The sequence below is a fragment of the Rosa rugosa genome, chromosome 4, assembly GCF_958449725.1.
Source record: "Rosa rugosa chromosome 4, drRosRugo1.1, whole genome shotgun sequence".
NCBI classification, from domain to species: Eukaryota; Viridiplantae; Streptophyta; class Magnoliopsida; order Rosales; family Rosaceae; genus Rosa; species Rosa rugosa.
Genome location: NC_084823.1, coordinates 16,106,756 through 16,177,513, shown reverse-complemented (window position 1 = coordinate 16,177,513; position 70,758 = coordinate 16,106,756). Strand labels below are relative to the sequence as shown.

At 40.3% G+C, this 70,758-nt stretch overlaps 2 protein-coding genes, 2 long non-coding RNA genes and 1 pseudogene across 4 annotated transcripts; 1 reads left to right on the top strand and 4 right to left on the bottom strand.

The window, feature by feature from the left end:
- Nucleotides 1-15,465: 15,465 nt before the first annotated feature.
- On the top strand, nucleotides 15,466-17,490 carry LOC133742735 (uncharacterized). Its single transcript, XR_009862698.1, has 4 exons — nucleotides 15,466-16,122; nucleotides 16,692-16,795; nucleotides 17,074-17,192; nucleotides 17,393-17,490. It is a non-coding gene; the product is annotated as an uncharacterized LOC133742735 (long non-coding RNA).
- A 4,978-nt stretch (nucleotides 17,491-22,468) lies between these two features.
- Nucleotides 22,469-23,522, bottom strand: LOC133745696 (uncharacterized). Its single transcript, XR_009863742.1, has 2 exons — nucleotides 22,969-23,522; nucleotides 22,469-22,859 (listed from the first exon to the last, which is right to left on the bottom strand). It is a non-coding gene; the product is annotated as an uncharacterized LOC133745696 (long non-coding RNA).
- A 7,980-nt stretch (nucleotides 23,523-31,502) lies between these two features.
- On the bottom strand, nucleotides 31,503-33,155 carry LOC133706492 (UDP-glycosyltransferase 88F3-like). The gene has a single exon (XM_062132032.1). It carries the CDS (start codon nucleotides 33,074-33,076, stop codon nucleotides 31,643-31,645), a length of 1,434 nt encoding a protein of 477 aa, XP_061988016.1. The 5' UTR covers nucleotides 33,077-33,155; the 3' UTR covers nucleotides 31,503-31,642.
- A 10,677-nt stretch (nucleotides 33,156-43,832) lies between these two features.
- Nucleotides 43,833-45,403, bottom strand: LOC133706719 (UDP-glycosyltransferase 88F3-like; annotated as a pseudogene).
- Nucleotides 45,404-62,608: 17,205 nt separating this feature from the next.
- On the bottom strand, nucleotides 62,609-65,194 carry LOC133744421 (uncharacterized). Its single transcript, XM_062172532.1, has 2 exons — nucleotides 63,770-65,194; nucleotides 62,609-63,007 (listed from the first exon to the last, which is right to left on the bottom strand). Exons 1-2 carry the CDS (start codon nucleotides 65,192-65,194, stop codon nucleotides 62,702-62,704), a joined length of 1,731 nt encoding a protein of 576 aa, XP_062028516.1. The 3' UTR covers nucleotides 62,609-62,701.
- Nucleotides 65,195-70,758: the final 5,564 nt, after the last annotated feature.

The following is a 70,758-nucleotide window of genomic DNA, read 5'->3' as shown; positions in this document are numbered from 1 at the left end:
ATTATCTCTCCGGTCTCATGCATCAAAGGTTTATAAGATTCAAGAGACCCGGACTGCTCCTGCTCGATGCGTAGTTGCATACACACCTACAGCTTTTCTAGATAATTATCACCGGTATTGGCTACCTCTATAGATCGCCGGTACCAGCTATCTTCACCGGGTACCAACAGACCACCGCGTTAACCCACTGGTACCAGCTGCTGCGTTAGATCACCGATTTTGCTTGGTGGTGTTGGTACCAGCTCCCACTTTGCTTAATCAGCGGTACCGCAGTGACTTTCACTATTAAAAAAAAAAAGAGTCGAGAGAACTTCTCTGGGCACCAAGAATCCCGGATCATCACTTATTTCACCTCACGGCAGCTCACCGGCACCACAATCACTCCTTCACCTGTCGCGGGGGGGGGAGGGAGGGGGGCTGTTGATATGACTGTATGACTGTGTGCCCTATACACCCACTCTGCAGCATTTTCAGAGTTGCCCAACAAGCCACTTTCCTATACAAACAAGGCACAAACGGACTACCGGCACTCACTAGCCAACATAGAGCATCATGCTTTGACAACTCCAACATGATTTGGTGACTTCTCCAATCGGCAAAAGATAAGTTCTCATTTACACTTTTAAATTTGAGCTAATGCAATGATTTACATGCTTCAAATAATGATTACTATAATCTAAGCATGTCTACAAAATGTGGTAATTTTAGTAGCATATCCGTTATGCCTACATATTTATGCCATGATTTCATTTTCTATCAATTAAAATTACTACATGTACACAAATGACACTACACAATGTGTAACATGTGGCACTTAAAATCCTCGTCCGGAGCGAGGTACCCTTTCAGGGTAAGCCAAGGTCAAATTTGTGCATAAAACCCCTCCAATCATGTGAGGTACCCCAACGGGTTAGAAGGCCCAATCTCTCATTCTACCCGGGGCCACGCCACCGGGTAAAGGAGGCCTACAGGCCCTCATTCAACCCCATTGGGTTAAGGAGGCTCATGCCCTTATGTGACCCCACCGGGTACACGAGACTCAAGCCCTCAACCTACCCCACCTGGTACATGAGGCTTAATCCCTCATCCTACCCCACCAGGTACACGAGGCTCAAGCCCTCAACCTACCCCACTGGGTACATGAGGCTTAATCCCTCATCCTACCCCGCCGGGTACACGAGGCTCAATCCCTCATCGTACCTCACCGGGTACACGAGGTTCAATCCCTCATCGTACCTCACCGGGTACACAAGGCTCAAGCTCTCGTTCTACCCACCGGGTACACGAGGCTTACGCCCCCATTTTGACCCCACCGGGTCAATGAGGCTAAAAGGCCTCATAAATCCTCTACTCGAGCGAGGTATCCCAACGGGATAACTAAAGGGTAGCTCCCTTACATAAGCCAAGGTCCAGTCCCCTGCATCAAAATCCTCGCCCGGAGCGCAGTACCCAGGGGGTAAGCCAAGGTCCAGTCCCTTGCTTTTGAGTCATCTCACCTCCTGAACGTTCTCTACACTTGGGGGACTTATACATACCACTTATCACAAGTGGAGGTAGTACCCAACCGGGACTATCATTGAGCTTTGCTCTCATACTTTCCGGGCATCTACAAACTTCACACTTATGCCTTAAACGATACATGTGAATTTCGTGTTATGGTCTATTAATGGAAATATTGAATTTTTCACCTATTATTGACCGCAACAATTAAATTCTTTTTCCATCCCATTAATAAGACCATAGGACAAAACTCACACAACCTACCAGCCGCTAGACATGAGCGAGCTCAACTCTTACACTCCCGTCGCACATAAGCCAAACAATTGAGTTATGGCTTATATGTTCGGGTTAAGTAAGTTAGAGTTTCTTCCTCTAACCTATACTTGGGGGACTATCATGGTCACACCATAGTCTCGCTAGTATGGCAATTAGTTACTTCGATATCGGAGCTCTATGCTTAGCCTCACCGGCATCGTCGAACATTACCCAAGTCCAAACTTTTGTTTTACTATATATGACTTGGGGGACTTGGCGAGTAACAATGCTCCCGTACCTAACACATGTGCATCATATACATACAACATATACACATTATGTATGTGTCATCGTGTTCATCACACATCTATGCATCATATGCACTTCGTTATACTTTCACAACCACATACATTCTAGACTCATACGTTAATTGTATTTACACAATACATCCATACACACAATGTGTAACATCCATCTCATATAAACATTCATGCACCTCGATGCATTTTACTCAAATGTCACCTAGATTGCCCTAGCGCAATCAATATGCTGTTTGTACACTCTTATCTTATTTGCAGGTACTAGCTCGATGATGAGGCCCCCGTGGCACCAACCTAACATGAAATCTTTACAAAACTTGAAGAGTCCCTTCTTGCTTACGGAGTTGGGGGACTAGTATGGGTATGGCGTTCAACAGGGTTGTCACTCATACTTGGCGGCATCATATTTAAACTCCCCAACTAAGAAAAGCATCTTACTCGGGGACTTGTGGGACTTGTACATACCGCCTATATCACATACCGCAAAGCATAAGAAACAACCTTGTAGGTGGCCCCCGCGACATGGTTAGTCCCGCCTACGACATGCATCCGGTAGACCGACACCCGAGCTACCTTGCTGTGGTGGAAGTCAGCTGGTATCTTGTCGGGAGGCCACTCTCCCATGCTCTCCAAAAGTCTTCAAGAGAAGCAAATATGTGTATTATGTCCCACATCGGAAATATAAACTAGATGGAGACTTCCTTTAGTTATAAAGGGAAGTCCTCCCCTTCTTAGATAAGGATGGGATCCATGATCCCCACACTTGTATCACTACAAAGGCTACTTGGCCTCACTCATAGTAAAATATCTAAGTGAACGTAGCCTTGCCTACCAGGCAAGGTGAACCACTATACACCCGGTGTCATCTCTCTCTCTCCCTATCATGCTCCTTACTTGGTTCCCGTATTCTCACACAGAAACACCATTCTCTTTGGAGGGCAAGGTGAGGGAGTGGCTGTACAATCAACCTTCAGGGTCTGAATTCATGGGACCAAGTGCAACAAGCTTTTCTAGAGGAGTACTTTCCAGCTACCAAAGCAGCGAGCATAAGGAAAGAAATATGAGCTATACGACAGATGCATGGAGAGTCCTTTGGAGAGTACTATGACAGGTTCAATGGGTTGGTTTCCTCATGCCCAAACCATCAAATCACTGATCATCTTCTCATAGTCTACTTCTATGAGGGGTTGTGTGGCACGGACCGCATAATGCTTGATGCCACAAGTGGAGGGGCTTTTGTGGACAAGACACCTGCAAATGCACATGATTTGTGCAAGAATATAGCCTCCAACACTCGACAATATGGAGGGAGAGATGTGTTGCCACGTCAAAATGTCAATGAGGTAAGTTCTACTTCCAATTTAGAAGCACAAATAGCTAACCTCGCTAATCTTGTGAAACAGGTAGTGCTACCCAAGCAAGTATGCGGAGTATGCTCAATGAGGGGACATACAGCTGATATGTGACCATCATTGCTAGATCAAAGTGGCTTGGAGCAAGCTAATGCGATTGGAGGGTTTCAAGGGCAACAGCGAGCTAAATACGATCCTTTCTCAAATACCTACAATCCGAGATGGAGGGATCATCCAAATTTTCGTTGGAACAATAATGACAATGTCATGCAGCCCCAAGGAAACAACTTCAATCGACCTCCACCTGGGTTTCAACAAACAAGGCAACAAGCATTATATCAAGCACCCTCTCAACAACAAAGCCAAGGTATGTCTGTAAAAGATATGATTAAAAATTTGACTATTTCTACTTCCAATTTGGTACAGAAGACAGAAACATATCAACAAAAGACAGACAAGGCCATTAAGAATCTTGAGTGTCAAGTGAGTCAACTTGCAAACATGATGGGCTAACAACATCAACCTGGCGAACTTCCTAGCCAAACGGTTGTGAATCCTAAATGAGGGTTTGAGAATGCAAGTGCTATTACCCTAAGAAGTGGCAAAGAAGTTTTAGAGCCTCTAAGGGTGAACAAAAGGGCTCGAAAGGCTGCTGATGGAGAGGAAGAACAAGAAGAAGCCCCGGCCATCAAAAACGATCGATCTCAGGAACCCAGCGATCGATCATTTGAAGGTCCAGAAAGTCCCATAAGCAAAACGATCGATTTCATAGATCCAGCGATCAATCGTTTAGTCTCTACATAAAAAACGATCGATCTCACAAGCTAAACGATCGATCGTTTGGTCAGAAATCCAAAATCTTCCGAAAATTCCAAGGTAACTCATGAGGTTCCGGTTTCTACTAATCCTTCTTCCGTGCCTTTTCCTCGTAGGTTTGCTAAGTCAAAGAAGGAGGATGTTAATGTCTAAAAGTTCGGCGGTAGCTGAACCTTTGTTAACGCTGATCCGGTGGGCGGATCGATACTTGTGATGTTCAGAAAGCTTCCGCTACCTGTCAAGTAAAATACAAAGGGGCGTCAGAGGGAGACCGCGCCGGGCGGTCTTCAACTCTCCGATGCCTAAGTTAGTCAATGTATTTATGTTGACAAAGTAACAGTAGGTAAGTATTGAATGCGTCATTAATGAGGAGAGAGGAGAGAACCTTTTATAGGTGAGGAGGAGGCTGACCTCCTCCTTGTTTTCGATGTGGGACTGATGTGCTTCAGTTCCCAGCTCTGGGAGCTACTGATGCCATTTTGGCATGGCGCGTAGCAGCGCGTCGGCGGTGTCCTGGGGGTGATCCGACGCTGAGGTTGTAGCCCGCCTGGCAGTGTATCTGTATGTCACTCCTTTGGTTGGAATTAGTACCTTTGGCGGTACAATGAGCGTGGCCCATTATAGCTAATTATGCTTGCAAATGTACATGTATGTACAGAGGAGCTTGAGAAAAGCATCTTGGACACATTCAGGAAGGTCCAAGTGAACATACCCTTGCTAGATGCGATCAAACAAGTTCCAAAATACGCTAAGTTCTTGAAAGAGCCTTGCACCAACAAAAGGAAGCTACAAGGGAATGAAACCGTCGTGGTAAGTGAGAATGTCTCAGCTGTACTTCAAAGAAAGCTACCACCAAAGTGCAAGGATCCAGGGAGTTTCACCATTCCTTGTAAAATCGGTAACACCAAGTTTGAACGTGCCATGTTAGATCTAGGTGCATCAATTAATGTAATGCCATATTCTGTTTATGCATCCTTAGACCTAGGTGAGCTTAAATATACCGGTGTTATTATTCAATTGGCTGATCATTCTAATGCTTATCCGAGAGGAGTTGTGGAAGATGTTTTGGTGCAGGTTAATGATCTTATTTTTCCTGCGGATTTTTATGTGATTCAAATGGAGGATGCGACATCATCTTCTTCATCTACTCCTCTACTTCTTGGTCAACCTTTCATGAGAACCACTCGCACCAAAATAGATGTTTATGAAGGAACTCTCACCATGGAATTTGATGGGGAAGTTATAAGCTTCAATGTCTTTGAAGCAATGAGGTATCCATGTGATGTGTATTCATGTTTTTCCATTGACATTCTCGACTCTTTAGCGCAGCAATTCTTTGAAGTCATGAAGGAGGATGCATTGGAAATTGCTATAGCTCATGGATTTGAACTTGAGTCACCTAAGAGCCCAAAAAGGGCCATGTGCTTTGATAACACCATAGAAGAGGCAACAGCCTCTCTTGAATCATTACCCCATCTTCCAAGTAAGTATAATATCTCTTATATTTCTCTTCCAATTTCTAATGAAAAGATACTTCCTTCTGTGATTCAGGCACCTAAATTGGAACTAAAACAACCACCCGAACACTTGAAGTATGTGTATCTTGGAGAGAAAGAAACATTGCCGGTCATTATAGCTGCAAATCTTATGGCAATTGAGGAGGACAAGCTGATCCGTGTGCTTAGGGAGCATAAAACTGCCATTGGTTGGAGCATCGCGGACATAAAAGGCATAAACCCAACCACATGCATGCATAGGATCTTATTGGAGGAGGATGCAAAGCCTACTCGAGAAGCACAACACAGACTAAATCCCCCCATGATGGAAGTAGTGAAAAAGGAGGTCCTTAAACTCCTAGATGTGGGTATTATATACCCTATCTCAGATAGCAAGTGGGTGAGCCCTGTGCAAGTAGTTCCAAAGCGATCCGGAGTGACAGTTGTGAAGAACGAAGCTAATGAGTTGATCCCTACACGTGTGCAAACTGGTTGGAGGGTATGTATTGACTACCGCAAGCTTAATGCCACCACACGCAAGGATCACTTTCCCCTTCCCTTCATCGACCAAATGCTTGAAAGGTTAGCCGGTCATTCTCATTATTGTTTTCTCTATAGCACCTGAGGATCAAGAAAAGACAACTTTTACTTGTCCATTCGGCACCTTTGCATATCGTTGTATGCCTTTTGGGCTTTGTAACGCCCCTGCTACATTCCAAAGATGCATGGTAAGTATCTTCTCTGATATGGTTGAAAAGATAATTGAAGTTTTCATGGATGACTTCTCAGTTTATGGAGATTCTTTTGATGCATTTTTAGATAATCTTTCCCTCGTTTTAAAATGTTGTCAAGAAACTAATTTGGTTTTAATTTGGGAGAAGTGCCATTTTATGGTACAACAAGGGTTAGTTCTAGGACATATAATTTCTGCAAGGGGAATAGAAGTTGATAAATCTAAGGTTGAACTTGTTAGCTCTTTACCCCTCCCTACTTCTGTTTGGGAGGTCCGCTCTTTTCTTGGACATGCAGGTTTTTATCGCAGGTTTATCCTTGACTTCTCAAAGATTTCTAGGCCATTGTGTCGCTTGCTTCAAAAGGATGTAGCTTTCGAGTTTGATGAAGAGTGTGTGGCTGCATTCAACAAGTTGAAAGAGTTACTTTCCACCGCACCCATCATTCAACCACCAGATTGGAGTCTTCCATTTGAACTCATGTGTGACGTTTTGGATTATGCCGTGGGAGCTGTGTTAGGGTAGCGTGCTGGGAAGATCCCCCATGTCATCTATTATGTATCTCGAACACTCAATGATGCCCAATTAAATTACTCCACAACGGAGAAAGAGTTTCTTGCTGTAGTTTTTGCTCTTGAAAAGTTTCGCTCTTATTTAATTGGTACTAAGGTTACTATATTTTCTGATCATGCAGCCCTAAAATACCTACTTACCAAGAAAGAAACGAAACCGCCCTTGATTAGATGGATGCTCTTACTCCAAGAATTCGATTTGGACATCAAGGATAAGAAGGGGAGTGAGAATGTAGTTGCAGACCACTTAAGTAGGCTTGTTGTTACGCCTCGTATCCGATTTACCCTTTTACTGTGTCTGAGTGAATTACTATACGTTTTACCGTCCTTGGTTTCAGTTTTTACCATTTAGGGGGGGTGTTAGAAGTTGACTTTTTATGGGTTAACAATTTGAGAAAAAAATTTTCACGAAAGTTGTGGGGGACGTTAAACCGAGTCCGTGGACATGTAGTACACTTAAATCGGAGTTCGTATGTGAAATTTATAGCTTAAAATGTGAAAGTTACTGTTCATGGTAATAAGTATATATATGGAAAATTACTGTTGGTAGATTTCCATTTTCGGAAATCCACCCCTCACCTCAGTAACTATCTCTCTCCTCTTTCCCGATTTTTTCTCTTCCCCTTCGGCCTCCCTTTGATTTCCTGCCGATCTTCTCATTCCGGCCACCCAACGACGAACCCAGGGCATAGGACGACGCTTCTCCTCCTCCTTGACACGCCTACGGTGGTGATTCACGATGATTTGGCCGGAATTTCGCAGATCGAGCTTCCAAACTTTACTGTAGCAGTCAGCTTCCATCACCGATTCTTTCAATTCCGGCCACCTCCGGCTACAAAACCGGGTATTCTAGAAAGCCCACTCCTCATAGACGAATCTCTCCAAGTTTCACGATCCGATTTGAGGTGTGGAAGGAGAATCGAAGAATTGAAGTGAAGTTGTTACTATTCACTTCGGTGTTCTTCGGAATTTTGCTCTGATTCAGGCAATTCCAGGTATAATTAGGCTTAGGTGCAGTTGAGTAAGATATTTGGTTTGTTGAGTTGTGTTTGTTGGTAGAATTTGGTGGCCTGTGGTGGTGTTGCCGGCGGCGCCCACGCGCTGCCACTGTGGGTGGTGGAGCGTAGGGTGGAGTTTTGGTTTCTGTTTTTAGCTAATTAAAATGTACATGAGTTGTGGAGGTTGTAAATGCGATTTTTGGTGAAAATTGGAAGATTTGGGATTGGATTTTGAATTGTTGGAAAACTATAATACCGGTTATCGAATATCGAGAATCCGACGATCGGATTTCTCTTGAATAATACCTAGAATTTATAAATCGATGAATTGGATTCTATGGTGTAGTTTGGAGGGAATCCGAGATTGATTGAAAGAGTTCGGTTTAAGGGGATGATTAGGATTTTCATTATCTAATTATCGTAAATTTAATTTCAATCCTGTAATTGCATTTTTACGAGTATTATTCGTACAGGACGAGAGGAGTCTCCATATGAGGAGAATATCGATCGATGACAGGATTAGCTGAATATTGTGAGTGGACTTTTGTTTTTAAATAATGATGCATACATTTAGTTCTTAAAGTAATGCTCTAGTTAATTATCATATTACATTTCGAGCATATGATTTATTTTCAGAGATTGATTATTATTTGACGAATTATTTATTTCCGAGGTGATTTCCGGAATTATACTTTTTAATTATATTTCTATTCGTCGATTTGAGATTTTTAAAGGATTTTCGAAATGGGATTTCGATGGAGTTATATTTATTGTTTATTTATCGACTTTCGGTTTTGGCATTGGGAATGCCTTGATGATGATTTTGGAATTGGTTTTGTTTCGATTTATGGAGATTATGATTTATTATTATTTCTCGCATTTTTGCTATTGATTTGAGATACTCTTGGCGTGTGGGACACGTCGTTGGAAATTCATTTGCGAGAGTTGGGGAAGCTTTATGGATTTATGTGGTTTCCGGATTTTCTTTTGCCATACTTTGGGTGACTATTATCATTGCTAGCATTGATTCGTCCGCCTTTGTGGCGAGGTGATGGGATCACCGAAGCCCGTCCGCCTTTGTGGTGCTGGTTACTGTCTTTGTGACAGTAATGCTGAAGCCCAGTATCCTAATCGCTACACTTAGTGGCGTGTGGGTATATAACGGGAGTATATGGGAGTACTTTAGCCTGGGAGGCTATCACCCGAGCCTAGGAGGCTCATTCGTATGGCTACCTTCTTCCCCTACTTTTATATTATTTCTGGGCTAGCGGGGTCTAGTCCGATGATACGATACTCAGCGGATTTGATTTACAGTTTCCAGTTTCCAGTTTCCTGATTTTAAAGATAAATGTTTTACCATTGTTGCATGCATCGAGTTTTTAAAGAAATAAATGTGGGAAAGTATAAAATCCTTTTTCTCAATTATTTATTTTGTCCACTCACGCTAACGTTTTCATATACTTTTCCCCTGGGCCCTTCGGTTTCAAATGCCCAGTTTTTCAGAGTTGCTGCTCGGCGTGCTAGGAGCGAGCCATAGTGACCGCATCAGTTTCCCCCCATCTCATATTGTAGGTTACCTGTTTAACCTACTGTATTTTATCGTATGTTCGGTTTAGTTGCTTTGATTACTAAGGGATTCGTGACCCGAACTTGTAATGAATTATATTTGAGGTCTATGACCTAATCTCGGTGAATTGTTTACTTATATGCATGAAGTTTCTTGGATTAAAGTGTTTAATTTACCATGATGAATTAGAGATGGATGGAGTATGGGAGCAGAGTGGCTCCAGAAGTTCTTGGTTGGTATTTTAGAAGTGTTTCGATCTTTTATAGGTTTTGGGTTGCCTACTTTTAGGGGAGGTTCTGTCGAAATTTTCGGAAAAATCTTCCTTAAAAGTGGGTCCCGCAGGCCCACTTCGGATTTTGAGGTGAAATCCGGGGGCGGGTTCTGTCACTTGTTCATAGCTCAAAAGAGGAGGAGGATGCATTGCCATTGAGAGATAGCTTCCCGGACGAGCAACTTTTGGCTTTGCAAAAGAAGGCAGATGCAGAAAACGATCGTCTGCAGCCTGGACAGAAAAATGTCAATCCTTGGTATGCTGATATCATGAACTACAAAGCTTCCAAGCTGATTCCGGATGATTTGACTCGAGCACATAAGGATAAACTCATCAACACCGCCAAGCAATATGTGTGGGATGACCCATACTTATGGAAGTATTGTGCTGATCAATTGGTAAGAAGGTGCCCTCATGATTCTGAATTTCATTCTATTCTCACCTTTTGTCATTCCTATGCATGTGGTGGACATTTTGGAGCAAAGAGAACAGCTCTTAAGGTTCTTCAGAATGGATTTTATTGGCCTACCTTGTTAAAGGACTCTTATCTCTTTTGTAAGTCATGCGATCGTTGTCAACGAACAGGTAACTTGGGCCCTAGAAATCAAATGCCACAAACTCCCATTCTAAGTGTTAAACTCTTTGACATTTGGGGCATTGATTTCATGGGACCATTCCCTTCATCTTATGGTAATTTATACATTCTTCTCGCTGTTGATTATGTGTCTAAGTGGGTGGAGGCTAAAGCCACCCGGACTAATGATTCTAAAGTGGTTTTAGATTTTCTTAAATCTAATATCTTTTCAAGATTTGGAACACCAAGGGCAATAATCAGCAATGAAGGATCCCACTTTTGCAATAGGAAGTTTGAGGCCCTGCTTCGGAAATACAATATTACTCATAAGGTGGCAACACCATATCATCCTCAAACAAGTGGCCAAGTGGAGGTGTCTAACCGTGAAATTAAGCAAATTTTGGAGAAGACTGTTGGCCCTAGTAGGAAGGATTGGAGCTTGAGACTTGATGACGCTTTATGGGCATATATAACTGCTTACAAAACACCAATTGGAATGTCTCCTTTTCGGTTGGTGTATGGTAAGCCTTGTCATCTACCGGTGGAGCTTGAGCATCGTGCATGGTGGGCTATCAAGCAATTCAATATGAACATAGATGCGGCTGGTGTGCACAGAAAACTTCAGTTGAATGAATTAGAGGAAATCTGCAACGATCTTATGAGAGTTCTCAAGTTTACAAGGAGAAAACTAAGGCCTTCCATGATCGCATGATTTCTCGAAAGGATTTTTCTATTGGACAGGAAGTCCTCTTTAATTCTCGCCTTAAACTTTTTCCTGGTAAATTACATTCTAGGTAGTTCGGACCCTTTCTTGTTACTAACGTATATTCTCATGGTGCAGTGGAAGTCCAAAACTTACGAACACATAATAAATTCAAGGTGAATGGTCATCGGCTCAAGCCATACTATGAGACGTTCTTGGAGCATAATGTGGAGGCCACTACTACAAAAATCGAAACACACAACACTCATCACACAACGGAACTAAAATTTGCTGTTGTGTGTTAATACGAACTCTGTCATACAACGGTACAAATATGTTTTCGTTGTGTGAATGTAAGCAAATTGAAAACTTTTTTTTTAAGAAGATATTGCACAACTGAGTGAAGAAGTTTCCGTTGTGTGAATGTGAGGCCTAGATGGAGGGAAATGAGCACATAATTCCCTCCCAGAAGGAGCTCAATTTGAACTATCCGCACAACAGTTTTTTTTATATCTGTTGTATAAGAAATGTTGTATGAACTTTGAGAAATCCTCTAGGTACACCTAGTGCAAGACGCACAAATTTGTACAACAGATTGTCATAGTTATGTTGTCTGAGCATGGAAGCAACTCAGCAAGTTGCATAGCGCGGCAAAGTTTCAATTTAATGAAACCTATGTAGACATAGGCGGCAAATTTTCCCTCCCAACCTGCTTTGTCATCATACACTCATACAACGGTCATTTATTTATCTGTTGTTGGAGAACGGTCATTTATTTATCTGTTGTTGGAGAAACTTGAGACAAATTGAAGTCTCCCACTAAACAACTTAATTGAAGCCCGACAACCACTCTTACTCCTTTACTCTCCCCCAATTACTCCCACCAAACCCGACTATCACTCTTACTCAACTCCTTTAAAAACAGCAACCCACTCTTACTCGAAACCAAATCCAAAACAGCCAGCAACCAAATGATGAATCAAACCCACTTCTCTACTACCATCCCTATTACGTTTGGATCTCGATTTGGAAAAGTAGGGCTTCGATACGAAGTTCTTCAGGTTTGTTTCGTGCGCTTTCGCCTTGTTTCAGTTTTCTATTGTTTTCCGAATGAAAGAGTCAGTGATTACAACGGATTGAAGGTTTGTTTCAGGGTTCGGTTAAGATGGTGGACTGAGGTCATTGATACTTTGGAATTTCTTTCCCAAAAAAGGTTTGTTCTTCTTCTTGGGTTTGTTCTTCTTTCTGGGTTTCTTCTTCTTCTTCTTCTTCTTTGGATAATTTAAGTGGATTTGCACAGATCTTGGTCTGTCTTGACCATCAACCACCATTGTCTCTCTTTCTCGGACTGTTACTTCGCCGGTCGACGTTATCAAGAGCTGATTCCAGGTCCGCTTTACTTCTCTGGTGAAATTTGGGCATTTTTTTTGCAAGAACTTTCTTGGGTTTTTTCTTCTTTTTGGGTTTACAGGAAAAAGTTTAAGCTTACTGTTATCCTCTGTCAGTCCTCTCTCGCAGCAAATTTGGGATTTGGATCTCTCTCACTCTGACAAAAGGTTTGTTTACAGAAAAAACTTTATCTTTGTTCAAATGAATCTGGGTTTAGTGGTATAGTGCTAAAGGTTGAGTCTTTATATATTGTTCTTTGATTTTCTTGTTTCTCTGTGTAATTTGAAGTACAAATTGAAATTGTGGTTTTGTTTCTCTGGGTTTACAAGAAAAAGTTGTAAATGGATGATTACTTGTGTAACTGGATGAGCTGTGAATTTATTCGAGATGTGATTTAGCCGATTTGATTTATAAGTTCATGTGCATTGCAGCCACAATCCTTTTAGGCTGATTGGAGTTGGGTTATCTATTTGGACATTTGCCACAGCTGGGTGTGGTAGTTCATTTAATTTCTGGTCCATTGCAATATGTCGCATGTAAGTGTGACTATCTTTACACTATGTTTTTCTTTTGGTTGGCTTTGTATTACATCACTAGTATCTCTTTGTGCTAGATACTGAGTTATAATTGGGTTTTGCCATTGTAGGCTGGTTGGAGTCGGTGAGGCATCTTTCATAAGTCTTGCCGCTCCGTTCATTGATGACCATGCACCTGCAGATCAGGTTTGACTCCTTCCCCTACATCTTTATCCTTTCGTATTGGTTTTCATAATTAGAAATATGCATTATGGCTAGAACTAAAAGGTACAAAAAATAAAAAATAAAAAAGAAGAAGAAGAAGAAGAAAATGATACAATTTCTAATATGCTCTTCATGATGCTCCTAATATAGTTGAGTACTTGTGCTGTGGGTTCAATATAGTTGAGTACTTGTGCTGTGGGTTCATAAGAAGAACATGGAATTCGAAGTTCCCGCTTTTCTTCTCTTTTGTCACTAATATATCCAAGTATCAATGGATGAAAACAATTTGTTTCAGCTGCTTCTTGGTTTTACTTGAGCTTGTTTTCAATGACTTGAGTTTTCAGAAGTTTGGTTCCTTAATTTTGAACTTGATTCGATATGCCGAGGTAGCATTTTGGAGCGAATGCTGGCTTGTGTTGATTGTTTCAAGGCTCTGTTTTCTAACTTCTGGTGCAACTGGTAGTTCTCTTCATTTACATGCGTGGACTTGAAATAAGTGAATGTGAGAGAAGAGGATTAATAGTTGATAGGTATTAATAGAACATGCCTTCTAGTGCAGTTGATATGTTTAATAACCTTTCTGAATTCAGATCTGGTATGGTTTTCTTGTATGGCAGTTATGGGCATGAATAACCAAATCATTATGAGGGAGCTCTCACATGTAAGGTAAGCTCTCACATTATATGCATGTGGTTTAGTTTTATTAGTACTAATGGAGCTCTGTTGTCGACTTCATTATATGCACTATATACTTGATGGTTAATCTGAGTTCCTTTCCTAATATGCACTCCGTTTATATAAGATTTATTTCCCTATATAAAGAGGCCTGTGGAGTAAAGGAACTAGAGCGGAGGAGAAAATGAAATCTGATATGCCTCTTGATTATGCGGTTTTCCAGTTGTCACCCAAGCATTCAAGGTGAGGAAAACAAGTCAGCAGGGATATTATATTTTCCAGTTTCTTGATGATGCCTAAAGAAGTTGAATCCGGGGCTGAATTTGAAGCTATATAGTTATTGATGTTTGTCTTTTTTTTTTTTTTTCCTTTTAGCAGATGTGAATTGTATGTTCAGGTTATTTGAGATGCCGATTGGCTATGACTTTGACTATGCTGAATACCACAGGTGAGAAAAGCCTTTCTATTTGATCATTTTCTATTTTAGCCCAGTATCGAGATGAAACCAAAATGGTTTGTACCAGTTTGTCTCTACTCGAGTTACTAGTATTGTTTACAGTTTGCTGGATTTTTAAATGGAATTGTTACTCATAGAAATGAGATAGATCTGCCAAGGTATTGCATCTCATATACTTTGTTTTTTGTTTTGAATAATGTTTTAGTTAATTTCTGTATTATACCGAATATTAGTTTGTGTGTAATTGCAACTTGGGAAATTCATATGTAGGGGGACTGGAATTGCTCCAAATGTAGGGGGAACTGTAATTGTAGTTTCCATAGGTAAATGTTGGTTATTGGTGTAATTTATTTATCTATTTAATTTATAGTGCCTCTAAATGTGCTATCTGCCATTATTTTCTTTGAAATTGAGAACTCCCCTTGTTTTCTTACTAGAGTTTTATACAAGTTGAATTTGTTAAGTTTGGGTATTGATAGTGGTGGTTCAGTTTTCAGCAATTGGTTGGTTAAGATTGTTCTATATTGTTTTTCCCTTGTTATATTTCGCTTTATTGCTGGTTAGCTTTGTTGCATATGCTGATATCATAGCTTTTCTTTTGGTTGATTGCACTCCAGGTTTCTTTTCTCCTTTGAAGATTGGACTTTCATTGTGGACATTTTATTTATTACAAAGGTAATGCTTACAGACTTTGGCTACATGAGTTTGTGACATTTGGTCCTAAAGTTTGTGTACTATCTAAAGCCTTTCCATGCCATGAACTTTGTGATATTGTGATTGTAATGAGCTGTTTTAACTGTACAAACAATTACTAGTGTGTACTGTGCTAGGCTTAATATAGATTGTCAAAAGGTCTGGTTCTATTTTTTGTTGTTGAAAGTTCCAGTTTTCTGTCAATACTTTCGACACAGTCATTGTCAACTTGTGTCCATTTGATCCCACCTTCCTCAACTTTGTTTATTTGATTGGACAAGAAAGGCATCTGGCTATCTCCAGCATGATCCCAATTTCACATGACCTTTGTATCTTCTTAGGTCCAAATTGTCTATTCCAAATTGCTTTCTTTCTTGTTTTCCTTACTATTTTGCTTTGCTGATATGTGTGGTTTCTTTTTGTTTAGGCTTGCTTCTTTTTCTAGCTCCTCGCTTAAAAATATGTGATTTTGGGTACTCAAAGGTATTATTCTCTGTTTTCTATTTGTTACTTATCCTTTTCTTTTGGATAATGTCTTTGTTACTATTATCTAATGTATACTTTGTGTCCACACTTTTAATAGAAAGAAAAGGAGCTCAGAGCTAGTCAAGATGACCTTCTAATAGACCACTTGTTTCTATATCAATTGCCTTGATGGATTACCGTAGCTAAGCCAATCCCCTGGACCAATGTCTTTCTTGTTAGAAACTTAAGACCTACCTGATACCTGTCTCATCATTTCTTTTATAACTCTGTGCACTTTGATGGGATCGATCCTGTTAAGCTAATCGTTTTTCTTTCCACGAGACATACGGATCGGATCTGCTATAGCAGGAGGAGCAAATCATTTCTATTATAACTCTGTGCACTTTGTTACTTATTCTTTTCTTTTATATTCTCCTCATACGTAGGAGGAGCAAAAGCAGTTCATGTACCAACAAAAGTTGAATGCTTGGCTGGAATCACCATTAGGATGGAAGCTTTGGGATCAGAGCACTCAATGGCTGTTACTGGTATAGTTTAAGACACCTTAAATAGCGTTAAAGAGAGATCAGGTTGTGCCTCCCTTTCAGAATTTCAGTTGCATAGAGTTGGTTCTTCTAAAAGTTTAATTTGTCACCATAGCAATCATTAGATCATTTGATGTTTAGAAAGGTCAGAGTGTTAGTTTACTCTAGCATTTGTTTTGGATTACGTTTGATTTTTCCACTTTTTTTTGTCCCATAATTCATTTATTTGTGCTGCTTGAAACCAAAAAGTGTGTCATACTTATGATTCTGGGGGATTTGAATACATATATAAGTAAATTTTTCAAAATTGTTGAATCTGATCATAAAGACTTTGAATATGTGAGTGGTCACTTTTGATGGCTAGTACAAGTTTAAACTGCAACTAAAAAGGTGTTTGACTGTTAAAGAAAAAGCAATTACCTTGATTACACTAGAATAAAACTCTTTATCTTGCATATCATCTTTCTTGAAATCGTTCAGTTTTATTTTCTTATGTATAAAGTTGAAGTTTTTTAAGAGTTTCAACTAATGTAGTTTCTATTGTGTTTTTGTGTTAAAATGTTGGACTGCAGATGGTCATATGGGGTAACTTTATATGTGATGTTGATGGGATCATATCCTTTTGAGGATCCAAATGAACCCAAATGAACCAAAGGATATCAGGAAGACTATACAAGTATGTCATTTCGCCTTATCACTAGCTAATGATTCTTAATGTAAATTGCATGGGTCAAGCTGTCAAGATATATCATCTACATAGATTTTTAATTATGGGAGAGGGTCAATTATGGAATCATTTCTCTCAAATGCTGCATCAATGACATATATATGCATCACCATATATAACATTCATGAAAGGACAGATTGTATATTCTTCTTTCCAAAGATTTTCTTCCACATATTGGTCTCTCATTTTTAATAGTGCATAGTGGGTTCGGCTTTTCTCTTGGACAGTGACGGTGCAGCTGCATTAGTGATAGTGAGTGGGGAGAAGGCACTTGAACTTGGGTTACATGTTCTTGTTCTTTGATACAGCATTTTGATAATGCAAAGTGCTTTCTGTTAAAAAGAAGGTAATATCAGTCTATGCATCTTTGTATATCTTTCTTCAGCAACCATTAAACCATGTTGTGCCTAATGCAGACATTCTTGAATTTCTTCAAATCACTAAACAAGTTTGCCCCAACGTACAATTAAAGCTTGTTTATTCTGTTTGTGCCCCAACGAGCTTTTTATGGTAATTTTGACTTGGGTTACTTGAATTTTTTTTCAGTGGGAGAGGAGAAGCAACCATGTTTATACCCAAGTGGATATTGATGAGATGAGGAATGAGTGGGCTAGGTTTGTGGTTAATAAATACGTGTAGAAGCCATCGCATATGTTTTTGGAAAGTATGATGAATTTTTGCTTGTACTGATAGATATCACATATGAAACAATTATCAGCTTTTGATTCATGCATGCATTGGTCTAGCTAGACTAGGAATGCTTTCTTTGTTTGTTTGGTAGTTTAATTATCTACTTTGGATGTTTAGTTGTACTTGACAAATTCAACTTACATAGTTACACTAATGATATGGATCAATGTGGCTTTATATGTATTAATTGTTCATTTGGTAATATGTACTATTTTTGTGGTACTATACATGCAGCATTGTTTCTGCAAAATTGTTCCAGCTAGTTAGGTCATGATTGAACAAACAACAGTTCACAACCAAGTTGTGAAAACCATGCTCAAACAACAGACCCTAAAATAATCACACAACTGGTTTATAATGCTCACACAATGGTTGATAAAAAGAATATGTTGTCTGAGTTCTCCTCACACAATTCGATAAGGCAATCTCAGTTGTCCAAGGTTCAGTCATACAACACAATGCAAAATAACATGTTGTCTAACTGTAAAAGGATTCAAAATTAAGGCTTCTCGTACAACAGTTACTAGATGTTAGCCAATTCGATTACAATATTCACACCACAGTTAAGACAATATAGCTGTTGTGTGAACCAACAACCAACAACAGAAAATAACAAAATTCTGTTGTGTGAGATTCATAACACACAACAGAAATAAAATTATCCCTGTTGTCTGAATCAATCAACAGACAACAGATATCATTTCATTGGGTTGTCTGTTACTTATCTCAGACAACAAAGAAAAAATTCTGTCTGTTGTGTGTTATGAATCTCAGACAACAGATAAACAATATAATTGTTGTGTGTTATGAATCTCAGACAACAGCTAAATTTCATTTTCTGTTGTCTCAATGGCCATGCCAATGCCGAGGCATCCCCGCACATGCCATGCCAGGCACATGCCTGCGCAGAATTCGCACAACAGAACTAAATATCTGTTGAGGAAATGAATATTGCACAACGGCAATTTCACCGTTGTGTGATTTTTCAATCACACAACACTCGTTTAGACCACAGTGAGGCTGGTCATCACACAACTCCAAATCTCCGTCATCTGATTCACTTATTGTAGTAGTGAGGATGTACCCCTCCACGACCCTGCTCCGTCTGTGTAATCACCATTGGTACTGTCAGGCTGAGGACGTAAAACCAAGCGCTATTTGGGAGGCAACCCAATGATGGAGGACTTGGGCACAGCTTGGAGCTTTGCTACAATCAGATTTGCTCTCTTTATCCTATCCTCTTTACTTTCTTGTTCTCTATTTGCTTCATGTTTTGTGTGTTTTTGTGAATGTTTCTTTGTTTCCATGCTTTATTCTCTTCATTGCATATTTAGAATTTGTCTAACATTGAGGAAAATGTTAAGAATAAGTGTGGGGGAAGGGAAACATTGTGTTTTTATTTTAGAGTCATCTTAGAGTCGTTGGGTGTTGAAAAAATGATTCAAATTTTAAAATTTCAAACTTTTTCAAATTTTTGTCAGCCTAGATCGATCACCCCGAGTTGGAGATCGATCTTTTGTTGAGCACGGAAAGGGTCAGAAGCAAAACGATCGATCACTGACCCCAAACGATCAATCGTTGACACGCTATAAAAAAAAAATCAGAAAATCTGAAAAATGAAAAAAAAAAAGATTCTAGCATTTAAAGTTATTTTTCTTTTGAGTCTTAGGATGTCTTTCAACTGTCTAGGATGAGCTTATATCTTTTGAAATTATGGCTAAGAGAGGATCACAAGATTGAGATTAAGTCAAAAAAAAAAAAAAATTCATTGGTTAATTGAGATTATAAAAAACATATGTATGTGTAATAGATGTGGCATATCCTTAACATGGTACATAAATTGAGCATGCTAGGATAAGTTATGATTCATACATAACCTTTGTGAGCTTTTGAGCCTTATATGTGTTTTTCTTTCTGAGAGTTTACATGAAAAATAAATTCTTATTTTCTTGGCGATGGACTTGCATGACTTCATTATTCTTTCATCTTGATTGACTACTTGCCATAGCTCTTTAATGGACTATAGAGATTACTAGAACTCACTTCTATGCCTGTCAAAAGTTTTATCACTACGCTTGAACCTCGGAAAGGATAAAGGCACTAGGAATCACCACCATAGCCAAATTAACCTGTGACCCTCTTATGAACACAAGATGTGCATGCAACCCCCTAGTTAACCCCTTTGAGCCTACATTTAGCCTTTTCTTTCACCAACCACAAAATTCCTTACCTTTTAACCTAGTATAGTTATATCCTTACCCTATCCTAAGGAATTAGTGGAGCAAATTTATTAGAGATTCATTATGTTCAAGGTATTTTTGTAAGCAAGTGTGGGGGAACTCTATTGTAAATATCGGTCCAAGGAAGGAAAAAAAAAAAAAAAGAGCAATGTTGGCTATCAAAAAAAAAAAAATAGCCGAAAGAAGAAAAAAAAAAAGAGAAATAAGAAAAGAAAAATCTTCCTTGGATTTGATACATGGTTTTGTTGTATTATGGGAGAGATTAGAATGAAGCAAAGGCCCAAAAAGATGACATTTGGCCTCAAAAAAAAAAAATTATAGTCTTGCTTCATGTGTTTCGAGTTTGATTGCCTTGAGGAAATTCATTGAAGTTCTTATATCTCTACATCATTATCTAGTGCTCCACTAAATTTCCTTAGGACTTTTGTTATCTCCTAATCTTTTCTTTCTTGAAACCTATACCCTGGGCCCCATTGAAACCTTTAATGAAGACCTCTTTGATCCTTGGGGACGGCGATTGATCTGTGGAGATTTGTGCGTGGGAGTGAGCATATGGTTTAGGTCTATGGGGAAATTCTAGTATACGTCGATGTATGCCATACATTAACTTTTTTGAATATTTTAGACCGTCGGATATAATTAAACTAAGAATATATCTAACGGTTCAGAATATTCAATGATGGTGACCTGCTCACCTGGTAGCCTTTTTTTTTTTTTTTTTTTGCAGAATTCTGAATTACATATCAACCATAAAATTTGAGATTTTCTCAGAAAACCCTAAATTGAAAGGGCACTTAAGAACTCGTTCAATTTCTTCCATACAAATTTTTCTTTTGCTCTGATAAAACCCTAAGTTGAAAAGGAGAAGACTGGAGGAATGAAGAATTGCATTGAGGAATGATAGATTTCCCAATACTCGTAAGTTTTCTGGTACCCAAATCTCTCTCTCTCTTCAACCATGCCATCAGATCTTTGACGAGGTCATGATTTATTGTTTATGATTCTCACAATGAGTTCTTGCAGGTTGGACCATCTTGCAGGTATGGCTTAGCATCTTCAAGAGCAATGGATGCCTTTTAGTAAATATCTCATATAATGTTGTAGGCTTTGCGGAAGCAAGGAGAGGTTGCTGTGGCACGGGGATTGTAGAGACCACATCATTGCTGTGCAATTCAAAGTCAATAGGAACTTGTGCTAATGCAACTCAATATGTGTTCTGGGACAGCGTTCATCCATCTGAAGCTGCTAATCAATTTCTTGCTGATGCATTGATTGTCCAAGGGGTTCCCCTCATTTCATGAGGATGGTATATGCATGTTCCTAGAGAACTCTACAAAATGGTGAAAACTGCTATCCCTTTCTTTTGGGTTCTACTATGTTTACAGAGATAGTGATAAAAACTCAAATTCTGTTTATACACTTTATTTTGCTTATTCAGAATAATGTTGCTGGTAAATTTTATTTTCCTTTGGGACGTACAAAGGTTGTATGCAATCTGTAATTTATTAATGTAAGAAATTCCTTCAGACCAAAATGGTTTGGAAATTGGAAAATTGTGGTTGACTTGTACTGTTTTACAGTAGTTTGACTCGTTTTTTTTGAAATCTATCCTTGACGAGGTCGGTTGGCTTTGCAGTTGAGGCTTACATTCTAGCTATATGAAATCCAAAATTGTGATCAATTCGATCATTAACTATTCCAAATTAAAGGCCTCTTACACTAACTATTCCGAAGGTTATATTGGTTGAAATCCTCTGTCGGCTTCCCTGCAATTAGTTCATTTTGTGATTCAAGTGTGTGTCCAAAGTCCAAACGTTGCTACAATCTCAAATGGTCAAGGAAGGACAAGGAAGGCAAATTCAAAAGGTCAGTCGACCCTGTTACTATAACCTGCAAACATAAGAAGCTCAACCCGGACAAGGTTTGGGTGCGAAGTTTCCACCCAAACAATGAGGATATAGTGCATTTCTCTCACCTTGAAGACTTCTTTCACGTGCAACCTTCGTGGAGGAATGTTAGAGATAGTCACACAGGGTATACGCCATCGTTTATACGAATTCATCTACCCGTCTTTGCTCCCATGGTGGCCTACCCCGGTTCCTCGACTCCAAAACCTCTGGGCTAGCTAGGGTACAATATAGTAATTCTGAAACGTAATTGTGTAATAGAGAAGACGTGGGGCAGAAATAAACTGAAGTACGTCATTCGATCAAAAATAAACATTGGAAGTGCCATATCTAAAATGCTTTTCTTTTTTACTTTCACATTATTATACTTCTATACTTGGTCTCTCAGTTTTGGTGGCTGATCGCTGGAGACAGAAAGAGAGAGCGAAGGGTAAGGCATCCTGACAGCCTTTTGGTTCTTTCCGATTGTTTGTCTCTTCTCAATCAAAACTTGAAGATATAGATGTTTTTGGTTGTTTGCTCCATCTGTACAGAAACAGAGAGAGCGAGTGATTGTTTGACTCTTCTCAATCGAATCGTCAAGTATAGACTCTGCTCTGTGTATTATCAATTCTGGGTTTTCATTTTAAATTGTCTTTCTGGTTATTTTTGTGATGATTATCTTTTGCATGCATGTGTCCCGGTTGTTTTTATATTTTCATTTCAATCATTTCATTTTAAACAAAAAACTGCAGCCGCTGTTTTATAAAGAAATGCAAGATGAAAATCTTAAGCAATGTTTAAAGTACTGTATAAAATTGAGCTTAAATTCATTGAAGAAAATATATATACCAATCAAGAATATATGAATGAAAATGAAATGGAACCAACAAAGTAATGTCGATGGCCTCTGACATTAACAACCCAAATATTATAAGATTCCCCAACATTTCTGATACAGTTTTGTATATTTTCTTGGCAGCCATCAGTGTTCTGTTCAAGTTGTCATGCCAAAGTCAGAAACAAAACAAAGAAGGAACTGATATTCATTGGAGAAATTTGACACTCTTAAGTCCCAGCAAACAGCTCAACAACCATCCAGTCATGTAAACCAAGAACAATTCTCCACTTTCAACATAAACCCATTTCACAAAATCATAAACCCATCTCGAATTGAACAAAAGGCCAACTGGGTATCTGATAAACTCGATGATAAACACCAATTTCAGACAAACAATGCAAACTACGGCTATAACACGAGTGTGAACAACTGTAATTGCCTCACAGAAAGAGAGAGAGGATGTACCTGAAAAGACAGCAGCGGATGAAGAACACAAAGATTTGGGCTTTATGCTCAAATTTCTAGAGAGAGAGAGATTGTCTTTCCCTTTATGTTGATTGCCCCCCTTTTTCGTCTTCTCCTCGATCTGTTCCTCAGGACTCACACGCCCAAATTTCCAGATCTCTACTTCTTCCTCTCAAACCGGTTGCTGTCCCTGGGTGTCGCTCTCTTCAGCGACTCTTATCCCTTTCCTGCTGCCCTGGTTTAGGCCCTGTTGTCTTTCTTTGTTGGTGCGTTCTGAGATATCTCGATCTTCTTAGTCGTGTAGCTTGGTGTTCTCTCCATGGCAGAGACGCAGTCGATGTCACGGCGCTGTCCTCCTTGCTGAGATACTCCTTGGGCGGCTCTTGTGTTGTAGTTTGGGTTTGCTTTATGGTGCTTTGTTCTTTCTTGTTCTTGTTTGTTTGTTGTTCCAACCCAGTTTCTGGGTTCTGTAACCTTTCTTCATTTGAATGTTAGTTGTTTTCTCTTTGCCAAAATCCTCAGTTCTCGAAAAAAAAAACTAACTAACTTAGTTATAATAAGTGTTAATACTTCTTTATTACAAGTTTTCAGAACCACTTTACTAATAAAACAACAAATGTGTTGCTATAATAGTAAAACTTCATATATTTAAGTAAATTTGCGGTGAGTCCTTTATGGTGTGATAAGGTTGTCTATTTTGTAACTACTGTCCTTTAGGAGTTATTTACTTATTTGACAATGTTTTTTCTAGATTTTACAGCAATTGAGGTCCAAAGTGATAACCAAGGTTGTATTTGTGATAATTCTTCAATATTACAAGTTTGACAACGAATTGTTGTAGAAGTAGTAATCAAACTCTTATTTGTGGTAATTTTTTATATTACAAGTCTGAGAACCATTTTACTAATATGACAACGAATTGCTGTCAAAGTGGTAAATTTTATGTATATATTGTAAATGAGGCGTGAGTCCTTAATTGTGTATTAAAGTTCTGTATTTTGTAACTGATACTTTTCTTGTGTAAATCTCATCATCCATGAGAGAATTACTCGTTTGACAATGCATTTTACTATAAATTACAACAATTGAGGTATAAAGTGGTAATTATGGTTGTTTTTATGATAATTACATGAAATATGATCCATTTACAAAAAAAAGCGATCCCTTTACCAATGCTACAACAAATGTTTTGTTTATATGGTAAATAATCATATTAGACCTAAAACTTTTCAAGTCCTTATTCTTGTAATCCAGTTGTTCTTTTTGTAATTAGAGTCCTTTCTTTTGTAAATTATATCATCGATGAGGCATTTTACAACAAAAGACCATATTGGACGTAATTAATGATAATTATAGTTGTAATAAAAGTAATTACTATATTTACGATATTCATTACAAGTTTTTGAACGATTTACGTATAAAAGAATAAATGAGTACTTAGTATGGTAATTTTTTTTTTTTTAAGTACACATGTCAAATTATAAGTGGATAACTTGTTGACCTGTACAACAGGTTTCACCAACTAATTTAATTTATTATATTTTAATTAAAAAGTTGATGTATGACAAACATCAACACACTTTAGACTTCCCCTTAAGCATTAGCCTTGAAATCTGAGAGAAGAAAGAGTGCATACCCTTGAGAGGATGAATCATGACTTGTTCGAAACATGCTGAGATCCACCATATCACCATTGTTACTCCCGTGTCTTACATGTTTATATGTGGACTATATGTTTTAATTAACTCGTGAATTACTGATGATTAATTCTTGGTTAAGTGTTAATCTCTGTGTCATGAAAGTAGGGGATTGCTGAGACAAAATGTTGGAAGGCTTAGTAGTATTTTATGGTGTCAATTTTGAGTCTTACAAGTTTTCATTAGTCTGTAGTCTTTAGTCTTTGAGTCTTTGTTTTGTTTTGATTTTGCTCTTTGTTTTGTTTTGATTTTGCTAAAGGACTAGCAAAAGATAAGTGTGGGGGAATTTGATAGGAGCATATTTATGCTACGTTATTATTATTATTTAACCCTATGCTTTTCTTTGTTAGTTTATATTATTTTTAGCTGATTTATTTATTTTTGTGTTTATTAGGTTTTCCGAAGCAAATTAGGAAAAGAAGGCTTAAAGAAGGAAAGTGCGTGGAATTCTGATTCAATAAGGATTTTCGATCGATTATGACTTTTCTTTGAAGCAAAGAGTTAGAGATCCACAAGGAAACAAAGTGGAAGAGTTTTAAGACTGAATAAAAGGCTTTTAGAAGACACAATCAAGGTCTACAATGTAGAAGAGAAGCAAGAAACCATTGAAACAACTCAAGGAGAAGAAGTAAAGTTCGGAGCCCAGAAACAATCGATCGCTAGACTCTGGAGATCGATCGTTTGCCCTGTTTTCCATCTTTTTTATTCTTTCTTCTTTCCAAAACTCATGTATTTCTTTTGTGTGTTTTCCAAGATGATGAGTAGCTAATTTTCTTTTAGTTAGGGGCTGCTTTCAGCCCTAGACATGGTGTAACTATGATGTTGGTGTTTATTTAATAAATTCTTTGGATTTCGGATATTCATTGGTTTATTGTTTGTTCATTGAACAACTTTGTATGTCTATTGATGGTGCGCAACATTAGTATGCATGCTAGGTTGTAAATCTATGAGTGTCTTGTATGATCATCATGTCTACTTGCACTCTAGAGTAGCAAGTGAATGACTTGAGCCCCATTCATATAAACCAACGTCTAGGTAGATTAGGACAACGTCAATACCGAAATTGCCTAGCCTTATTCATAATCTTTTAGACCTTAATGACTTCTAGGTGAGAGTTGTGCGAGAACATCACTCTAGGTTCCATTCTAGAAGCTAAGTTAAGTTGAAAACATCATTCTCTTAACATACCAAGTAAGAAAGATTGATAGGTTAAGTACAACACATCATTGGCTTCGCTTGAGTAAGGATATCCGAATGAATTGAACATGTTAGTAAATATATCATAGGTGTAATCATTGTCTAGTGGTGAGAAGTAACTCCTAGCTAGTTTTCTCATATTTGATCAAAACCAAAATCCCCAAATTGTTTTCTATTTTAGTTAGTCTTCTGTCCTTCGTTTTCTTCATTTTATTTAGTATAGAAATTCAACTCCAATTACCCCCAAATTTTGTGTGCGTCTTCTTCTGTGTGTCTAGCTAGTGTGTATTTAATTTTATAATTTTTGGTTGAGTCTAGGTATAGTTTTTATTTTCGTCTTTGTCTAGTGTCTGTTTCAAGTTTTTCAGAGTCTGTTTTGCAATTGTTGAGCCACAATCCTCTGCGGGAGACACCCTCTTTCCTATACTACCATCGATAACCATTGAGATTGCAGGGATTTATTTATACGCCTATTTTAGGTGTATCAAATTTTGGCGTTTGGGCGACACAAGGGGGAGTGTTCAAATATATCCAGATTTTATGTCTAGCCCAAACACTAGTTACTTGTCTAAGTTGTAATACAGTTAGTTTTACAGATATTTTCGGAGATATCTTAGTCAATGTATGATACAATTTCCTTGTAAGACTCATATTCTCTAATTGTAATTCTCTATATAAAGAAGACTCTATTATCAATGAAAGATACAGCTTATTCTCTCCCAATTCAGTTTTCCTAAAATAAAATATAAAAAAACAACATTTTCCTCACTATTTGGTAGTTGGTGTTGGTTATCATAAATTAGCTAGTTTTCTTGTTCTATTAAAATTAATCATTCTATCCTCGACTGATCATGCGCTTTTTCATCCTTTTGATTATATTGCAACTAGGGGTCATCATTTAGCTCGTGGGCCTCGTGGGCCGATGGAGGTCCGCAGGGCCAAAAGCCCGGCCCGGCCAGCCAAAAAGCCCGTCATAGGCCCAGCCCGGTGGGTAGAGGGCCGGGCTTGGTTTAGGGGTTTGAAACCCGGCCCGGCCCATAGGCCCGGCCCGCCAAAAGCCCGTTAGGCCCGGCCCGTAAAAACCCGCAAACAAAAAATATTATATAAATAACACAGAAACTCTTGTGCAGAACACCCAAATTTGCTGAATTACTGGGAACTGCTCGGATAGAATTAGGAGCTGTAACCTATATGCACGGAAATCCCCATGTGTCTAGTTTCTGAGGAATTTTACGGTTTGTGATTCTGACTTTTCTAGAAGGAGTTATGGCAATTTAAGTGAAGGCAGTTCAGCTTGAACGAGAATCTGCAATACAGAAACTGTTGTGCAGAACACCTAAGTTTGCTGAATTACTGGGAACTGCTTGGATGTAATTAAGAGATGTACCCTATATACACGGAAAGCCCCATGTGTCTAGTTTCTGAGGAATTTTACGGTTTGTGATTCCGACTTTTCTAGAAGGAGTTATGGTAATTTAAGTGAAGGCAGTTCAGCTTGAACGAGAATCTGCAATACAGAAACTGTTGTGCAGAACACCTAAGTTTGCTGAATTACTGGGAACTGTTTGGATGTAATTAATAGATGTACCCTATATACACGGAAAGCCCCATGTGTCTAGTTTCTGAGGAATTTTACGGTTTGTGATTCCGACTTTTCTAGAAGGAGTTATGGTAATTTAAGTGAAGGCAGTTCAGCTTGAACGAGAATCTGCAATACAGAAACCGTTGTGCAGAACACCTAACTTTGCTGAATTACTGGGAACAGCTTGGATATAATTAAGAGATGTACCCTATATGCACGGAAAGCCCCATGTGTCTAGTTTCTGAGGAATTTTACGGTTTGTGATTCCGACTTTTCTAGAATGAGTTATGGCAATTTAAGTGAAGGCAGTTCAGCTTGAACAAGAATCTGCAATACAGAAACTGTTGTGCAGAACACCTAACTTTGCTGAATTACTGGGAACTGCTTAGATGTAATTAAGAGCTGTGTACCCTATATTCACGGAAAGCCCCATGTGTCTAGTTTCTGAAAAATTTTACGGTTTGCGATTCCGATTTTTCTAGAAGGATTTATAGCAATTTAAGTGAAGGCGGTTCTGCTATGACTTTTCTATAAGTCATACAACTTTAAAGAGGCAAATTGGTATAGGCCAATGTATTTGTAATTAAAATTGAAATTTTTATCTTATGTCCACGCACATCCATCGATGAAATATTTACAAACGTGATGTAAAAAAATAAGCAAGTTTTGCGGTCATCACGCCATCGGTCAATCAAGAAAACATGCAAGTGACTACAGTTGACCAATCCGATCGGGTTTGAAACTATGGTGAAATTGACTAAATTCTTAACCACACTCATAATTTATTGTAATAATCACATCCAACGGTCGGTTTTCCCATTTTCTTTGAATTGGTAGAGGTTGCTCTTTGGAGTGTGTGATATATAAATATATAGGTTTGTAAGAGTAACTAAGTTTGACCTAGTTGATCGAATTCAAAAGGAAAACCAAATTGGCTAGATTTTTTACAACCACCATAAAATATTACAATCTCTCCATCAAACGGTTGGTTTTTCCAAATTCATTTTCCACTTCATGTTTGCTTTAGAATGAACCTCAACAATTTAAATGCAATGTACAAGTCAAACAAATTTAAGAGGCAAATTGGTATAGGCCAATGTATTTGTAATTAAAATTGAATTTTTTATCTTATGTCCACGCACATCCATCGATGAAATATTTACAAATGTGATGTAAAAAAATAAGCAAGTTTTGCGGTCATCACGCCATCAGTCAACCAAGAAAACATGCAAGTGACTACGGTTGACCAATCCGATCGGGTTCGAACCTATGGTGAAATTGACTAAATTTTTAACCACACATATAATTTATTGTAATAATCACATCCAACGGTCGGTTTTCTCATTTTCTTTGAATTGGTAGAGGTTGCTCTTTGGAGTGTGTGATATATAAATATAGATTTATAAAAAATTAGTGACTTTAAAATTTATTTATCAATAAATTAGTATCTATATTTATATATAGATACTAATTTATTTGGGTACAATATAGAATCATAGATCTGTTATCTTTGGTTGTATTTGATCATTATCCAATGAATTTCCAAATCTTGATTAAAAAAAAAAAATTTGAGTCTTTAAATATTTATTTATAAATAAAGCCCGCAAGGCCCGCTTTGTATGGACGGGCTTGGATCCTTCGATTTTTAATAAAGCCCGGCCCGGCCCGCCATTATTTAAAAATATAGCAAGGTCCGGCCCGGCCCGTTGACGACCCCTAATTGCAACATTACTATCAGAGCATGTGCTGAAGAGTTCACAATTATTTATTGAGAGCGATTTGATGCATGTATCAATGTATGTCTAATTTATCTTTTGTGTTTCTAGTGGGAATCATTTAGATTTTGTAGAGCAGGTTTCTTTATCTAGATATTGTCTGCTCGTCACTGTTGTTGATCGCTTCTCTTTGGGTGACAAGGGTTTATTTTTCAAGACGCAACACTTGTGCAGAAACAACTGTTGTAATGTCTTTAGAACAACCATGATCACAAAAGTTACACAAGAACTGCTCGCTCTCTATACTTCTAAAGTTGGTATTTTTTCATGCCATTTATTATTCCCACCCGAAACCCTTTTATGTATGATGTGTTCCGAAACTACGTCTGGTCCAAAATGCCGGTTCCATTACGAATTTGGTCAAAGATGCTCCCATGGCGAGCACGTGAGCAGCTTTTTGGGGAAAATTCGGTATCAACAATATACCATAAATGAAAAGTTATATATGGTATTATATCTGCTAAAATGCAGCGATTACGAGGCGACATTATGGTCAATTTCTTGCTGCCCTTTGATTTCTTTTTTGTATCCTTCTCTAACTTTCTTATGTAAATATCCATTTTGTATTCTCAACAAGGGGAACAAAAATATTAAAAATAAAACATCAAATGGGGATGGAAGTTGGAAAGGAGCTGGTTTTGAGGGAATACCTCAATGGTAAGAGTTTCGATGGCTTGAGTTCACTACAATTGGCAGAGTTACGTTGCCTCCTGAGAAAAGAGATGAAAGCCATCGAGAAGAAGATTAAAGCTTGTGATGGAGAGGACTAAATCCTTCAAGGCACCTGAGGGGAGTCAAGGTGATGCTGAAAATAATTATATTGAGACAGTAAATGGTGGTGCTAATAAGGGTGTCGGTGATGACAAGGAAGAATGATTTAGTATCTATGGAGCAAGGAGTAATAAAATCCCTTGAAAATAAATGTTGTAATGAGAGTGCATTGTTGATGACAGTCATGATACAGGTATTCTGGTATTGTTGGAAATTGGAATGTACAACTTTGTTTCTCATTACCTGAATAAAATGCAGTTTATTCTGAACAATTATACCATTGCTTTGCAATTGCTACTTTTTTTCAACTACGAATTGCAAAGTTATCGAAAAGGTCGTGTTGACCTTATTGGTCGAATGTTTCCACTTCACCTTTGGATGGTTTCAAAATGAATGGCTGATTTTTGTCTTTCATATGGATCGTTAAACAATCTTATGAATTATCTGTATGCCTTTCATCCCTTCTGTGATAGTCCTTATGAGCCTCCTACTCCACCGGTATCAAATGATCTTCTGTGTAAGAATGATAGTACCATTAAACAATCCAAATTGTTCTGACGGGGGCAATTTGCATTTTGAAGCATTCCTTTCATTTTTTTTTTTTTATTGAGCAACCAAACTGATATTGATAACTGGTGTTCTGATTGAACTCATGAAAAGAGGAGTCCGTATTGGTATTAGGAGTTTAGGACAAACAAGGATTAGAAGGAGAATACAAAGAAAACAAAATACAAAAAGGACCAAGTTAACAGCAATCGTTCCTGGTCTCTATAGCTTTTTCAAAAAATTCAGACGCACCAAAAACAAGAACGTGCAACTAACGTCTCTGGTACACAGGTTCCTGCTACAAGAACACAAAGCAGAGTGAAAGCACTACTAATTTACAGGTATCAAAATCCACGTGTAAATGTGCTATGGTCCCAAAAGTACCAAATGACACTGAAATCAAATGACAGCTTACCAAGGTTTTGGTATGTATTAAATTGTGGTTGTGGTTGAAATTAGATGGCTTATTTTGTCGAGTAATGACACGTCTGTGTTCTTTTGTGAGTTTGAATTGTAGGTGAGGTTTCTCTACTGTTTGAAAATTTTATGGAAACTAGTTGCAAACTATCACGGCTCTGTTTTGCTCTACTCCTATATCGAAACTAATTGTGCTTGTGCCTTATATGATTGCTTCTCTTAAGGGATCCCTTTGACTGCTAGTGAAAACTAATTCTCATCATCGATCGGCATTATCACTGCCACTGAAATTCTCATCCCATGGCGTCGCCGGGCTCTGACTAAACTTAATTTTCCCAGCGATCTTCTATGGTTTCAATGTCTTTCTTCATCTGAAATTGGAATCAGACTCCAGATTGCTCCACCCAATATGTAAACCAACTCTGAGGTTCACATGCAGAGTCACCATGTATCCAATCGCTATTATCAGCTCTATGTAGTCACAGCCAGTTTTGGCAGGATGACTAATCCTAAATTCCACTTTTGCATCAGAACCTGCAACATAAAATGTTATATATTGCACAACCAAATATTCTTTCTATTCATGCTCATCATCAAAAATTACATATACATTACTTCCAAAAACAGAAAATCCAAAATCACATTGACATTCCTATTCATACAAAAAAAATTAGAGAAAGAGAAACAAATCATTCAATGGCGTTAACAAAGTTGGCCAGAGCTCTTCTGGAGGAACCAAGCTCTCCCAGAGCACCCAAAGCCATCTCCCCAATTTTCAAACTCCTCTCTCTGAGCTCTCTTCCATTTTTCGACTCCATCATCTCCCTAACTCTTCTCTCCACTTCATCCCCGGTCACGAACCCATCTTCCTCTCTCTGCTCCACATCAATAGCCATGTTCATGTCATTCACCAGAACACTCCTGTTCAGATGCTGCTCTGCATAGAGCGGCCACGCCACCATTGGCACCCCGGCTATCACCGATTCTAGCACCGAGTTCCACCCACAGTGAGTCACGAACCCTCCCACAGCTTCCTTCTTCAGCACCAGCACCTGCGGCGCCCACGACTTCACCACCAGGCCCCTGACTTTAGTCCTCTCCAAGAAGCCTTGCGGCAAAAGAACTTCCAAATTGAAATCATCCACGCCATGACTCTGTTTGGTGTTGTCAACAGGTGGCTTTTTCACCACCCACAAGAACCTCTGACCGCTCCTCTCCAACCCACTGGCAATTTCTCTCACTTGGGCTTCCGAGAATGATCCCCTGCTTCCGAAACAGAGATACACCACGCTCCTACTCGGCTGCTTATCGAGCCATAACAGACATTCCTCCTCCGAATGTGCAGAGCCGGATGCCTTTTCTTCATCGATCAAAGGTCCGATATAATAGACAGGAGGAGTGGGCGCATCAGGAACACATCGACCTTCAGAAATGGCCTTCATAGCTGTTGGAGTCTCGAGCTCTTCAAAAGTGTTGGCTATGATTCCATCTGATAGAGCAAGATGAGAGCAGAAGTAGACCATGTCCAAATAAGCCGGATCATTCCGATCGAGCATCGGCTCAGGCATGTGGACAGCACGCAACGGAGCCCCCAATCCCTGAAACTCAAAAACAGTGTCGGTCATATCCTTGAAGCTCTCGTTCACTCGTGCATGGATCGTCGGGAAATACAAGAAAGCCCCGAGAGCCGCCGCGCCCGAAGTGAAGAAATAGAAAGTGGGGATGTTGAGCTCCTTGGCTATGGCCATCGCGGAGGTGCAGAACAGGTCGATGATAAACGCCCGAACTCGAAACGTCTTGGAGAGTTCTTGTAGCGCACAGCGGACGTTCGGGTCGTTCTGACGGATGAAATCGAACATCACGGCTGCCAGGCTGCGAGTTTTGTCATGGTGGTTAGTTGGGGAGGCGCGTGGGAAGCGGCGGAAGGAAATGGAGGGATGGGACTGGGTGATGCGGTCGATGTAGGCGGGGATGCTCGGTGTGTCGACAATGCTTCCGGTGGTGTAGAGCACGGTGACGGAGAATTTGTGGGAGTAGTGCTTGAGGATGAGCTTGCCTAGCTCGACCGTGGAGATCATGTGCCCCATTCCTGGAGCTGCATAGAGGACTATGGTGTTTTCCATTTTTTCTCTACTCTGAAACTGTTCGAGGATGGAGAACTATGGTGTCGGTTTGTTTAATTATAGCCTTGCAGATCTATTTCAGAATTTGCGTTGTAGGTAAGTCACGTGGGGACAAGTGAGGTGTAAGGTTTAGCTCATGCTGGATATGCAGCGATTTTTTTTTTGGTCAACGATTCGCTGGATTTCACTTTCGTCTCAAGAGAAACCTGACGTACCTGTTTGAATCCCGACGAGTGAGACTCGAAGAAATCCAGGCCAATATCGGTGGCCCAAGCTATATATTTTCTTTAAGTTCGGAATATATTATTTAGAAGCTAAATAAAGCATACCTGAAGACAAGTAATATTAAGGCAAATCGTGATCTTATCAGTTTACTATTAAAAATCAAGATATTTCATAATTAATAGTGGTTTACCTGGTTGCGAATACGGGTCATATGGAAAGATCTTTGCGTTAAAGATGGTCTCGTGGTTGTATTTGGCTAGGATTCTAATGGATATATTTGGCAAAAGATCAACAAGGAATCCTGGTGTCATGGCTTTATCAATTAAGGAAGATGAATCTCCCTTAATTCTCCTTAGTTGCATGAAAGATGCCGGTATACTCACATATTGGCATGCACGGTACGTGAATTAATGAAGCCTTCATCCATAATCTATATAGGGTTTTTGTCCATTTACCCCATTTTTAGAGATTTTTTTCCCACTTACCCCATTAAGTTTTTTTAATTCCTTCTTACCCAAAACACTCTAAGGAGGTATTCCCTAATACCCCATTAAGATTTTTTTTTTGTTTTATTATTTTTTTTAATACCATTTTACCCTCACCCCTTTGAAACTTAGAGAGAGAGAGAGAAAAAATGGAAGAGAGAGAAACCATAGGAGACTTCGCCGGAGCCCCGTCACCGGCCGCCGGAGTCCGGTCAACTTTCGCAGGAATCCGGTCAACTTTCGCCAGATTCCGGTCACCGGCCGCCGGAATCCGGTGACCGGCTGCCGCCCATCTAAATTTGCTGAAAATCTCACCGGAAAGGTTTTTTTGCCCCCAATAGACATCTATTGCCCCCCAATAGACGACTATCAGCCATGTATTGCCCCCCAATAGACGTCTATTGGGGGGCAATAGAGATTTATGAAACCTCGCCAGAAATCTCCAAAGAGGTTGTTGTAGATCTTATATGAGGTCAGAGAGGTTTATTGCCCCCTGAATAACCTGTATTGCCCCCCAATAGGCGCCTATTGCCCCCCAATAGATGTCTATTGCCCCCTAATACCCATTTATTTTTTAAAATTAGACAAATAAAACTTTGATTAAAGAAAAAAAACGAGGAGATTACATCAATTCAAAACGTCTACTGCCCCCCAATAGACGTCTATTGCCCCCTGATAATTTTTTTTTCTTTGTTCTTTCCTTCTGGGCCTTCTGCCCCACTTTACCAAAATAAATTAATTAATTAAATTCTGCACTCATTTTACAAAAAAAAAAAAAAAACAAAGCCGGAAAACTCTTCTCAACAGTTACATTACTTGCATCTTTCTCCAACTCAAACTCCTCTAACTCTAAACCACTAGTATCATTAACCACTATCCCCACTACACCAACAACATCAAACATCCCAGACTCCAAATCATTTGAACTAGTAACATTACCCAACAATGTGACCACTGAAGCTGAACCAGTATCAACAGGAGAAAAGTAAACATTTTTACCAAAGGGAAGCTCAAAACATTGATTCACAACTACAATAACAATCGCCACACCGATTATCAGCACCAGTCTCCGGATTTCAAAGTTGCATAGTCTCTGGGTTAGAGCAGCAACACCCATTTTTGTATGTACAATTCAAACAGCTGAAAAAAAAAATCAAGACTTTACATCATTATTCCCCATTACATCTCCAAAATCTTAACCCATTTGCCAGACAAGGAATTATATTTAGCCAAATAAGAAAATCAAATGAAGAACTACTAGAGAGAGTACCTTGAAATGGGTTTTGGGTGAGCCTAGAAGAGACCTCGTTACGTTTCTCGTCGGTCTTCGGAGCTCCGACTCCAAAGTAGTTGCATCTGGTCGAGCTGGTCCGACGCCGGTGATGCCAAAGACGAAGTCGGTGCTGGAAAACAACGGGGAAGAAGGTCGACGGAGGGATTAGTGCGGGGAAGAAGGTTCAGATCGGACTCGGAGTTTTTGTAATTAAAATCCTCCTCCTCCTCGTCGACGACGTCCTTGCATAGAGAGAGAGAGATGGATCCTCGTCGTCAGCGTCGGCGCCTTCTTGTAGAGAGAGAGATGGATCCTCGGGTCGTCGTCAACATCCTTGCAGAGAAAGAGATCAGTGATGAGAGAGAGGGTCGTCGACGTCTTCCTTGCAGAGAGAGAGAGATCGGTGGTCAACGGCGTCCTTGCAGAGAGAGAGTCGACGTCGTCCTTGAGATCGATGATGAGAGAGAGTCGGCGAGAGAGATAAGGGTGGCTACCTATGATTTTTAATTTTTTGGAGCCCAAAATCGTCATTTAGCTATCAAGTGGGGTTAGTGGGAACAAAATTTTGTTGGTGGTGTAAGTGGGCTAATTTTAGTCTATTTTGGGGCTATGGGTCAAGGACCCATCTATATATATATATATGGAAGCGTGCGGTCAAAAAGGAACATATATGTATATATGATGTGTATATGCAATAAACATGGCAAACATGCTGTCCTCCTCTACTTCGAGATAGTCCATGCAATGAAGTCCTATGGTGGACCAATTGAGCAAGGAATCAAGGTCTCCCACATACGTGGCAATCAAGGAATTAAGGTGGACGTACAACAGATGGAAGGGTCAATCACCTTTAATTGCAATTTTCCTTTCTGATTGCATGCCGCGAGCTACGAGAGTCGTCGCGAAGATAATATATATGTAATTAAGACGTGCATATCCTACAGTTCGCATTCGAGAATATTACGTCTAGGACTCCAAAAGGTAATTAACCTTGCCTAGAAGATTGCTACGACAGAGTTAATCTTTTATTGCTTATGATAGTTATCAAAACTATTATGAGTTTTGATTTGATTCAAGACCAATAACTGTGGCCTAAAATATAGTATTTCATTCATATTTGGAAGGAGAATCTGCAGCAGCCTATATATAGAGGCTAAAGATGACACAGCAAAAGACAGCTCTCCAACTAATCTCTACGATTATCCAAGTCTCCCCGGAGCAACCTTTCTTACCGGTGACCACACTCCAGTCCCAGTCTCCTCAGGAGCCGACTGTCAGCGCCACCAAACCAAACCGGCGAACGTACTTCCAGTCCCAGTCTCCCCAGGAGCCGACTGCCAGTACCACTGCCACCGATACTATCTCAACCAGCGAAGCAAGGGTAACGCCCTCGCAACCGAGCGAAGCTAAAGTCACGCTTTAGCAAAACCCGTGCTTTCTCCAACTTCCCAGTGATTGCTCTGCTTAGTCTACAACACTAAGTATTGATTCGGTGAACCCAAGAGACCACAACCAAAGCCCTTACCCATAAGGCAAGAAGTCCTTTTCCGGAAGGCAGAGAAAAGAACCTTGTGACGAGGTTGGTGCTCTCCTCGTCCACATCGTTTGAGAAGAAGTCAGGTCAAGGGACGCCCCGACGACTGCATCCCACGGTGCTGGCACGCTCGTCCATTCAAAAGAGACAATTTGTACCAGACTGATTTTGGGAGCCAAACAGTACGCAAGAATTTTTCTCGTCGAGAAAGTCTTGCGTGAGGCAGCCGCATCACGTGGCTGTGCGGTTGTCTAATCAGTGCCCAGTAGGGGGGGATAGTTTCAGAATAAGGAAAAAAATTTCTGAAGTGTGATTGATCAGGCATATCACATGTCTGGTATGCCTGACGTACGCAAGAATTTTTCTCGTCTCAAATGGAGCAAATAGACAAGGAATCAGAATTTACTAGAAGTATGTGCCAATGGCTTGCTAATATGAAATTATTACGATTTTTTTAAAGCGTAAATTGGCTCACTAGTTATGATGAACTTTTATGAGTTTTATCATGGGTCTGCTCAAATCACTTTTATGAGTTTTGGTAGTTTTTGACATTTTGTTTTGGTCAAGAACTAAAATATCTAAGATATCTTCGATATTTCCTCGAAATTTCTATTTTTTACAAGTATCGATATTAATTTTAACATCCTTCCGATATATTATTTTTACTATATTTTTAGCTGACCATACAACTTTTATCCAAAATTTTGGTAAAATTTCTATCGATATTCGATATTTTTTTCGATATTTTTTTTGAACTATCGATATTTCTATGATCTTCGATATTTTGGTCATTGGTTTTGGTCATTGGAGGAAATATTGTGTGTCCGATTTCTTATCTCCTTCATTGTCTTCTATATAACTCAATCCAAACAGAACCAAAACGGTCAATATAAAACAAAAAAGAAAGTCAACGAGAATTGACATGAATGACAAGGCACTTGCTTCTAAAGTTTGAGCCCCAACAATCCAACATTCACAAGTTCCACATTGATAAGTTGCTACATACTAGGGTCCTGCAGGACCCCTGTAACGCTAGTCAGCTTCCAGAGATTTTGGGTCATCACGAGATCGAATGTTTGCAAGCTTTCAAGGTGGAAAACCTACGGCTAGCGAGGTCTGACTACTCTCACGTGGTAATTAGCGCTGGAACCAGATGTCAGCTGGGTTCTTGCTGGCCACGGGTGGTTCATAATGTTCCTGGGTTGGTGGGGCTGCCTTCCCCCGGTCCAAATACCCATTGCCAAAAAAAAAAGAACAAAAAAGAAAATCAACTCACCTCATAAATAGTTGAATCCAAAAGAAGATCAAAACTATAACGCTGAGCAGATTGAATCGAAATCCAAAACCAAAATCGTCCAAATTTTGTTTTCTCAGCGAGTATGACTCTGTGCTTTCATGTTAGGGAAGAAGTCTTTCATCCTGCTTTTTTTTTTTTTTTTTTCAATTAGATTCTTATTTTAGAAATTATAGATTTATAGAGTTAATAGAGTAGGAGGGTTGTTATCTTAGTTGGAGTGGAAGGACAAATGTCAGCATACTAATGGAGGGACAGGGAAAGAGACATGATATTGGGCATAGAGGATTTGAAAGCCTTGGGCCATTGACCCTTTTTTGTTTTGAAAAAGGATTAAAAAAAAAAAAAAAGGTTTACCAACTAATGGAATGCTTGATATAACAAATGCAAACAAAGAAATGGTGGATTAGAGAACACACACACGCACACATATTTATAGGTGAGGGAAAGACTGATCTCTTCCTTGTTTTCGATGTGGGATTGATGTGCTTCAGTTCTCAGCCTCTGATACTTCAGCGAGGTGATCTTGGTGCGGCGCGTCAGCGGTGATCTCGGGCTGAGCCGGAGCTCAGATGATAGCCTGTTTGGCGGTGTTTCCGTAGGTCACACCTTTGGCAGTTGTTGGTGCCACTGGCGGCAGTATGAACGTGGCTTATTGTAGCTGATTATGTTTAGGCAAATGCTCGTGTACGTACAGCTACGGCAAATCTACGCTATGGCCCTTTGCTAAAGCCATTGCAATTCTTTTTTGTAGTGTGATCATATCATAACCAGGATGACCTAACCTGTCGTGCCAAAGCTAATATGTATATGAATCTAAGAGATCTTCTCTTATATATTATTGGATTCAATGGCTCGAATAGTGGTGACATAAAGTCCACTAGAGAGGCACATAATTTTCTCTAAGATGTGCTTTTGTCCGTAATCATTAGAGGTGATGCAAAGAAACTATTTCTGTCCTCACTATGCATTTCCGCATGAAATCCGTTGGCTCGAATATCTTTAAAGCTCAACAAGGTTCGATTTGTCCTAGGAGCGTAGAGAGGTTCTATGACATTTATCAAGGTGCCATTAGGCAAGAGGAATTGGGTCATTCCACGTCCTTGAACTAAACTCAATGGTCCTACCATCGTAGTCACAGAGGAATGTGTAAGCAACATCTCCAAGAATAATTGTCTATGGTGGAGAATTGTGTGCGTAGTCGCACTGTTCGCGAGACAATGAAGTTATCTAGAGTCTATTCCTAAAATAAAGAGCTAAAAATTAAAATGAAGTCTATATGAAAGAACTCAAAATTTTATTCACAAAGCAAAAGGTTACATCAAAGTTTCTAACTATGAAAATTTAATCCCAACTAGCTAATGCAATCAATGTTCGTCACTTAACTTCTTTCGGTAGCTCCAAATTAGACATGACCAGGGAAGAAAGAAGAGATGTTGGTGGAGTGAGGCTCTCTTAAATACCACTAATCTCAACTTCTTACTTAGACATCACGCCTACTTTGAGTGAGCCTATTCGAAGAAAAGTTAAAAACTAAAGGCATCTACTAAAAGTTATGGCAACTGCCTTATTACATCGATCTTGGATAGGGCTGCACACGGATTGGGTTGGATCGGTTTTGACTCCAAATCATCTCTATGCCAAAGTGAGCGGTTTAGGCATTTTGAAGAACTGGTCATCAAAAAAATAAGCTTAATCCGACCCAATCCAATCCAATTAAAGATGGTTTGGTTAGGTCGGTTAGGCGGTTTTCACCTATATAATATTAACATGCTATTTATGAAAAAAATCATAGTAAAAATTCAATCTCAATAATTGAAATTATGTTAAATTATCTAAATTTAGAATTCAATAATTAAAATCCAAAACATATAATCAAAAACTAAAATCTAAATTAGATTCAAAGTTATCACTTATTTAACGACTTAGCCATCGGTACTAGCTTAATATGATAGTATTAAAGGTCAGAGATTGAGAGGTCATAGATGTGATGTGAGAGGATCAAAAAAATTGTAGCGATTATATACTAAGGTTTTAGGCCTTTGAGCCTTGAATTCAATATGGTAGTATATTATTTGAGAATAAAGTTATAACTAGAGATTTAGAACTTACTTAGAACAAACCGGACAAATGAATATATATTTATTATGTGTATATATAAAAAAAAACTTTTTCTCTTATATTTCAAACATACCGGTCGGTTCGGGTTCCGCGGTTTAAGTACAAGAGAAACCAAACCAACTTAGTTCATAAATGGTTTGGTTCAGTATTGAACCGATTTTCAATTTTTAAAGTTAACCAAACCATATTTATCTGTCAGTTTTGGCCGGTTTGGCCGGTTTGTACCATGTTATGCACACCCCTAATCTTGGAAAATTAAAAGACTTAAACAAAATCGGCGGTTTCTTCATCCTTTCCAAAGTTGAAGTCTTCAACTCTTAACTCAAGATCTTCATCTTGATCTTCTTGTTCCATGTAGTGAGATTCCCTTGCTTCACGATACAGCTTATATGCATTAGCAACTTTTTGGGATGCTTTACATACTTTTACCCAATGTTCGAATGCTCAACATCAAAGAAAAACATCTTTGTGTTCAAACTCCTTTGATTGAGGCGCGTTTGATCTTGATTTGGACGGCCATTATTGGCGTCGGCGCCACTAACATTGCCAACGGCAGCGCCACCTTCTCTCTTTGCACGGTTGCCTCCTCGGCTCCGTGTCCGCTTATTTTTGTTGTTTCCTTCCTCAGCAGAGCTATTATATGGACCAAACATCCGGATTGATCCCTAGACTTAGGGTTTCGCTTGCAGCGCCCTTCCTTAGGGGCGCCATTATAATTGGACTCCGGAATTGCCCTAGTTCACACGGGTCTCGAATTATAATTCTTTACAAGGATGTTGTCGTGCTTTTCAATAGCATACATAGCTCCAATGAGCTCATGAAACCTTGTGATCCATATTGCATTAACTTCAATTCGATAGTTCTTAGCAATCATTAGTGCAGAAACGGGGAAGGTGGAGAGGGTCTTCTCAATCAACATCGCATCTGTGATGTCTTTACCACATAATTCCATCAAAGATTTGATACGAAAGGCTTTTGAATTGTATTTAAATACGGATTTGAAATCATCTCTTCTATATTGATGCCATCTCACTTCTAAATCCGGAAGTAGAGAGTCACAAACATTCCCAAAGCGTTGTTCGAGTGTGACCCACAACCTTCTGAGATCTTCTTCATTCAGGTACTCGAATTAAAGATACTCGTCCATGTGATGTGTTATCAGGATGATGGCTTTGGTAGAATTTGCTTCCAAAGTATCAACAACAGCTTGGGTAAGCACATCAGTGGTGTGTTCTTGGATTGTAGATAGGATCCCTTGGGCCTTGAGGTATTCTCGAATATCACAAACCCACTTATGATATCCGGTGCCCGTTGTCCCCAATGGAGCATAATCCAATTTCTTCAGGTTGTTCGAATGTGACATCTTGAAATAGAACAAAAAAATGGTTAATTTCGGAGCTATAATGCTAACCACGAAAACAATAGGAATTTCTAAGCATATTCGCTCTCAAGAAATTCAATTCCAAGAGATATTGAATTAGACCGACAGTAAAAACATTACTACCGAATAAACAAAAAGCTACTGTCAATGAACCAAAAAGCTATTGTTATTCTTCATGAAATCTAATGTCATCATTGGAAACGTCACTACCATCTTTCGAAAAATTAATTTTGGAAGCACAGGATTATTCAGAGGCCCAAGTGAGAGAAATTGCAAATGGGCTGGAGAGAAGTGGTCAAAGGTTCTCGTGGGTGGTGAAAAAGCCACCTGTTGATAACACCAAGCAGAGTCATGGCGTAGAAGACTTCGATTTGGATGCTCTTTTGCTGGAAGACTTCTTGGAGAGTACTAAAGAGTAAAGAGAAGGGCCTGGTGATGAAGTCGTGGATGCCGTAGGTGCTAGTGCTGAGGAAAGAAGCCATGGGTGGGATTGTAGGTGGAACTTGGTGCTAGAATCTGTGGTCCCTGGGGTGCCTATGGTTGCATGGCCGCTCTATTTTTGGTTACTCAACAGTGTTTTTTTGTTCTTTGGTAATAGCTTGAATTCCTGTAGAATAGAGTAGCTTAACGAGGATCCTAAAACTATAAGATAGGATGGACGGATTGTTTTTGGGATTCTGTCTCAGCTAAGCTGAATTATGTTGGCTTTCACTTGTTTAGGCTTCTGGGGTGAGCCTTAAACATGGTTTGGGCATTGTTGGCAAACATATATACCACTAAACCATGGCATGTATTAGGTACTGAAACATTAAATAAAAATGGTAGATCAGCATTGTTTGTGGTTGAAAATTCATGGAAGCAAATGAAAAACGGGGACCTAAAAGTTGTCCCAGAATGGTGACAGTCAAACACTCTTCCACGCAAAATTGATGCTTCAGTTTTTCATTGATCGACTGAATGAGTTCATGTTTTTTTTATATTTTTTTTATTTTTTTTTTTAAATTAACCTTTTACTTGGTGAAAGCCGACACTGTTCCTAAAAGAAAAGGGAGAAGAAAATAGTGGCCGGGAATCCGGGATTACATTTGCAGCACTGTGGTTTGAGCCCAAGGAGTAAATTTTGTGAGCATTTGTTCAGTTTCTTGTATCCTCGCTCTGACTATAAACTTTCCCGAGAAATCTTCAGTGTTTGATTCTACTTTGTTTATCTGAAAGTAAATCAAATCCCTATCACTCTCCAGACCTGGCCCTCACCTTAGCTAGATTATATTGGGGCTTGTTTCCCTTGTTTAGGCTACTCTCTTGATCGAGTTCTAAAATCTTAAATTAGGATTTGGCGGAACAAAACTAACTTTTCTTAGAATTTTTTATTTTTATTATGTTGGTTTCAGTCATCAATGTGTCAGTTTGTCAAACTTAAAATTTCAATTAGTCTTCAATCGGTTCATTAATCATCAAAATTAAATGGTCGCTCTATCATTAAATATTAACATATAGTAAGTTGTAATTATGGTTGAAAACAAGACATATAAAGAAATTAGATGGCTTATTTTTGTTGAGTAATGCCAAGTCCAACTTCTTTTGAGAGTTTGAATTGTTGGTGAGCCATTAGTGCTAGTCGATCCTGATCACCTGGTCAGCAACTGACCAGGGATCATTTGCTCAATCACCGTCCGATTGAAATCGGACTGTTCACAGCTAAGTGATGAGAGAGAATAAGAGAGTTGTGAACCGTCCGATTGAAATCGGACGGTGATTGAGCAAATGATCCCTGGTCAGTTGCTGACCAGATGATCAGGACTGTAGTGCTAGTACTGGGGGTTCTCTCAAGAGAACAGATGTTCCCCAATTGATGTATTATTATTTGAATTAATAAAGTTCAGTTTCAATATAAAAAAAAAAACTTCTTTTGAGAGTTTGAATTGTTGGTGAGGTTCCTCTCTAGTGTTGGAAAGTTGTTGATGGAAAATAGTGGCAAACTGTGAAGGCTCTGTTTTGCTCTTGAATTGAAACTAGTTGTGTTTGTGCCTCACATGATAGCTCTACTTGATGCATCCCTTTCACTGCTGATGGAAGCTTATACCCATCATCAGAATCATCACTGCCACTGAAATTCTCATCCGATGGCGTCGCCCAGTCCCAACTAAACTTAATTTTCCCAGCAATCTATTTGGTTTCAATGTCTTTTTTTTCATTTAAAATTGGAACCAGACGCCGGATTGCTCCAACCAATATGTAAACCAACTCTGAGGTTCACAAAGTCACCATGTATCCAATCACTATTACCACCTTTATGTAGTAACAGCCAGTTTTGGCACAATGACTAATCCTAAATTCGACCATTTGCAACGGAACTTGCAACCTAAAATGTTATGTATTGCACAACCAATTCATATTCTTTCTATTCATGCTCATCATCTAGAATTACATATTCAAAAACAGAAAATCTAAAATCACATTGATTGACATTCCTATTCATACACACAATTAGAGAAAGAGAGACAAATCATTCAATGGCGTTAACAAAGTTGGCCAGAGCTCTTCTGGAGGAACCAAGCTCTCCCAGAGCACCCAAAGCCATCTCCCCAATTTTCAAACTCCTCTCTCTGAGCTCTCTTCCCTTTTCCGACTCCATCAACTCCCTAACTCTTCTCTCCACTTCATCCCCAGTCATGAATAGCCATTTTCATGTCATTCACCAGAACACTCCTGTTCAGATGCTGCTCTGCAAAGAGCGGCCACGCCACCATTGGCACCCCGGCTATCACCGATTCTAGCACCGAGTTCCACCCACAGTGAGTCACGAACCCGCCCACGGCTACCTTCTTCAGTACCAGCACCTGCGGCGCCCACGACTTCACCACCAGGCCCCTGTCTTTAGTCCTCTCCAAGAAGCCTTCCGGCAAAAGAGCTTCCAAATTGAAATCATCCACGCCATGACTCTGTTTGGTGTTGTCAACAGGTGGCTTTTTCACCACCCACAAGAACCTCTGACCGCTCCTCTCCAACCCACTGGCAATTTCTCTCACTTGGGCTTCCGAGAATGATCCCATGCTTCCGAAACAGAGATACACCACGCTCCTACTCGGCTGCTTATCGAGCCATAACAGACAGTCCTCCTCCGAATGTGCAGAGCCGGATGCCTTTTCTTCATCGATCAAAGGTTCGATATAATAGACAGGAGGAGTGGGCGCATCAGGAACACATCGACCTTCAAAAATGGCCTTCATAGCTGTTGGAGTCTCGAGCTCTTCAAAAGTGTTGGCTATGATCCCATCTGATAGAGCAAGATGAGAGCAGCAGTAGACCATGTCCAAATAAGCCGGATCATTCCGATCGAGCATCGGCTCAGGCATGTGGACAGCACGCAACGGAGCCCCCAATCCCGGAAACTCAAAAACAGTGTCGGTCATATCCTTGAAGCTCTCGTTCACTCGTGCATGGATCGTCGGGAAATACAAGAAAGCCCCGAGAGCCGCCGCGCCCGAAGTGAAGAAATAGAAAGTGGGGATGTTGAGCTCCTTGGCTATGGCCATCGCGGAGGTGCAGAACAGGTCGATGATAAACGCCCGAACTCGAAACGGCTTGGAGAGTTCTTGTAGCGCACAGCCGACGTTCGGGTCGTTCTGACGGATGAAATCGAACATCACGGCTGCCAGGCTGCGAGTTTTGTCATGGTGGTTAGTTGGGGAGGCGCGTGGGAAGCGGCGGAAGGAAATGGAGGGATGGGACTGGGTGATGCGGTCGATGTAGGCGGGGATGCTCGGTGTGTCGACAATGCTTCCGGTGGCGTAGAGCACGGTGACGGAGAATTTGTGGGAGTAGTGCTTGAGGATGAGCTTGCCTAGCTCGACCATGGAGATCATGTGCCCCATTCCTGGAGCTGCATAGAGGACTATGGTGTTTTCCATTTTTTCTCAACTCTGAAACTGTTTGAGGATGGAGAACTATGGTGTCGGTTTGTTTAATTATAGAATTAGAGGTGAGAATTTCAGAATTTGCGTTGTAGGTAAGTCACGTGGGGACAAGTGAGGTGTATGGTTTAGCTCATGCTGGATATACAGCGATTTTTTTTTTTTGGTCAACGATTCGCTGGATTTCACTATCGTCTCAAGAGAAAGTTGACGTACGCAAGAATTTTTCTTGTCGAGAAAGTCTTGCGTGGGACAGCCGCATCACGTGGCTGTGCGGTTGTCTAATCAGTGCTCAGTAAGGGGTATTTTGGGTATTTCACTTTTAAAAAGTATGGGTAGTTTCAGAATAAGGCAAAAAATTTCTGAAGTGTGATTGATCAGGCGTATCACATGTCTGATATGCCTGACGTACGCAAGAATTTTTCTCATCTCAAATGGAGCAAATAGACAAGGAATCAGAATTTACTAGAAGTATGTGCCAATGGCTTGCTAATATGAAATTATTACGCTTTTTTAAGCGTAAATTGGCTCACTAGTTATGATGAACTTTTATGAGTTTCATCATGGGTCTGCTCAAATCACTTTTATGAGTTTTGGTAGTTTTTGACATTTTGTTTTGGTCAAGAACTAAAATATCTAAGATATCTTTGATATTTCCTCGAAATTTCTATTTTTTACAAGTATCGATATTAATTTTAACATCCTTCCGATATATTATTTTTACTATATTTTTAGCTGACCATACAACTTTTATCCAAAATTTTGGTAAAATTTCTATAGATATTCGATATTTTCTTGATATTTTTTTCGATATTTTTTTTTAACTATCGATATTTCTATGATCTTCGATATTTTGGTCATTGGTTTTGGTCATGGGAGGAAATATTGTGTGTCCGATTTCTTATCTCCTTCCCTGTCTTCTATATAACTCAATCCAAACAGAACCAAAACGGCCAATATAAAACAAAAAAGAAAGTCAACGAGAATTGATATGAATGACAATGCACTTGCTTCTAAAGTTTGAGCCCCAACAATCCAACATTCACAAGTTCCTCATTGATAAGTTGCTACATACTAGGGTCCTGCAGGACCCCTGTAACGTTGGTCAGCTTCCAGAGATTTTGGGTCATCACGAGGTCGAATGTTTGCAAGCTTTCAAGGTGGAAAACCTACGGCTAGCGAGGTCTGACTACTCTCACGTGGTAATTAGCGCTGGAACTAGATGTCAGCTGGGTTCTTGCTGGCCACGGGTGGTTCATAATGTTCTTGGGTTGGTGGGGCTACCTTCCCCCGGTCCAAATACCCATTGCCAAAAAAAAAAGAACAAAAAAGAAAATCAACTCACCTCATAAATAGTTGCATCCAAAAGAAGATCAAAACTATAACGCTGAGCAGATTGAATCGAAATCCAAAACCAAAATCGTCCAAATTTAGTTTTCTTAGCGAGTATGACTCTGTGCTTTCATGTTAGGGAAGAAGTCTTTCATCCTGATTTTTTTTTTTTTTTTCAATTAGATTCTTATTTTAGAAATTATAGATTTATAGAGTTAATAGAGTAGGAGGGTTGTTATCTTAGTTGGAGTGGAAGGACAAATGTCAGCATACTAATGGAGGGACAGGGAAAGAGACATGATATTGGGCATAGAGGATTTGAAAGCCTTGGGCCATTGACCCTTTTTTGTTTTGAAAAAGGATTAAAAAAAAAAAGGTTTACCAACTAATGGAACGCTTGATATAACAAATGCAAACAAAGAAATGGTGGATTAGAGAACACACACACGCACACATATATATTCGTTACGGAGGTAAAATACAGTCTCACATTTCCCTATGAATGCATGGAACCTGTCTACCTCTGAATCAAACTTTTCTACTTGATATATCGATACATTAATATATCATGCACAAATCCAAATAAAGGTAAACTAGTTTGATACGGATGTACATTGATGCAAAACTATTTCCAACGTTTAATACCCATTGTTTCTAGTGGGAATATTGGCCCATAAAAGTTAGCATTTCTATCTTCCACTTACTCACTCTGATGATATAAATAATAATACAAAGAAAAAGAAAAAACCAACATTTTCCTCACTATTTGGTAGTTGGTGTTGGTTATAGATCCATTGATTATTTAGCTAGGTTTCTTGTTTTATTAAAATTAATCATTCTATTCTCGAGTGGTCATGCGCTTTTGGGAAATTTTATTCACACACCTCAAAATACTAAATACACATTGTTTGAACCCAAAATGAGTATTTTGGCCTGACAAGGCGTGTCTTGGAGAAATTGAGTCAATATCAGTCGCTCAAGCTATATATTGTTGACAAGTTCGAAATATATTATTTAGAGGCTAAACAAAGCCTACCTGCAGAATTATGGAAGATTATGCAAGCTGCAAGAAAAGGCACGCCCATGCAAATATTCATACTCCATTCAATGAAGGAATATGGCATGCACGTGGGGAAGCATTCAACTACATTTCATGGTGGCCAATAGGGAAAACCTATCATGATTCCATTAGTGCTTAAGTGTTTAAACCACCATGATTCCATTAGTGCTTAAGTGTTTAAACCACCATGATTTCATTAGTGCTTAAGTGCTTAACCCATCATGATTTGTTTAAGGCCAACCACTATGGCTTGGTAGCCTATATATAGAGGCTACGACGAAGTAACAACACACACAATTCATCAACTAATCTCTACGATTATCCAAGCCTCTCAAGAGCAACCCCTCTCCTTCTCTTACCGGTGACCACACTCCAGTCCCAGAATCCTCAGGAGCCGACTGTCAGTGCCACCAAACCCTCTGTCAACGTGCTTCGGTCCTAGTCTCCTCGGGAGCCGACTGTAGTACCGCGACCACAACGGTTACGGAACCAGCCAAGCAAGGGTAACACCCTCGCAAACCAGCCAAGCTAAAGTCACGCTTTAGCAAGTTCTCCCCACTTCCCAGTGATTTTCGCTCTGCTCGATCTACGACGTCGAGTATCGATTGTGTGATTTTGAAGAAGCTTAGCAAAAGTCCTCACCACGAGGCATAATGAATCCGGCGACGAGGTTGGTGCTCTCCTCGTCCACAATCGCTCAAAAGAAGTCAGGTCAAAGGACACCCCCGACGACCGCACCCGAACGGTGCTGGCACGCCCGCGCAAAAAAGAGACTGTTGACCAGTTGCGACAAAACTGGAGCTAAACATTTTGGCACGCGCAGTGGGACATACTGCGCGCATAGCGTTTCTTTGCGATCACAGCCATTGGGAAGTCAAACACAAACCCTTATCAAAATGTTTACGTTAACTACCCGAAACACAAGACCTCCAGTTACAGACCGCACTCGCGTGCAGACTGTCGTGGTCTTTCTGAAGAACTAGTAATCTAGAGATTTTCCCTCAATCCGCCATCGATCGAGATGACAACCTAGCAAGAAGGAAATCGACAGCCTATTATTGAAGGCGAGAAAGTTCCCGCCTCCCAGCCTAATGAGGCTAGCGCTGCGTCTAGCATCACCTAGGTAGCCGCGAGCGCGGTTACAACTATTGACTTTGTGCCTATTCCTGTTCCAGAGAATGCGACCATAGAAGAGCGGCTTAATATCCTTCAACAGAATTCTGCCGCATACCATGAGAAGATGGAAAAAGCCCTTGCGGAGGACCGCCGACGGCTTAATGAGTTCACGATCTCGGTCAAGAGGCTTGAGCTAGGGGCACAACAAACACAAGGGCAATTGGATGGCATGAACCAAAAAATACAGAAGAACCACGAAGAGCTGTTGGCCGCAAGCAAACACATCGCCACAGACGTCGCGGCTATCAAAAATGAGGGATCCAATCTCGCGACCCTGTTGCCATGCAGAGAGCTGACTTAGACCAGGCTAAAGAGGTTCTGAATAAAGCTCTGGGAGATCCTAATGCCATCCTTGGTTCGCTTGGCCAACTGACAGGGTCAAGCAAGTACATACCGCCGAATGCTCGAGAAAAAGCTAGCAGCGGCAGTACAGCTACATCCGCTCTAACTACAACTGCCACATCAGTCAGAGGTAAAGAGACTACTCTGGCAACGGGTGGAAAAAAACAACGCCGCGCCATCAGTCACGCAAGGAACCAGGACTTTGAAAATCAATGAGGGGGCCTTTGTTGACCATAACCCGTCTCCCCAATACGACACCGACGGAGTTGAATACGTGCACCTGGACCAGCCTTCAGCGAGCCAATAGGTTGGAAGTCCAGCAATGATCACCGCGGCCGCAAAGGGTCAGCCAGCAGCGGGTTTTACGTCGCAGACGTCGACCCAACACAAAATGACCCATGGAGGCGGTGTATCTTTGGTTAATCAGGCTTCACAGGCGTCACTGCTGATCCGGCCAGTTGATGATACGGTGGTTCACCCACCTCCTCCTAATCCAAGATATGTAAGGAGAGAGGAGGTAGAAGCAATGATCAGGGCAGCGAACCAGAGGCCTAACCTGGAGGAGGCCTAACAGGGGCCCTTCCCACCGCATATTACACAGACACCTTATCCTAGGGGATATAAGAACATTACGGTCTCTACTTTCTCGGGAGAGGAAGTCGAAAGTGCAGCGGCCCATTTGGTCAGGTTTCGAGTACAGTGTGGCCAGTACCAGAACGATGACAATCTGAAGTGTAACATCTTCGCTACTTCTTTGTCGGGGTCTGCCTTCACCTGCTTCACTAAGCTGCAATCGGGATCAGTTGCGAGTTGGCCCACAATGGAGAAGATGTTCAAGGAAACCTTCGGGACTATCGAGCTGGAAGTAGATCTGGCTTCACTCACTCAGATGGCTCAGCAGCCAACTGAATCCGCTGTCACGTACCTTCAGCGCTTTCAGATCCAGAAAGGAAAGTTGAACGTGATTCTGCCGGAGAAAGAACTGGTGAAGTTGGCAATCAAAGGCTTAGAGCCCCGCCAACGCAAAAAACAGCATGGAAGCATGTTCAATTCCATGGGGGAACTGATAACTGAAGTAGGAAGTTTCGAGCACTTGCTCAGGGAGATGGACGCAAAAAAGCCACGAAGGGGACATACATCCCAGGGAAACGCCGAACAGTGGCTGCGCTCAGCCATCAATCTTGTTCCTTTGATCCTTACTACAAGAGTGAGGAATCTAGCGCAACAGAGGCTAACGAGTCTGAAGAAGACGAGATAGTTGCGCTGGAACTCACCGGGAAAAAGGCTTCAACGCTAAAGCAACTGAAGTTGTGCAAAGAGCCGGTGAAGTTCAAGTCAGTGGTTTTCACCAAACCAGAGTTCTCGAGTTATACTTACGACGTGAACAAAGCGCATGAAATCTTGGATGAAATGATCGCCGCGAAGATGGTGAAAACCGACTTCGGCCCATTTCCCAAACCAGAGCAGCTAAGGGGGAAGAAATACTGCAAACTCCATAATATGTGGAATCATAATATAGCCGATTGTGTTAAGCTGAAGAATCAGATCCAAATCTGGTTAAATAACGGTAGTTTGCAAGTAGAGGTGCCGACAACAGCAGCAGCGTTGGTGGACCTAGATCCCTTCCCAGATACCGGCATCAACATGGTGGACGTGGCATGGGGTGCAAAAGATCAGCAGAATCAAAGTCCAGACCACGCGGCTAAGGATTTGAAAAGGGCTGGAGACAAAGCCGCGAAGCGGGAATCCAAGACTCGTTTACCCATCGTCCTATGCTCGCGGTGCAAGGAAGAATGTGACACTCATGCGCTGCATGAGGAAACATCCCAGACTGTCCGCTTTGGATCTCTGCCGCCAATAAGGTTAGTATCATCTTCTAGAAACTTCCAACCATGCGGCCCAAGAGTGCACAGTGGTTCAGAAACTCCTTCTCCAAGGGACTCAAACTTATTCAAAAAGTTGAAAGCCGCGAGGGAAGAAGGGCAGGCGGATAAGCGGCAAGGGGTTTTAACCAGACCTTACATTCCGCCAGTGTCGACGTCCTCCATCAAAGAAGGGAGGTGGTATACACAGAAGAAGGGCAAGGCGGTGGAGATGAGCTCTTTAAGGAAGAGAAAACTCCAGCGGAGGTTTAGAGAAGCAAAGCGAACATTGGAAGCGCTAGATCAAGGACTGATCAAACTATTGCAATTACTGAAATCTCCCGAAGAGTATCAGAGACAATTGGAGTCACTGGCCTCCAAGAGATTTGTTTCCCCGCGAGTTCAGAAACAGCAGCCCAAAGTATCGCTCGAAGAGCGAAAGCCACGTGCCCCCAAGAGCAGCGTTCAGGAGAAGTCCCTAGTTCCCGCGAGGCGAGAACCGCCGTCAGCTCATAAAATCAATGTTTGGCGGAGAATATCTCGCGAAGGAAGAAATAGCGAGCCTTCAATCTTTGACAAGCTGGGGGGCAAAGACAATCGGTCCGCGACTGTGCAGTGGAGGCCTAAGAAAGTTCAAAGCATAGTGGTTGCGAAATCCGAAGAGACTTCGTCAGCGAAGCAGGGGCCACCGAAGAGAGAATATCCCTTTGCAGCAGATCAGCAAGAGCAGGCCATGATCCAAGAAGGATCGCTGGCCACTTACGTCGCAATCAAGTTCGCGGCAAAAGTTGACCTGAGCTCTCCCACGGCAGAATCAGAAGAAGCAGACATGTTGGACATTACATGTAACATGGTGTATGTCCTATCATCAAAATATGCCTTGCCAATGGCAGCTCATGAATGCCAAGCAGAGGATGATAAATCATTGGACAAACGAACATTCTAGATCACCTCAGTAGCGTCATCTCTCATGAAGAAACCCACGCGGAAGGAGGTAGAAGCAGCAGAGGCTGCAAACACCAATGTGAGGGTTCAAGACATGGGTTTTAGCAAGCCAACGCCAGTAATGGTGCAACACATGAGGCCATTGTACATCACTGCAGACATGAACGACACTAAGGTGAGCAAGATCATGGTAGATACCGGCGCCGCGGTAAATGTCCTTACTACCAGAACTTTGCAGCTGCTAGGGATCAAGAGAGGGAAGATCCAATCCACCTCTTTGACTCTGAAAATTTTCGCGGGAACAGTAACCAAAACACTCAGTTTGATTTTCCTACGAGTCAAAGTGGGTCCAGCCGAAGGGGTGTACGCTTTCTTCGTTACGGACTGCTACGCGGCTTATAGTGCGATCTTGGGCCGCAATTGGATCCATAGGAGTTACTGTGTCCCATCCACCCTCCATCAAGAGTTGATTGTGTGGGACAGAGTCGTAGACAAGGCGGAAATTGTCAAAGCAGACCCGCGACCTTTTCGGTGTCCGCCAGCTACGTGGACACAAGGTATTACCTAGAACCAATCTCTCCTTTACAGGTCGTTGGTATTGATGATAAGGGCCGCCCCATAGGGGTGACTGCCTCTGAATTGGCACAATGGGGGCTCGCGGTCGCAAAAAACGACCTCGAAAGGCCTGGACATGCGGTGCCATCTCCAAATTTTAATTAATGAATCACGACCTCATGGAGGAAGAGGTAGTGGCCTTTCATTCTTTGTATGATATATTGTCTTCATATTTGATCGAAAAAGAGGCCTATGCTCAAGTAGCGACATTGGAATACATCGACGAAGAATTCCCCGATCAGGAGGAGGAAGAAGAGCCTATCCGATTGGCTCCAGCAGCATTGAATGATACACCACCAAAGGTTAGAGATCCTACAGAAAAGGTAAATTTGGGCAGTGAGGCGAAGCCAATGGAAGTGGCAATAAGCGCAAAATTAGAGCCTGATGAAAAACAGGGGCTCATCAATTTATTGCGGGAATATAAGGATTGTTTCGCGGAGAAATATGAAGATATGCCCCGATTATCTCCTGACTTGGTCTGCCATAAACTGCTGACTATCCCAGATCAAAATCCGGTGAAGCAGGAGTCCAGGAGAATGAACTCAGAAACCCAGGTGTTGGTTAAGGAGGAAGTCGAGAAGATGCATAAGTCAGGAATCATCAGGGTAGCCAAGTATAATCAGTGGCTATCCAATGTTGTTCCAGTTCGGAAGAAGAATGGCAAAATGAGGGTGTGCGCCGACTACCGCGATCTCAAAAAGGCCACTCACAAAGACGTTTACCCCATGCCGGTAGCGAACATGTTGGTAGACGCAGTAGTTGGTCATGAACTTCTCTCCTTTATGGACGGAACTGCCGGTTACCATCAGATTCCAGTGGCGGAAGAAGATAGACACAAAACTGCTTTTAGATGCCCAGGTTTTGCAGGAATTTTCGAATATGTGGTCATGCCTTTTGGTGTGAAGTGGTACGATTATGGGTACGATTGATAGAATTCAAGGTGTGAGTTGTTTTCTATGTTATTTTGATAGAAATCAAGTGTGAGTTGCTTTCTATGGTACGATTATGGTACGATTGATAGAATTCAAGGTGTGAGTTGTTTTCTATGTTATAATTGATAGAAACCAAGGAGTGTGTTGTTTTCTATGTTTCGTTTTAAAAGAAACCAAGGTGTATGTTGCTTTCTTTTATTTCGATTTGAATGGGAATTAAAGTGTGAGTTGTTCTCCTTTATTTCGTGTTTAAGGGATCAAAGCGTGATTTGGTTTCTTGATTGAAAAGTGCGGGGTTCATCCCGTGATTTTGGTGTGAGTTGTTTTGAGTTACTCATACGGACGTGCAAAAGCTTACCGGGTTTGTTGTGTGACAACCTGGTGCACTATTCAAACGGTGTAGGGGTTAATCCTGCAGGTCAGGGTAATCGTGGCTGAAGTTGAGGTAGCTTGTTGGCAGCAGAACAGGTAGGAAGCAAATTGGTTGGCTTTTCCATTGTTCTGACTTCCGCTATGTAGGAAACTCTGAGGAGCTTTTACGTTTTATCTTGTTGTTGACAATTTAATTCGTAAGCTTATGTAATATATGACTCTGTGGGCGGGTCAATATTGACATAGTGGGTTCAAGGCATCAATACGTATGTAGTTTAAAAGAAAAAAAGTTTCCAGGTACTTGATATTGATGGTTGAACGATCACGCATATGTAATTATGGGGTTATATATCGATTTTTATTGTGTTAAAAATCAGGGGCGTGACAGTACTTTTCTATAGATCGTTATTGATTCTAAGAGATGAAAAATTCTTTTGCAGATGTGGTGACTGGAATCCCAAGAGATTTCAAAATGCAGGATAGGAGAAGGTTGGTTAGTCATATATGAAAACTGTAAATATAGATTTATTGAAGATTTGGTGATATGGTCAAGATATGGTGATATGGTGAAGATATGTTTATCTTGCAATTTACGTTTGTGCATGTGGTGAATCCTCTATAATTGCAAAGCAAGCATGGTGGTGCTGCTGCAGCATGGCACAAATAGTCATTTCTCATTCAGTGGAGTTTAAAGCATGGTGAAGCAAGTCTAAACATGGTGTCCTTTCTTATTGACTTTCTTCTATTGTAATCAGTTTAGGTAGGATTCAAGCTCTTAGTCTTCTTTCTTTTTCCTTTGTAGTGTGAATCGTATTAGTCTTCTTTCTCTTTTCTTTGTCTATATATCTAGTCATTCTTGTAAAGGTTCCAATACAATTTAATACAAAGAAAAATTGCACCATCAGTTTGTGTTTTTCTACATGGTTTCAGAGCAGGAACATTAGTATCTTGTTTTCTGTTTCTTTGCTTCTTTTCTTGTGGATTGTTTTCTTTTCTTCAAGCTATAGATGGCTGATGAAATTTCTTCTAGTGCTGATAATGTTAATCCTCTTAGTACTAATACCAATCCCAATATGTCAAGTGCTTTTGATGTTGAGGGAAATCCCAATCAACGTTTGAGTTCAGTTTAATTAACTGAATACAATTATCTTCCTTGGTTTAGAGCTATCACTTTGGCACTTGGAGGAAGATCAAAGTTGGGTTATGTCAATGGAGTTATACCAATGCCTGAAATCAACTCCACCACTTATGATGCCTGGCTTTGCAAAGATCAGCTTGTTATGTCCTGGCTGCTCAACTCTATGGAGCCTAAGATTGCTGAAATTTTTAGCTACTCGGAATCATCCATGCATCTTTGGAAGCATGTCAAGGAGATGTATGGAAACCAAAACAACTCAGCTCGTGTTTTTCAACTCCAGAAAGACATTGCTGGTCTCCAACAAGAGGAAAAGTCCTTTGTTCAATACCTTGGAAGCCTAACAAGTATGTGGAATGAGTTAGATGTATATCGACCTCACACCATAGATGCTAATGTCCTATTGAAGAGGGCTGAAGAAGACAAGATTTTCCATCTTCTTGCTAATCTGAGCTCGGAATATGAAGACTTGAGAAGCCACATCCTTATGAACTCTGAGCTACCTTCCTTCAAAAGTGTGTGTGGCACTATTCAGAGAGAGGAACTTCGAGGGAAAGTGATGAACTTGGAAGTCAAGACCAGCACTGTAGCTACAAGGGCTTATGTTTCAAATCATAAGCAATTTGAGGAAAGAGTCTACAAGGGAAAGCGTCCAGAAAGGATAGGTGTTGGATACTTCATCCAGAATTGAAGCTAAAGTTTTCTAAGGAAAACCAAGGCACCCTGAAGAACTGGAGTACCAATCCTCACAAGGCCAACCTTTCTTCCTCTTCTACCTCAGATGGGATGCTGGATTTCACTTCAAATCCAACGTCTTTCATCAATGAGTTTGCTATTTACCTTTAACAGAAGCAAAAAAAAAAAAGTGAGGATACAAATACAAGTGGAGCTGAAAACCACATGGCCTTACTTGGCAAGTTTGCAGGCTTTCTTGCAGAAGCTGATATTGTGAATCAAAGTGATATTCCAGGTATTTTGAAAAGCCTTCAACACTGCACTTAATATAAGTATTGAGCATGATTATTGGATTATAGATTTTTGAGCCACAGATCACATGACAAACCAAATTACAAATTTGCATGATTTTGAAAAATTGTCTTCTCCAGTATCCATTGCTAATGGCAAAAGTGCTTTTGTGTTAGGAAAAGAAAAAATAAAATTGTTTTCAAACCACATCAAGTCTGAAGCTTTGTATATTCCTTCCTTTCCTTTCCAATTGTTATATGTTGGAAGGATCACAAACACTCTAAATTGTCTTGCCATTTTTTCCCCTCACAATGCGATTTTTTAGGATATCATCACCAAGAGGACAATTGGTGAAGGTTTTTTTTTTTTTTTTTTTTTTTTTTTTTTTTTTTTTTTTTCTGAATTGACTTTATTACTTATCTAAGAAGTCCAAGGTCTTTCAAGTTAGTTCGAGTATTTCTCAAGATCACCATCTTTGGCATCAACACTTAGCTCATCTTTCAGAGAAAGTGTTATCTATTTTGTTTCCAAATTTGAACCACGACAACAATCATTGTGAAGTATGTCAGTTATCCATTTGAAATCATACACTCAGATATTTGGTCCTGTTCTAGAATCCTTTGATAGATATAGATATTTTGTAACATTTGTGGATGGATTTTACAAGGATTACTTGGTTGTATCTTTTGCAATACAAGAGTGAAGTTGTTAATGTGTTCAAAAATTTCCACAGTCTTGTTAACACTCAATTTTAATCTCAAATTCAAGTTTTAAGATCTAATAATGGCTCTGACTATATGTCTCAATTCTTGAACTCAAACGGCATTGTGCATCAAACAAGTTGTGTTGGTACACCACAACAAAATGGGATTGCAGAAAGAAAAAATAGAGATTTACTTAAGAAAACTAGAGCCATAATGTTTCATGCAAATGTACCAAAGAAGTTCTGGTCACAAGGAGTGGTCACTGCAACTTACCTCATCAACAGATTGCCAAGTCGAGTATTGAATTCCAAGTCTCCTTATGAAGTTTTGAAAGGTAGGAAAATTGACCTATCTAACTTAAAAGTGTTTGGTTGTGTTTGCTATATTCACATTCAAACTATTCATCGAGACAAGCTTGATCCTAGAGCTGCAAGATGCATTTTTTTTCGGTTATTCAACTATACAAAAGGGGTATAAATGTTATAATCCAGTCAGTAGGAAAGTCATTATATCAAGGGATGTGAAGTTTGAGGAGTCTATTCCTTATTTCACAAGGAAATTCGATGTTAATGGTTAAGGGGAGTCATTCCATGATTTGTTCTCTCTTCCTAATACTACTATTGATATTGAAAGGTGCCCAACTGTGCCTGTTCTTACTCCTGATCAGAAGCCTCATAATATTCATAATTTTCCTCCTCATGATCATGAGTTAGAAAAAACTCATGCACAAGAACTGCCACATGTTCCAAATGACCAACCTGAGCCTATCCCTCAAGTGCCTCATAGAAGAAATCCTCCTGCAAGGCTCCTTGACTATGTTGTCTACACATCCAAGTATCCCATAACTGATTTTATCAACTACCAAAAGTTGTCACAGCACATTCTGCCTACCTTGGTGCACTTGATGATGCCTATGAACCTCAAAGTTTCCAAGAAGCTAGTTAACATGAAGTTTGGAAACAGCCATGGAAGAAGAGCTCCAAGCTCTAATGACAATGAAACTTGGAGTGTTGTCAAGCTTTCCAAAGGAAAGAAAGCAGTGGGAAGTAGATGGATTTACAAAACCAAATTTCATTCTGATGGAACCATTGAGAGACACAAGGCTCGATTAGTTACTCGAGGATTTACTCAAACCTATGGAGTGGATTACAATGAAACCTTTGCACCAGTTGTAAAAATGAATACTGTTAGGGTATTGTTGTCTGTTGCTGCTAACCAGGCTTGGTCATTACACCAAATGGATGTCAAAAATGCATTTTTTGCATGGAAAACAAGAAGAGGAAGTGTACATGAAGTTTCCCCCAGGTCATCCCCAATCCAATAATCCTGAAATGGTGTGCAAGCTTAACAAAGCCATCTATGGCTTAAAGCAATCTCCACGAGCTTGGTATGCTAAACTCAGTTATGTTCTTGAAGAAGTTAGATTTCACAGAAGCAATGCTGATTCTTCACTCTTTGTTCGCCATGGCACTCATGGAAAACTTGTTGTTCTCATCTATGTGGATGATTTAATCATCACTAGTGACAATGCAGATGAGATCAAGTCTCTTAAACAAGCACTTCAAACCAAGTTTGTTATAAAGGATCTTGGCTCTCTCAACCACTTTCTTGGTATCGAGATGGCTTCTGCTCACAAAGGTCTTTTCCTGAACCAAAGGAAATATGTGCTTGATCTTCTGCAAGAAGCAAAAATCATGGATTGCAAACCAGCTCATACTCCTCTTGATAGTAAGCTTCAATTGGATATCAAGAGTGGATCTTATCTGAACTTGAGTTACTGCCAAAGGTTAGTCGGAAAACTCATTTACCTCACCATTACTCGGCCTGATATCTCTTATGATGTGAGTACTGTTAGTCAATTTATGCTCCTACTATTGCTCACTTGAACATTGTCAAGCGCATCCTTAGATATCTTAAAGGTTCAATTGGAAGAGGTATCATGCTAAAAAACAATGGTAATACAAACATCGTGGATATGCTGATGCTGACTGGGCAGGACATGCACTTGATCGAAAAAGCACAACTGGTTTCTGTACTTTTGTTGGTGGCAACCTTGTAACATGGTGAAGTAAGAAACAAAGTGTAATTGCTAGATCAAGTGCTGAGGCTGAATATCGTGCTATGGCCTCTTCTGCTTGGGAATTGATTTGGCTTAATGGTCTCCTTTCCGACTTAGGATTCTCCAGTCATCAACCTATGTTGCTTTTCTGTGATAACCAAGCTGCAATGCACATTGCCTCAAATCCTGTGTTTCATGAGCGTACTAAACACATTGAGGTTGATTACTACTTCATCAGAGCTCAAGTTCAATCCAAAGTGATTGGAACTCATTACACCAGAAGTGAGGATCAGTTGGCTGACGTTTTTACTAAATCTCTTCCTACTGCTCATATATTCAAAAGATTCTTAGCAAGCTTGGTTCAATCAACCCTCTTGACCCAGCTTGAGGGGGAGTATTGAAGATTTGGTGACATGGTGAAAGATATGTTTATCTTGCAATTTACGTTTGTGCATGTGGTGAATCCTCTATTATTGCAAAGCAAGCATGGTGGTGCTACTGCAGCATGGCACAAATAGTCATTTCTCATTCACTGGAGTTTAAAGCATGGTGAGGCAAGTCTAAGCATGGTGTCCTTTCTTATTGATTTTCTTCTATTATATTCAGTTTGGTAGGATTCAAGTAGTGTGAAACCTCTTAGTCTTCTTTCTTTTTCCTTTGTAGTGTGAATCCTCTTAGTCTTCTTTCTCTTTTTTTTTTTTGTCTATATATTTACTCATTCATGTAAAGGTTCCAATACAATTCAATACAAAGAAAAATTGCACCATCAGTTTGTGTTTTTCTACAAGATTATAGAATGAGCACAAGCTTGAACTCCTTTTGAATACAAGTTAGATTGTTAGTATTGTGAACTGTAGGAGATTATGAATGACATGGCCTGGGATCCGAATTGCTTGACCTAACACCTTGATTGACTAGGAGGCCAATGAGGTTTGTAGCAAGTGTAGCCTCTCTATTCTCTAAGTTGTCTGGTAAGCAAATAAGGATGCAATATGGTGCCTTAATTACTATAACAAGCAGATTTAGCTCAATAAGTAGCTCTCCTTTTTGGTTTTTGGTCTGAAAGTAGAACTCTCCTTGAAGTACTCTTTTCTATCATCACTTCTTAATATTGGGATCTAGCATGGAACTGATTGTGCACCATATTGTGACAGTGTGGAAATAATTTCAAATTTCACTCTTGGCGCCTCATTCATCAATCAATTTGGAGTTTTGAGGAAGCTTTTTCATTTTCTAGTTCGGCAATGTCAAAGGAAGAAACCTGTTTGTGATGTGTCCAACTAATTTCCCAAACAAAAGCGAAATTCTTATCCTAGTAGAAGTAATGATACTTCTCCCGGTTTAGCAATTTCTAGAGTGTGGAAACTTTGTAGAGCTGGTTTCTTTATCTAGATATTGTCTGCTCGTTACTGTTGTTGATCGCTTCTCTTTAGGTTCCAAGGGTTTATTTTTAAGACGCAACACTTGTACAGAAACAACTATTGTCACGCGTTTAGAACAATCATGGTCACAAAATTTACACTAGAACTGCTTGCTCTATACTTCCAAAGTTGGTCTTTAATTTTTCGTGCCATCTATTATTCCAACCCAAAACCCTCTTATGTATGATGTGTTACTAAACTACGTCTAAGACCATCTCCAACGGAGTGGTCATTTGCCATCTGGAATGCCCAACGATAATAAAAGACCTCTGATATCACCCCAACCCATATGTCTAATCTGACGTGGAAATAACATCTTCACTTCATCTGTCAAATTTGATAGAGGCAAACTCACCTGTCTTTTATTTTTTAATGGTTTCTCTCTCCTTCTTTCTCTTTCTTTTCTCCCTCTTTTCTTCTCCTCTACCTCTATCGTTCTTCCTACCCAGACCAAAACCTTCAGATTCCTACCCAGATCTCTTCTCACCATGAATAGACCAAAACCTCTATGTCCCCAACCTCACCACGAGTAGTTCCTTCTCACCATGGATGAGTTTGATTTCTACTAGAAAATTATCAGAAGAGAATAACAAACATACAAAAACTCTCTCTCTTTCATCTTACCCAGAGTCCCAGTGGGTTCGGCCGTTGGGTGCCACTTGATTATAGAGAGAAAGAAAAGAAAGAAGATGCTGAAGGAAACAGAAGAAGCAGAGATAGAGATGAGGATGCCCGATCTGTTTGCAATTTTATTTTGATAAAAAAATTAATTCTACGAGCCAAAAAAAAAAAAAATAGAATAGAATATATTAATATAACAAATAATTTTGACATATTGGTTGGAGTAAGATTAGCATAAAAATAAAGGTTGCCATGTCACATGTCAAATTTGAATTTGACACAAGCCAAAAGAAATATCCATTAGAGATGCTCTAAGGACCATCGGTCCAAACTGTCAATTCCATTACGAATTCGGTCAAAGATGCTCTCATGGCAAGCACGTGAACAGCTTTTCGGGGGAAATTCGGCATCAATTATGTAACATAAATAAAAAAAAATTATATATGGTACTATATCTACAAAAATGCAGCAATTATGAGACAGGCGTTATGGTCAATTTCTCGCTGCCTTTGATTTCTGTTTTTGTATCCTTCTCTAACTTTCTTATATAAATATCCATTACTTCTTTGTATTCTCAACAAGGGGGAACAAAAAGAAAAAAAAGAAAGGAAAAAAAAAAAAACATCAAATGGGGATGGAAGTTGGAAAGGAGCTGGTTTTGAGTGAATACCTCAATGGTAAGAGTTTCGATGGCTTGAGTTCACTACAATTGGCAGAGTTAGGTCGCCTCCTGAGAAAAGAGATGAAAGCCATCGAGAAGAGGATTAAAGCTTGTGAAGAAATGGAGAGGACTAAATCCCTCAAGGCACCTGTTGAGGGGAGTCAAGGTGATGCTGAAAATAATTTAATTGAGACAGTGAATGGTGGTGCTAATAAGGGTGTCGGTGATGATGACAAGAAAGAATGATTTAGTATCTATGTAATAAGGAGTAATAAAATCCCTTGAAAAGAAATGTTGTAATGAGAGTTCATTGTTGATGATACAGGTATTCTTGTATTGTTGGAATGTACAACTCTGTTTCTCATTACCTTAATAAAATAAAATGCATTTACTGTGAAATATTATAATGGTTGCTTTGCAATTGATTTTTTTTTTTTTTTTTCAAATCAAAATGGTAGTGTTGACCTTATCGGACGAATGTCTCGACTTCTTCTGCTTTGGATAGGGTTTCAAAATGAATGGCTGATTTTTATCTTTCATATAGATCGTTAAACAATCTTATGAATTATCTGTATGCCGTTTAATCCCTTCATATGTATGCCCTTTAATCCCTCCTGTGATAGTCCTTATGAGCCTCCTAGTCCACCATGTCAGATAATCTCGTGTACGTAAGAATGATCAAAGGCCAAAGCACCATTAAACGATCCAAATTGCATGTTCTGACAGGGGCAATATGCATTTTGAAGCATTCCTTTCAATTTTTATTTATTTTTCCATGAAGTGCCAATAAACTGAATTTTTTTCTTTTCTTTTTTCTTTTGAATCCATGAAAAGAGGAGTCGACATATATTGGTATTAGGAGTTCAGGACAAACAAGGATTAGAAGGGAAAAAAAAAAACCAAGTTAACAGCAATCATTCCTGGTACCTAACTACCTATAGCTTTTTCAAAAGATTTCAGATGCACCTAAAAGAAGAACGTGCAACTAACGTCTCTGATACACAGGTTCCTGCTACAAGAACACTAAGCAGAGTAAAAGCATTAGCTTGCTACTAATTTACATGTATAAAAATCCACGTGTAGACGTGCTATGGTCCCAAAAGTACCAAATTTACAAAACATCACAAAGAAAGAGGGAAAACAAAGACTATCATCGTTCAACAACATCCAAAGATGGGAACAATATCCTTATCGATCAGCAGCAAGAACTTTGCAGTCGCTTAGCAAGGTATACTAGATGCCAAGTAAGAGCCATTAGTGACAAGATGTTGAGGATAGATGAGTAGGAATTCAGCTTATTGAGCCTCTGATGTGCCTCGTTAAGTCTGTCAACCTGAGGCTGAACTACCTCACACTCCCTCCCTTCTGGGACTTCTGAGGGAGTTGTTGTTGAGGGTTCGGCAGTAAGTGAATGTCGCTCAGCCTCGGTGCTGGTTTCGGCACCAACATGCTCTCTCCCTCTTCCTTCTTCTTTCTCCAACTTCAGTTTCTCAAACATCACCTGCATATATGGTATTTGCAATCAGAGGATACAGAGAGAGAATAATAAAACACAATATTCATGTACCTAAGCACAACTTCCCAAACCTAGAGCTCCTCAACTACCTGAACTGAATAAACTCGAAACAAGCTCGCAGAATCCTGCAATCCTACTATGCTGTGGTATCCTAGTATGATACCTTTCTAAAAGGGTTCCAAAGTTCCATCGGGCATATAAGTCAAGTAGTTGTCATATTATTAGTTGTTGGTACAGCTTAAAACAAAGTGGAATCAGAGACGCAACAAGAATGCAGAGCTCACCACAATACAGTATTTTCTGTTTCTTCAAAATAAATACATTGCTCTAGGACCTTTTTATTTTGTATTTCTTTGAAGCAGGATTAAGCACCGTAGATAGTATACAGCTTTCTTTTAGCCAGAACAAAGGAAAACTTAATATTTACTCAATTTGCACAATTTCTAATGTAATGAATTAGAAAGCCCTATGAGAACGATGTCTAATGTAATGAATTAGGGCCACAACTACTGCTAGGAAAAATACATTTATGTCTGGGGAATCTTTTCATCAGGTAAAAGTTTTACACAAATTTTTATCAAATATCTAATAGTCAGTAGGAGGTAGAAGTAAAAGAACTATAATGCTGACAGTTGAATAGTTGATATATAGTTCATCTTCACTAGGCGGTTTTGGCACAAAGAAACACAAACAAGACAACTTGCAAACAACTGCGCGCAACAGCATTAATTAGATAAGGTTACTTACCTTAGTGGATCTTGGCTCCAAGTGTAACATATTGAACAGAACCATTAACTCGGCAAGCAAAAGATTGTAGTTCTGTAAGGCGTCAACATTCCTCCCTGTCAACTTCTTCCAATGGTTCAATAGATGGCCCAACAATGCCATCCCAACAGTACTGGCCATTGCCGCGAAATAAACCTTGTAAATCTTGCTCTGCACCATCCCAAACTGGTGCGGGGAAAGCACCCGAGACAACAAATAGCTTGAAGCAAATGTTATCCACATAGACATGCCATAAGCAGTGGCAAACCCAAACAAACTCAGCCCGGATAACAAAGGATCAACCGCTGGAAACAATGACCCCATAGACCTTAACACACCATACAAGATATCTCTTCCTTTCTTAAACACTCGATTCAACCTCCTATCGGTCACATCCTTTATATCCTCTGCCCCGGCCTTAACCTTATAAGCAGCGTGCTCCATGGTCTCTTTGGCTCTTTCTGATGCATCCTCCACTGTCTCTTTGGCCTCTTTTGCTTTCTCTTTAACATGTTCCGGAGCTGTTTTCAATTTGGACACATTTCTTTGTACGTCTCCACTTAAGGTCTGTCCCATTTCCTTTGCTGTCTTGGCTGTGTTCATTGCTTTGTCCACCGACTCTTTGGCTCGTTCTTCAACCTCATGTGTTGTATCCGAAATCGTCCCTTTGGCTCTCTCATAGGCATCTTCTACTGTATCCTTGGCTCTTCCATATGCACCTCCTACTGTATCTTTGGCCTTGTGTGCAGCCTCCTTGGCACGCTCTCCAACCTCCTGATGAGCTCTCTCGGAAACGGCGTCGTATGCATCTTCCACCGCCTCTCCGACCTTCTGAGCCGTCTCCTTGACTTCATGTGCAATCCCCTTGTCAATATCCTTCTTGATCTCTATGACCTTGTGTGCTGTCTCTTTGGCTTCATGTGCAGTCTCCTTCAAAATATCTTTCTTGGTCTCCAAAGCATTGGCAATCTTGTACTTGCATTTCCCATACGCGTCGCATATCAGCTCTTTCGGGCTACTATAGTGGTGGCCATCTTCATCAGTTTTCGATTTCGAAAGGCCTTGGCCTTGTCCCTGGCCTCGATTTGGAAGAACCGACGCGGCGGCTTCTTTGATGTTCTCCATAGCATTGTCCAAGGCCCTCGTCACCTTGGAGGGCGTCGAAATGTCATTGTTGGAAATAGCGGAGCTGGATTTGCGGCGGCCATCTTGATCCGCCGAGATGGAGACCTTGGTGTTGGGGTTGTGGCCTTGTTGGTCCTCGTACTCAACAACAACCACTCTGTGCCCGTTTTTCACTATGACTTCCTCTCCTTGCTTCTTTTGGTTCTGTTGATCTGGGCTCGGAGACCAAATTCCCGCGCTGACTAGTGAAGTCACAACGAGGAACAAAGCGACAACATTCATCATTTTTCTCTCCTAAATTTCTTCTCCCTGTAATTTCTCTACTTGAAGTCTGGGTGTAATCTGAACCTCGGCGGTCAGTGAAGAATGTAAAGGTAGAACTGTGAGCCTTTGATATAGTCGTACATGGTAGTACTTAGCGGGTACTTGTCTGCTACGTGTTGGTTGGCGGACGCGCACGCGTGTGTGAATTGGACAGATGTTTAGCTGCATGGCCGTGTCAGAGTCTTGCGTGTCAAGATATATAGTAAGACCTTGTTATTGGCTAGGGCTTTTTGTGTGAGTCGTGCTCGGTTGGTGGCTCAACCATTGGCCATGCCTGCCTCTCCTGGTGTCTGATGTCTATCTTGATTTACCATATACTCGGTGGCTTTTTCTTTGTTGGGTGTGTATCTCTCTTCTAGTCCAATCTGTTTCTTCGACACGGAAGATTAATCTAATCGTGAACCGCATCGTCACCGCTGTGTTCCAATTCCTGCCACATCTTGATATCGGTTTCATCCATGTTTTCACACTTGTTTATGACTTTATCCCAATCTTACCTCACCTGTCACCAACACCTGTCAATTTCTACTTTAACCATCTACATCTAGTCTTTTAAATTTACTCACTAAAGTCGAGTTCGGAATAGCTGTGATTATAAAAAAAAACGACTTATGCTGTACCATTAGGATAATCAGCTGTGAACTTAACGGAGACAACTGAAATGGAGGAATTGAAAAATGCACAACATATGAGATTATGAGCAGATGAGGACTTTTTCGATATTTTAAACTATCCACTTGCTGCTTCTAAAAGCATGGTTTAGCCAACTTCTATAATGTGCATTGAAAGTTGTAAACTTGAAAAAGTAAGCTGCAGTTTCTTACTTCACCAAACGCCTATGATCTTGAAAAACTCTATGATCTTGAGTACCTTGCTTCACTTCCAGTAATCTTGAAAAACTCTACGGATGAGGTACTCATCCGTAGACCCGGCTTTGAAACTAGGCAAACTAGGCCCAGGCCTTTGGCCTCCAACTTTAATGGGCCTCGAAAAAAAAAAATTAAGTTACCTAGCTAAATAGGGTGGTTCTAATTGGACCTCTAAATTTGCTATTTAGACCTCTCCTACTTATTAGACCTCAAACTCACTTTTTTTAATACTTAAATAACTAAGTACACCTCCTTAATTTTATTAAAATATTCTTAAACAATTAAATTTATTCTTCAGCAATCTTTTGTTCTATTTTATGTCACTATTGCATTCATCTATTCCTTTCTAACGTTGAAACAAATAAGGAGTAGTTGTGGTGACCCGAGAGGGGGGTCCCACAGAGCCGCGACCCCGAGCCAATGAGAAACCGACATGTCACGAATAACATCCCGATAACTCAACCCGAAATCGCAAGGCCTTTTGGGTTTAGATTGTTGGTTTACAAAACACTTTCTTGGACAAATCAATCTAGCAACCGAACAGCATATTTTCAAAAGCGGAATTTGAAATGGGCTATGAGTTTTGGGCTTACAATCGGAGCCCAATTTGGAAAACAAATCACTAAGTAACTACAAGTGCGAGAGATGCGCCCCAGGGTTACGGGCCTCTCGAAGTTTTGGCAAACAAATAGGAAATAAATAAAAAGTAAATAAACAAGCTACTTCAAAATCCGATAAAGGACCAAAACCTTCTTTTGATAAAATTAAAGAAGAATGCGCCAAGCCGGGCCATGTGCCTCCTCTGTACGCTCCCCGACCACACGCTCGAAACCTGCACACTGTTGTAGGGGTGAGCTTTCGTCCTGGCATGCCCAGTAGGGGCCGACCCAACCATGCTAGGTTTGAAAGATAATATACTTGAAAATATTTACTACATAATATTGTGCACGTTTATCGAAAATACTTTAAAAAGAGGCAACCACAAACATTTATTTCTTTTATAAAGCATATGTAGTATGCTTCACACAATTTGGAGCTCCGAGATACTTACCTGCCGGCTAAACTCAAACAAATCGGTGACCGACCTGGTTCGTCATCCTTCGAGAACCGGCCAACTACTTTGTAGTCCTTGTGACTACAAGTAGCGAAAGTGTCCATTTCCTGGCCCTGAGTCTCCTATGACTGGTTCACTGTCTGTACTCACTCTTCCTCGACAAACATAGGAGCACGACCCCCTCCGGAGGTTCACGGTTATCGACACCGTGGGATCCCTAGGAATCTACGCATCTAGGTCCCATTCACTTTCAGGTCACAAGTACAAACATACAAGGGGTACAGTATCTCAACATTCAAGTCTAGCCTCGGTTTTCGCAATCAACAAGTATTAGTGATGAAAACACAGGTATCACGAGGCAACGACTAATGAACAACCAAAAACGTGCTTGCAGGCAACATATTATTATACTAGAGCATTCCACATATAGAAAAGCCTCTAACAAGGAAGGGACAGCTCACCCTACCTGGATAATGTCGGCGTATTCCACACTCTGATGCTTTCCGCTTAACCTTTCTTAACGATCGTGTTTCCTAAACCATTACTTCGTTTGTAAGTAATTATCCAAGTAAACGTCATGATCAACTTTAAGTAATCGCGCACTCTAAATCCTTTTTATTTCAATGAGGCCATTAATTATTTCTTTCAACCTTTACCAATTTGGGAAACTAACTTCTATCTAAAAAGGAAAACGTCTTTATCACTCCGCTAAACTTTCGCCAATCCAAGCAACCAAAGTCGAGTCGATCCTCACATTTTACGAGGTCGGTCAACCTTGGTCAACTCTCGAGTTGACTTTTGACCTTTGACTTCTGACTTTTGACCAAATATCCATTTATTTACCATTATTTCTTATTTATTAAAAATAAATAAGTCAATAATTATAAATAAAGTTTTACTTTCACTTTTACCCATTTACTTCTCCTTTTTCACCTTTTCACTTTTACCATGAATTTCACCTCCACACTTACACTTTTACCTTTTATCTCTTTTTTACCGAATTTACCTTTACTTTCACCTTCTTCACTTTTTACCACTTTACCAAGGTAAAACTCATTTAATCCAACCTTTACTCTTTTTCTTTATTTTCTTTTTCTTCCAAAAACAAAGCCATTTCTTTTCTTCTTCCTTTTCTTTTTCTTTTGGCCAAAATTACACAACAACAATCACCAAATCTTCAACACCAAAATTCCAACACTTTGAAAACTAGGCTAATAAAATCCTACTAATTAAACCCTTCTCAAAGATCTAATTTTCACAATTTTTCCAACAACAACAAGGGCTCAACAAAATCAAAATCAACCAAATAAATTCCAAAAATTCTAGGGTTTGTCCAAAACCCATTCCTTACCCTTTCTTCTTCAAAACTCACTGCCTAATCCTCCACCTTGGCCTTCTTCACCACAAATCCTTGCCAAACCCGTAGCCTAGCCTCTTGGTTTAGGGAAAATCGGGTTCATGCAATCAAAATCAAAAACTCGGATTTAGGAAGAAATAGGTATAGATCGGATGAATAGAAGCTAGATTACCTTGATTTGAACTTGGAAAGAAGAAATCACAAAAACCCCCAATTTGGCTTCGGGTTCTAGGGTTTTTGGAGGGTTGAATGGCCAAATTTCATGATTTTGGTTGGAGAAATGGAAAGAGGGGATGAAGAGAAGAAAATCTAGAAATTTGGCTTGGATCGGAGTTCCGGCGACGGCGGCGGTGTGGTGCCGTCCGGCAGCGTCCGGAGAGAGAGAGAGGGAGAGCTGAAGAGAGAGAGGGAGATGTGAGAAAATGAGCGTAGAGGCTAGGGTTTGAGGGGGATGTGTTGCTTAAATACCTCTCCCTTTTAATAAATGCGAAAAGTCGAATCTGCCCCTCCTTTTGGGCCAATGGGCTTGGGCTGCTCCTATTTCATTTTTCTCTTAATTTCCCTCAAGCTCAATCCAAAAATACATCTTCAAACATCCTTATTTCTCCGACACTTCACCGAATCCTTTCGGGAAAATTTTCCGGGCTTGTCCTAAGCCTCGATACTTTAAAAATAGTTTCCTAGACCCAAATTGGATTTTCTCTAAAATCTTAATCCTTTTAAATGGCCTCAAAGTCTTAATCTAAGCGCGAATACTTGTGTACCTTACGAATAAGTAATTTCATACGTTGTACGACAAATTAAAATAAACAAGAAAAAGTACGGGGGTCTACACCTAGGCCCGAAATATGAAATTTTCAATAAAGCCAATTCTTCTTCTTCTTCGGACTAACTTTGACAAATCTTTGTCTTGACAATAATCGTTAGTTTGTCAAGCCCAACTATACTTAAATGGCTCAAATTGTAGTTTTACATACCACCTATATTACATACCGCCAAGCATAAGCAACGACCTCTTAGGTGGGCCCCGCGACATGGCTAGTCCCGCCTACGACATGCATCCGGTAGTCCGACACCCGAGCTACCTCGCTATGGTGGAGGTCGGCCGGTACCTCGTAGGGAGGCCACCCTCCCATGCTCTCCAAGAGGCTTCAAGAGAAGCAATATATGTATTATTGTCCGACATCGAGAATATGTAAATGGAAGGGGACTCCTTTAGCTATAAAAGGGAGTCCACCCCTTCTTAGAGAGGATGGATCCATGATCCCTATACTTGTATCACTACAAAGGTCACTTGGCCTCACTCATAGTAAACTATCTAAGTGGACGTAGCCTTGCCTCAAGGGCAAGGTGAACCACTATACATGCTTGTGTCTCTCTCTATCTCTCCCTCTCATGATCCACACTTAGTTCCCGTTACCGTATTCTAACACAGAAACATTGGCGCCGTCTGTGGGAATCGATACAAAAAGTCATGTTGCTCTTCCCGCTCATATTCAGCTCGCCCATGATACCTATCATGCTTCATAGAAGGAGGGTCCCTAGGAGTTAGGGTATGAACCTCCGACCTTAAGCAAGAGCCATCCGGGTACATGAGCCATTTGGGTACACGAGCCATCCGGGTACGTGAGTCATCCGGGTACACGAGCCATCCGGGTACATGGGTACATGCAGGTACTTGAGTCAGCGGGTACCTCCACTCCTAAGCCTCCGGGACTTTCACAAGTCAGCAGGAATCAAGCTTCACTTGTACACCACGGGTCTTGGTCGCATTCACCTTCCCGGATCCTTCAACGAGTCACGTACGGGTACCATTGCGAAACCCGCCCGGTACTTCGAAATTTCTGGGAACCAGGCCTCCTCAACAACATCCTCACTTCCCGGAGATCATCACCGGTAACTCCATCACCTCACTGCTAGCTCCCTCAGCAACTCACCAAGGGTCTCGGTGGCGTTCACCTTCCCGGATCCACAAAGCTCCGTCATCGAGTCAAGCACCGAGTCAACAACTCCCGCACCGAACCTCGATCTTCGGCACGTACCCGGTAACCAATGCCCTATTCTGGTACCCGGACATTAACATTTCTGCTTCCGGCCTTCTTTCTCGTACACCGGTTAGAACCCGACAGTTCTGTGGACACTCAAATCTTCTCAGGGCGCCCATGCACTCACTGACAGCTTCAGTGCTTCACCTCTGACTCGGCCAGGCGTGCTTGAGATACAATCTCCCCGGCCGGGACCT

Excerpts from the sequence above, each read along its gene's own strand:
- LOC133706492 (XM_062132032.1), bottom strand. The coding sequence starts at position 33,076 with ATGGAAAACACCATAGTCCTCTATGCAGCTCCAGGAATGGGGCACATG.
- LOC133744421 (XM_062172532.1), bottom strand. The coding sequence starts at position 65,194 with ATGAATGTTGTCGCTTTGTTCCTCGTTGTGACTTCACTAGTCAGCGCG. Across the intron at positions 63,008-63,769 it reads TGGAGCCAAGATCCACTAAG|GTGATGTTTGAGAAACTGAA; the intron begins GTAAGTAACCTT and ends CCATATATGCAG.